The sequence below is a fragment of the Urocampus carinirostris genome, chromosome 10, assembly GCF_059441175.1.
Source record: "Urocampus carinirostris isolate Australia breed hairy pipefish chromosome 10, RoL_Ucar_1.0, whole genome shotgun sequence".
NCBI lineage: Eukaryota > Metazoa > Chordata > Actinopteri > Syngnathiformes > Syngnathidae > Urocampus > Urocampus carinirostris.
In genome coordinates, this window is record NC_142358.1 from 410710 (window position 1) to 482798 (window position 72089).

The 72089-nt window shown below is 41.1% G+C and overlaps 1 protein-coding gene across 1 annotated transcript; it reads right to left on the reverse strand.

The window, feature by feature from the left end:
* Positions 1-6075: 6075 nt before the first annotated feature.
* LOC148357429 (LIM/homeobox protein Lhx1-like) lies at positions 6076-51631 on the reverse strand. Its single transcript, XM_088346195.1, has 6 exons — positions 51591-51631; positions 51111-51305; positions 39449-39669; positions 17312-17715; positions 7578-7743; positions 6076-6430 (listed from the first exon to the last, which is right to left on the reverse strand). The coding sequence occupies exons 2-6, from the start codon at positions 51278-51280 to the stop codon at positions 6198-6200; spliced, it is 1194 nt and encodes a 397-aa protein (XP_088202321.1). The 5' UTR covers positions 51281-51305; positions 51591-51631; the 3' UTR covers positions 6076-6197.
* Between the last annotated feature and the right edge of the window lie 20458 nt (positions 51632-72089).

The following is a 72089-nucleotide window of genomic DNA, read 5'->3' on the forward strand; positions in this document are numbered from 1 at the left end:
GCTCAATATTAAATTCGCAAGGTCTCGCAACTACGAGAAACAGCCGCCGACTCCATTTTTCGCGCTGTGCATACTGGGAAATATTAAACGATTGGTAGTTGCCGGGGCTCGTGTTGTATTTGTTTACTAAGTGGCAAAATGGCTACCCCATTAAACTGCTTAATTCATATTCAACAAATACAGTATTTGTCTGAATCCAGGGTTATGACTGGTGAAGATGTAAAGCACAATTTACCTTAAACAAACGCAGAATTATTCAGAATGTCACGTTAGAGAGAGAGAGAGAGCGAGAGAGAGAGAGAGAGCGAGATTCTCTTTCATACGTGCATTTGTATAAGAAAATGGCTCCTGTTAAGAGACACGCGTACAACGCCGAGTTTAAACTCAAAGCGATCAGTCACGCAGCACAACACGGCAATAGAGCGGCAGCGAGAGAGTTAAACTTAAATGAATCGATGGTACGGAAGTGGAGAAAGGATGAAGATAAGCTCCGCCAAGTAAGGAAAACTCAACAAAGTTTCCGTGGCAATAAAGCAAGATGGCCAGAGTTAGAGGAGACACTTGAACAGTGGGTTGTTCAACAAAGAGCGGCAAGCAGAAGTGTCAGTACGATAACTATACGTATGAAGGCAACAGCGCTGGCACAAAAACACCGGACGTGTTGGATGGCCCATTCACTGAGATATGGTCAATTCGAACACAGCAGAAGAAGAATTCGAGGGATTCGTCGATGAGGAGCTTATAGAGTGATCTTTGTTTTTCTTTTGTGTGTTTACGTTTTACATTTTACAGTTATTATGTTATTGCTTTGCACTCGTTGTTTTTGCACATTACGAGTGTCACTTTATTGCGATTGCACTAACGTTTCATTTAAAATAACAGTATCAGACGTTTTTTTCTTTGCGTGTTGACTAAATGGACAAAAAATAAAATGATATGTCGATGTTGTTCAAAGATGTGTCACGAAAATGCTTTACCTCAGAGAAAATAATAAAACGGCTGTTTATTTATTTTGGGAGTGAATGGAGTTGTGGAAAGCTTGTTTGTTAATAAAGTTTGACCTTTTTGAATATTTTGTTGACATTCCCTTGAGCGTGGCAACATCTAGAGGTTGCATAAAGTAACTACATTCTCTACTGTAGTCAAGTCGTCACATTTATTTACCGTAAATAGCCCTTAATCCCAAAAATGTCTCGAAGGACTGCACAGGATTACAATTACAAAATTGCACAATTACCTGATCTTAAACCAGCATGCACTTATAGCGCCTTATAATGGGGTGCGTCTTATGTATGGCATAAGTTTTAAAATATATCATTCATTGAAGGTGCGCCTTATAACATGGTGCGCCATATAGTGCGGAAAATACGGTACATATTTCTATGGATGTTTTTTGAGAGTTTTACACATTTTTCCCTTCTAGAATTAGAGCTCTAAATCTTCATCCAATAGTGACCGATTGAAATGTGGATTGACACATTGGTTAGCCAATGCAATTCCCTAAGTAATTTTACTTAGTTTTATGATTTGAATTCAAATCATACCAGAGAAGAAATGTATGAATAAGAAACCTGAAATCCATTTTTACGCGCAAGTATTACATGCAAGTATGCATAATGAATTTACACTGGTTTACAACTCTTTCACAATGTTCAAAAACTGGTGTAAAATACACCATCCATTATCTGCACCACTCATCCTTAGTAAGGTTGCAGGGGTGCTGGAGCCCATCTCCGCTGTCCTCAGGCAGTGGACAGGGGACACCCTGAACTGGTTGGCAGCCAGTACACAATGACAAGAAAACTCACTGGCTCATTCAAACCAAGGGACACTTTGGACTGACCAATTAACCTGCCATGTGTATTTTTGGAATGTTGACTGTGGTAGTGAACCCTGAACTTGTAACCTGCACCGTAGGGCTGCATGCTAACCACCCAGCCGCCGTGCTCCTCACATTATTCATTTAGTTGTTATAAATGCACATCATATTTCTCCACATATTTTAATGACATATTTACTCACTGTATTCATAAGAATGTAGCCTTTCATATCAGTTATTATTGTAGATAAGACCAATTTTTTGATTCGTCTCGTACGTGTTCAAAGAAATGTGGAATCAAAATGACATAAGAGGGAGTTCTTTTTATTGATACACAATTTCAACAAGAGACTCAGTGAATCAAAGATATGCGTGTGTCTTTATAGTTTTCAACATAGCACGTGTACCCGGTTTGGCCCCGTCCCTTTTCACGCCTGAAGGCGTGCATGCCCAGGGTTCCGTCATTATTTGAAAGTGTTTTTGAGTTTATGCCAGTTTATGTCACCTTGCCCTTTGCCGTTATCTGTTGTCCTCCTTTGAGGAGGATTGTTGAAACTAATTCGTCCTTCGAGACTTTCCCGAGATGTAAACAACATTTCTCACAACTGTAAGCAAGTCTTTCTACATTTCTTTCTAAATGTATGCAAATCTATTCTACAAATGCAAGTTTATTTTCTACAACATTATCTTTAAGGTTATCTTATCATACAACCTTGAAGATTCAGGCGTGTGCAGTTTTAATCTCTTGTACATTGAGTTTTTGTAATGTGAGTTGCCAGAATTGTCTGTTCGAGCTTCATGTTTCATTTTGCAAATTCACACTCCTTCATTCTATAAGAGAGGAGGCGAATCATTGTGTGCATTTTGGAAGAAGAATGCCCAACTGAACAATTGGTCCAGAGTGCACTCTGTTTAATTTTGATTTTTAACTTTGTAAGAAAACTCCTCAATTGAACTGTTCTCTTCAGCCTTATTTTTCTTTGTCCAAATACTTGGTCTCGTCCCAGGAGTTGAACAAGTAGCCTAGACCAACACGGGCAACAATACATTTGATAAAACCTGTGACAAATAGAGAGTGTGAGAAGAGTCCTTTTGCATTACACTCTTTAAGTGAAGTTTTATTTAACTGACCGATACTGCATTGAATTTATGTCATTTGTTATATATATATATATATAGTCATATTTATACTTCACTCACAGGTGAAGAAGTGGAGAGACTGTAAAACCTATGCACTATGCAAATCAGTGTTTCTGGCACCTTAAGAATAGTATGATAATAAGATAAGCTCAAAAAGATGAAAGTGAATCACATGTTAGTTTGCTCTACGGCATGGAGACATTTTTTTTTACTAATCTGTTTTTGTTGACAGGAATTATGGGGCTAAACAGACAGCTAGCAACATCAACGTCTATCAGTGTAGATGCTTCTCGGCGGATGCAGGTTACTGGGCCCCCCTCCTGGAGCCAGGCCTGGAGGTGGGGTCCTCTGGCGAGCGCCTGGTGGCCTGGCCTTTGCCCAGAGGGTCTGGCCGGGCACCGCCTAAAGCAGACCTGGGCACTCCGGTCCTGGAGGGCCGTATGTTCTGCATGATTTTTGAGGTTTCTCTGATCCAATACATGTGATTCCAATCACCAGTATCGTTAACGAGCACTTGCTAGCTTGCTAACGAGGTTATAATTTGTATCACCTGAGTTAAAGAAGAGCAAACTTCAAAATCTGGCAGGACGTATGGCCCTCCAGGACCGGAGTGCCCAGGTCTGGCCTAAAGGGACGACGTGGGTCCCTCTCCCCATGGGCTCACCACCAGTGGGAGGGGCCAGAGGGGTCGGGTACTTAGAGATTTGGGTAGCAGCCAAGGGAGGGGTCCTTGGCGCGACGATCCCCGGCTACAAAAACTGACTTTTGGGACATGGAATGTTACCTCTCTGGCAGGGAAGGAGCCCAAGTTAGTGTGTGAGGTTGAGAAGTTCCAACTAGATTTAGTCGGATTCACCTCCACACACGGCTTGGGCTCTAGTAACAGTCCTCTCGAGAGGGGGTTGGACTCTCTTCTACCCTGGAGTTGCCAGTGGTGAGAGGCGCAGAGCTGGTATGGGCATATCAATTGCTCCACAGCTCAGCGCCTGTACGTTGGGGTTCATCCCGGTCGACGAGAGGATAACCTCCCTCTGCCTTGGGTTGGGGGGACGGGTCCTGACTTTTGTTGTGCTTATGCACCAAATAGCAGTTCAGAGTAGCCACTCTTTTTGGAGTCCTTGGAGGATGTGCTTCGGAGCGCGCCCACTGGGGACTTCCTCGTACTGCTGTTTCAATTCACACCTCCGGCAGAACTTTGCCCATGTCCCGAGGGAGGCAAGGGACATTGAGTCCGAGTGGACCATTTTCCGCGCCTCCATTTAGGAGGCGGCTGATTGGAGCTGTGGCTGTAAGGTAGTCGGTGCCTGCTGCGGCGGCAACCCTCAGACCCGTTGGTGATCACCGGTGGTGAGGGATGCCGTCAAGCTGAAGAAAGTCTTATCGGGCATTCCTCGTGGTGAAGAGGGAGCTAAGACGAAAGTCAAAGCTCTCAATCTACTAGTCAATCTACGTTTCTACCCTCATCAATGATCATGAACTGTCGGTTATCACCGAAAGAACACAATCCCGGATACAAGTGGCTGAAATGGGTTTCCTCCGCAGGGTGTCTGGGTTCTCCCTTAGAGATAGGGTGAGAAGCTCAGTCATCCGCGAGGGACTCTGTGTAGAGCCACTGCTCCTCCGAATTGAGAGGAGCCAGTTGAGGTGGCTTGGGCATCTGCTACGAATGCCTCCTGGACGCCTACCCCGGGAGGTGTTCCGGGCATGTCCCACCCGCAGGAGGCCCCGGGGGCGACCCAGGACACCCTGGAGAGACTATGTCTCTAGGCTGGCCTGGGAACTTCTCGGGATCCCGAGGTGGCTGGGAATAGGGACGTCTTAAGGCTGCTGCCCCTGTGACCTAATGCCTGATATGCTGAAGACAATGGATGGATGGATGGATGATATGTGGAATGATGCATTTGAGTGCTTGGTGACATTGTACAGACACCGTGTCCGCACATGTCTGAGACAGGTATCTTACTGTTTCGTTGACGTTCCCAATGTAGCGCCTTATAGTCCAGTGCGCCTTATGTATGGAAAATATATGACAGAAAAACGTTTTGGGGGTGCGCCTTATAACCTGGTGCGCCTTATAGTCATAAAAATACGGTAATTACTTTTTTCTACTGTTACAAGACCATTACCATCACTGAAGGTCAAAGAAGTGTGTTACAAACGTTTTTGTGCGTCTTTATGTACGTTTTTGTGCGTCTTTACCTACGTTCTTGTGCATGCAATTATGTACGTTTTTGTATGTAATTACCGGTACTTATGTTTTCGTGTGTGTTTATAAAAGTTTTTTCTGCGTTTACATACGTTTTTGAGCAGTTTTTTTGCGTATTTACGTACATTGTTGTGAAAGTTTATGTACAGGATTATTTTTATTCTATTACATTGTGTACTGTTTATTTTTGTTGCACTTCAAGTGTAGGATTAATCGATTGCAGTTGACATGCAATAAATATTACAAGGTTTTATAACTCAACTACCTTTCTGTTCTTCGCTATTCAACTGACTTAAATACTGGTCGGAAAATTTTAAATTATTTGACATACAACAACTTATTTTTGGATTAACGGAATAGTTATCTTCTGTGGTGACTAGATACTTTTAGAATAGAGTATTTCAGTAACTAACTTAGTTACTTTTTGGAAGAAGTAGTGAGTGACTATAACTTCTAACTTTTTTTAGAGAAACCTGCTCAACACTGGTGATAACATAGCAACAAAATAATAACATGATGAATTGTTATTTTAGAAATGCATATCAAATTGGATTCCATTTGCACTAATTAGTAAAAAAGTAGCTCTCAGTTTAAAAAAGGCTCGAGACCGATGCTCTAATGCCTTTTTATATGTTATCTGTACCACCTGGGTTTATTAGTAAAGAGTTGCGGCCCTCACAGCCGCTATCTGTGTTCGATTTCCATTGCAAAAATGTTTCGCAATTTTAATCAGCTAGTATGGGCATCGTTTGGACAACAAAATATGAAGCCTGTCATTAAAAAATGTCCAATTTTGAGTATTTCTCACATTGATAAATAATAACAAATAGAAAGTTTCACAAAATGATTTTTGTTTTCCCGTATCTTGCATCCAGTCACCCAAACAGTTACCAGACAGTAGCTTCAGTCATTTCCGTGGCTGAATGTGACAAAAGATTGTTGTAAACTGCCATTCAGAGACAATAATGTTAATGGCGGGCTCGAGTTTAACACATCAGAAGGGATATTGTGCGCTGTTCCGGGGATGCTAGGCTATGGGCTCGGAGACTCCTCTGGGTGTTGAGAGTTAATATCAGAGAAGCATTGCACTTCGTAGGGTGGATGGTGCCCTGTTAGGGGATGGTCCATACCGCCAATGGGTGTGCCCTTAGGGCCGGAAGTGTTCACAAAGGGAAGATCAGATGGGGTCTCAATTAGGGAACAAGGTTGTCTCTGCAGAAAGAAGTCATAGTTTCCTGCTGGACCATAATATTCACTTTGGTATTCTGCAGAAGGTAGAAAAAAGACAATAGGTTAAAGAACAATCAGCATGTGATATTTCATCACACAATAAAACATTAAGATTAATACTTGGGTGATTCTCTGTTCGCGGGAACACTTCATGTATGCATTTGCCACACCCGAAGAATGAATACTGTTACCCCGAAAGACTGTTCCTTTTTGTTTATAAGACTCTTCTTCTGGATTACCTTACAACAACCCATTTCTCCAAATAGGCGTAGAGAAAAACAGACTGAACATTTGTTTTTCCTTTTCTTTTCATATCCATCCATTTATCCATCCGTTTTCTGCACCGCTTATCCTCAGAAGGGTCACGGGGTGTGCTGTAGCCCATCCCAGTTATCCTTGGGCAATGGGCAGAGGACACCCTGAACTGGTTGCCAGCCAGTCTCAGGGCACTCAGAAACATACAAACCATTCACTCATTCACACCCTGAGACAATTTGGACCGTCCAAATAAGATGGCATGCATGTTTTTGGAATGTGGGAGAAAACCGGAGTGCCCGAAAGGAACCCGCACAAAACCGGGGGAGAAAAAAAAAAATACATAAAAAAAAAAATACATAAAAAAAAAATATATATATATATATATATATATATATATATATATATATATATATATATATATATATATATATATATATATATATATGTATATATATAACCAGCTACCGGACTTCCTGTGCGGAGTTTGTATGTTCTCTCCGTGCTTGCGTGGGTTTCCTCCGGGCTCTCCGGTTTCCTCCCACATTCCAAAGACATGCATTTGAGGTGGACTGGCCGATCCAGATTGTCCCTAGGTGTGAATGAGCGAGCGAGTTGTCTGTCCCTGTGTGCCCTGCAATTGGCTGGCAACCAGTTCAGGGTGTCCCCTGCCCACTGCCCGATGATTGCTCGGATGGGCTCCAGCAACCCCCGCGACCCTACTGAGGATAAGCGGTGCTGCTAATGAGATATAGCTATATATTGGGATTAATATATATATATATATATATATATATTGACCAATTTTGTTCGGCAGGTCGGCTGAAGAAGCCTGACCGACTCCATGTGGCCCGCGGGCCGTAGTTTTTCCCACACCCCAAAACTCTGAACCTAAAATCGCCCCCTGCGTGAAAGAGAGAATGCCACCTCTGTAAAAGGAGAAGGGTTGGTTGGGGATGAACTCCCCGGGTTCCAAGCGGTCAACCGGCGTCCTCGTCCGCCTCGAACACCGGAAAAAAGCGTGCCGGTGTGTTCCCAGTGCACTCAACTGCTTCATCCTTCTTTCCTTAGAGCGACGGTTCTGAAACCAAACCTGCACGCACATTTGCACACAGACAATTTATACAGGCAGGGGGTGGGCTACTATTCAAAGTCGCTAGGGGGCCACATTGGCTCAAAAAATAAAATTGGCCCATTTTCGGACCAATCTGATCTTTAAATTTTACGAGCCCGTATTTCTCTAGTATCGTTTTAGTTGAATCATTGTGATGTTTTTGTAGTATTTCTGCAGTCTGATTTTTGTAGTAGTTCTGTAGTATTTTTTATAGTATTAATTTACTTTTTTTGTAGTAGAGGATCTTTTTTATAATATATCTGTAATATTTTGTGGTATGACTATAGTTGCTTTTTGGAGCATTTTTGTTGTAATAAGATGTTTTTTTGTATTATAGAATCACTGTACTTTTAGTATTACTTTAATATTTTTTTACGATTACTGTCGTTATTTTTGTAGTATTTCTGATGTCATGTTTCTGTAATAGTATTTTTGTATCAGAGTATTACTGTAGTAGTATTTTTTAAAATTCCTTTACTGTTTATTTCGTCTAAGAATAAATTGGGGGGAAGGTGTCGGAATACTTGGGACTTACATTGTTAAAATGAGAATTTAGGAGTGCCCGAAACTCTTGATTTGATGTCTGGTAAACCATAAACATAACCCAAACCCTAACACTAAAACTTTCCCTTTACCCTGACCCTAACCATAACCATAACCCTATCCCTAAAACCTAAACCTTAAACCCTAAACCTTTTTCCTTACCATAACCTTCACCCTAACCTTATACCCTGACCCTGGCTCTGAACCTGACCCTAACTTAATCCCAAATTTAAACCTAACCACAGGAACCATAATCCTAACCCTACCTGTACACAAACCCAAGCATACACAAGAAACCATAACCATAACAATAACCCTAGCACTAACGTTTACCCTTGCAATAACCCTAAACCTTACGCTAAACACCCTAACCCTAACCCTAACCCTAAAGCATAACCACAACCCTAACCCTTACCATACCCTAAAATCTAACTCAACCCCATTCCTTACCCTTATCCTTACCCGAAACTTAACCATGCCCCTGAATCCCAACGTTAACCCTAGCTCTAAACCCTAACCCTAACCTTCAACAATAACCACTAACCTAACCCCTTAATACTAAACCCTAGAGGCCATTCCTAACCCTAATACCTGATCCTAAACATAACCCTAATGGTAACTCTAATTCTAAACCTAGTTCTAACATTTAACCTTAACCCTTACCCTTACCCTTATCCTTACCCTTACCCTTACCCTTACCCTTACCCTTACCCTTACCCTTACCGTAACATTAACACTAAACCCTAACCCTAAACCAAAAAATACCTACCCTTACTCTAATCCTAACCTTAGTGCTTAAACTAAACCCACAAGCATAATCCTTACCCGAACCCTATTCCACACCCAAACCCTATTCCAAACCCGAACCCTAAACCTTTTCCCTCACCTTAATGCTAAACCATAAACCCTGACCCTAACCTTAATCTGTCCATAACCTATACAATAAACCTAATTTCTTACCCTAACCATAACACTTATTCCAAACATAAGGCTAATGCTACTCCTAGCCCTAGACCCTGAACATAATCCTAACCCTAGCCCAAACCCTAACCCTAACCCTAACACAGACCCAAACCCTTAATCTCAATCCTAACCCTAACTCTAAACTCAAACCAAATCTTCAACAGTAACCTTAAACCCTAAACCCTAATACATAACTTTAACCCAGACACTATTACAAAACCTAGCCTGACCCTAACACTAAATCTAATCCCTTACCCTAACCCTAACCCAACCAAAACCTCTTAACCCTTACACTTACCCTAACCCTTTCCCTTACTTCATTCCTAAGCGTAAACCTGACCATAACCATCACCATAACCCAAACCCTTAGCCCCTTAACCCTAAACTATAAAGTCTATTCCGAACTCTAACCCTATTCCAAACCCTAACCATATTACAAACCTTAACTCTAACCCTAATCCAAACCCCAACCCTAGCCCATGATCATAACCCTAACCGAGCCCATGATACCAACCCCTAACACTAACCTCAACCCATAACCCTAACCGTAACACTTAAACCTATACCCTCAACACTCAAGACTAATCCAAACACTAACCCTATTCTATACTTTAAGTCTAACCCTAACCCTAGCCCATGATCATAACCCTAACCCTTGCCCACGATCCTAACCCCTAACCCTAGCCCCATGCCCCATGGGCCTTAACCCTAAACCCTCAGGTTTATTCCTAACCCTAACACTATTCCAAACTTGAACTCCTCCACTTGGGGCAAGACCTCTTCCCCGACCCGGAGGGAGCATACCACCCTTTTTCGACAGAGTACCATGGCCTCGGACTTGGAGGTGCTGATCCTCATCCAGGCCGCTTCACACTCGGCTGCGAATCGCTCCAGCGAGAGCTGAAGATCACGGCCTGAGGAAGCCAACAGCACCACGTCATCTGCAAAAAGCAGTGACGCAATGCTGAGGCACCCAAACCGGACTCCATCCCCGCCAAGGCTGCGCCTAGAAATTCTGTCCATAAAAGTTATGAACAGAATCGGTGACAAAGGGCAGCTCTGGCGGAGCCCAACCCTCACCGGGAACGAATCCGACTTACTGCCGGCAATGCGGACCAGACTATGGCACCGGGCATACAGGGACCGCACAGCCTGGGTTAAACTGTGCGGTACCCCATACTCCCGAAGCACCCCCCACAGGGCCTCCCGAGGAACATGGTCGAATGCCTTCTCCAAGTCCACAAAACACATGTAGACCGGACAGGCAAACTCCCATGCACCCTCAAAGACCCTGCAGAGTGTATAGAGCTGGTCCAGTGTTCCACGGCCAGGACGAAAACCACACTGTGACTCCTGAATCCGAGATTCGACTTCCTGGCGGACCCTCCTCTCCAGTACCCCTGAATAGACCTTACCAGGGAAGCTGAGAAGTGTGATTCCCCTGTAGTTGGAACACAGTCTCCGGTCCCCCTTCTTAAAGACGGGAACCACGACCCCAGTCTGCCAGTCCAGAGGCACTGTCCCCGATGTCCACGCGATGTTGCAGAGGCGTGTCAACCATGACACGCCCATAACATCCAGAGCCCTAATGAACTCCGGGCGGATCTCATCGACCCCCGGGGCCCTGCCACCGAGGAGTTTTTTGACCACCTCGGTGACTTCAACCCCAGTGATACGAGAGCCCAACCCAGCGTCCTCAGGCTCTGGTTCCCCAGAGGAAGACGTGTCGGTGGGATTGAGGAGGTCTTCGAAGTACTCGGCCCAAAGATTCACAATGTCCCGGGTCGAGGTCAGCAGCGCCCCATCGGCACTATACACATTATCGATGGCACACCGCTTCCCCCGCCCCTCCCCCCCCCAAGACGCCGGATGGTGGACCAGAATTTCCCCGAAGCCGTTCGGAAGTCGGCTTCCATGGCCTCGCCAAACTCCTCCCATGCCCGAGTTTTTGCCTCGACAACCGCCGAAGCCGCATTCCGCTTGGCCAGCCGATACCTGCCAGCTGCTTCCAGAGTCCCACAGGCCAGGAAGGCCCTATAAGACTCCTTCTTCAGCTTGACGGCATCCATCACCGCCGGTGACCACCAACGGGTCTGAGGGTTGCCGCCGCGGCAGGCACCGACTACCTTACGACCAGCTCCGATCAGCCGCTTCGACAATGGAGGCGCAGAACATGGTCCACTCGGACTCAATGTCCCCCGCCTCCCTCGGGACATGGGCAAAGTTCTGCCGGAGGTGTGAATTGAAACTTCTTCTGACAGGAGATTCTGCCAGCCGTTCCTAACAGACCCTCACAATACGCTTGGGTCTGCCGGGTCGGGCCGGCATCTTCCCCCACCATTGAAGCCAACTCACCACCAGGTGGTGATCAGTTGACAGCTCCGCCCCTCTCTTCACCCGAGTGTCCAGAACATGCGGCCGCAGGTCCAACGAAACGACGACAAAGTCGATCATCGAACTACGGCCTAGGGTGTCCTGGTGCCAAGTGCAAATATGGACACCCTTATGTCTGAACATGGTGTTCATTATGGACAAACCATGACGTGCACAGAAGTCCAATAACGAAACACCACTCAGGTTAAGGTCAGGGGGGCCGTTCTTCCCAATCACGGCCCTCCAGGTCTCACTGTCATTGCCCACGTGAGCGTTGAAGTCTCCCAGCAGTACGAGGGAGTCCCCAGGGGGCGCGCTCTCCAGCACATCCTCTAAGAACTCCAAGAAGGGTGGGTACTCCAAACTGCTATTTGGTGCATAAGCACAAACAACAGTCAGGACCCGTCCCCCCACCCGAAGGCGGCGGGAGGCTACCCTCTCGTCTACTGGGGTGAACCCCAACGTACAGGGGCCGAGCCGTGGAGAAACTAATATGCCCACAGCGCCTCTCACCACGGGCGACTCCAGAGTGGAAGAGAGTCCAACCCCTCTCAAAGGACTGGTACCAGAGGCCAAGCCGTGCGTGGAGGTGAGTCCAACTATATCTAGTCGGAATTTCTCAACCTCACGCACCAACTCGGGCTCCTTCCCTGCCAGAGAGGTAAAGCTCCATGTCCCAAAAGCCAGTTTCTGTAGCCGGGGATCGTCGCACCAAGGACCCCTCCCTTGGCCGCTACCCAGCTCTCTGCGCACCCGAACCCTTTTGCCCCTCCTACAGGTGGTGAGCCCATGGGAAGAGGGTCCCACGTCGTCCCTTCGGGCTGTGCCCGGCCGGCCCCCGTGGGTAAGGGTCCGGCCACCAGGCGCTCGCCAGCGGAACCCACCTAAAGGCCTGGCTCCAGATGGGGGCCCCAGTAACCCGCGTCCGGGCGAGGGAAATTGAGGACCGACGTTTTGTCTCATCATAAGGGGTCATAAACCTACACATTAACCCTTAACCTAAACCCTGACAACTCTTACTTTCCCCTAATCATACCCCTTACCCTAAACCTTAATAGTACAAACCCGAACCCCGAACACTTCCCATAACACTAACCCTAACCCCGAACCCCCTAACTGTAAAACCTAGTACAAACCCGAACCCCGAACACTTCCCATAACACTAACCCAATCCCCGAACCCCCTAACTGTTAATCCTAACCCTAACCTGAACCATTTACCCTATTCTTAACCTGGAACCATAACCTCATACCAAACCCTAACCTTTTTCCCTCCCTAACGCTAATACTAACCCTTACTCTAACATTAACCTTAACCCTAACCTTAACCCTAACCTTAACCCTAATCCTAAACCCTAACCCAAACCTTAACTTGCCCTAACCTTAACCCTAACCCTAGTTAACCCTAACCAAAAACCTAACCCTAACCATAACTCTAACAAACTACCTGATTAAACAAAGAATCACTCCTACCACAGAAAACTGTATTTATGTCATAAAATGTAAACACTGTGACATTAAATATGTAGGAGAGACAGGAAATTCTATCAGATGTAGACTAGCACAACACATTTACAACATTAGGAACCTTAGACAAATTAATACACATCTTGTTGCACACTTCATTCATCATGGGATACAAGCTTTAGAAATATCGGGCCTTCAAACAAATAGCAATTGGACACAAAAAGAAAGACGCTTAGCAGAAAAAGACTGGATAAAAAAACTAAACACTCTCTTTCCTAATGGACTAAACGAACGCAGGTAAGACACACAAAAAAACACTATATTTTCCTGTATGGCGAGTGCTAAAAAATTGGTTTCCCGGGGACCCCCAGAAAAAATTTTTTTTGGGGGACCTTGGGAAAGCAATATTGTTTCAAAAACCTAACCCTAACCCTCTAACCCTAACCCTAACCCTCTAACTCTAACCCTAACCCTCTAACCCTAACCCTAACCCTCTAACTCTAACCCTAACCCTCTAACCCTAACCCTCTAACCCTAACCCTCTAACCCTAACCCTCTAACCCTAACCCTCTAACCCTAACCCTCTAAACCCTAACCCCTAACCCCTAACCCCTAACCCTAACGGACTAAAGGAACGCAGGTAAGACACACAAAAAAAACGCTATATTTTCCTGTATGGCGAGTGCTAAAAAATTGGTTTCCCAAGGACCCCCAGAAGAATTTTTTTTGGGGGACCTTGGGAAAGCAATATTGTTTCAAAAATCTAACCTATAACCTATACCCTAACCCTAACCCTAACCCTAATCATAACAATAACCCTACACCTACATTCCAAACCCTATTCCTAAACTAATTCCTAACCCTATTCTTAGCCCTGACCTTAACCACAACCCCAACCATAGCCATTCCCTAACTTTAACTAGAAGCCTAACCGTAAACCCCAAACCCTATTCCTAATCCAAACCTTTAACTCTAACCTACACCCTTCGGAAATTCGCGAGCGGGTGGCAGCGCGAAAAAATTTTGCGCTGTTCAATTCTTGAGAGCGCGTGGACACAGCCTTTCACGAGTTTATCGAGGCTGGACCGCGGCCGTAGACTTCTGGCCGTGAAGCAGATGTCGTTGGGCGCTGTTGGACGTTTTAAGACCGCCATATAGACGAGATAGAGCAGTGCTTTACTCGCGGTCGGAAATTTTCACGTGGTTGGCCGCGTTCAAAACTTTTGAGCTGCTCAAAAGTTTGAGCACGTGTTAAACCGCGTGCCGCACACGTGGTCAACACGAGATAATGACGCGGAAATGACGCGGATTGACGTGCTCTGGCCGCGGCCAGGGCGTAGTTACACATGGGTAGGACGGGAAATTTCAGCGGGTAATCGTGGGCGGAGCATGGTAATAGCATGTTCTGCGCCTGTATCGCGGTGTTACTACGTGAAATTAGCGTGTTACGCGTGTGACAGTCAAACGCCTTTCTCCACGTATATACAGCGCGATTTGCCGAGCACACCATTGTGCTCGTGACGTCGAGGGGGTGAACATGGATCACCGTCAGCGTAGTTTCTCTTCATTTCGAATAAATCTTTCGGTGCATTAACAATGGTCGTAGCAAGGCTTTGAAGCCAAGTCCTTAGCTTGGCCTTTTGGCCGAGAGTAAGAGTCCCGGCTCCTACGCTTTGTAACGTGTTATGAACTGATCGATAATGAAGAATTAGAAAAATAGATAATACAATTACCCTTAATAAACCCCTCCCCGTCACCGTAGTGATCTCGTCTTAACCCATATTTATATCTTGACATTTCTTTTCAAGATAATAAAATAAATATGATGCCATAGCTTGAAATCTTGATATTCACGGGACTGTGTCTAGAGCGTTTATGATATCTACAGCCCGATAAATACATTCCTGCCGAGAATTGCGTACGTAGGAGTCGGATTTGGGCACAACACCGGCTCGGGAGCTTTTATACCCGTGGTCCACACAAGAAAATGACGCAGAAATGACGCGATGAGGAAGCGGAACAGTCGCCGGCGTCTTTTTTCCGGCCATACCACAGACGAACGGCGGGTTGTCAAATTTTGCGCATTTTCCATCCCGGGCAACCACGGGCAAAAAAAAAACGCAAAATTTTAGCCGTGATTCAGCCGCAAATGTCTGTGTGACCGGCCCCTTACCCTATCAAGCAGAAATGCCTTGATCTATAAGTAATTTATAAAATCCACATTTAGAAGATTGGTCACTTATTTTGCTAATTATGACTGACTGAATGAATGAATGAATGAATGAGCACAAGAAAGCACAAAAAATACAAACTGTCCCTTTAAGTGCAATTCACACTTAAACAATTCATCGACTTCTGATTGAGTTTTACATTATTATTTTTATTTTTTTTTTCCGAAGATGTTATTTTGGAAACAATTATTTCAAAAGATATTTAAGACATTTTTATCAGTGCTTTTTTTGTTGGGAAACCCCGTCTGGCCCCACCTCACCCAGACACTAGCTCCAGTGGCCCTCATCTTTTTGAGACCCCTTGATGCAGAATGAATACAAAGATATTTTGTGTTTATTTATTTTACCAAATATACAAGGATCAAATTACAGTTATATTTAGTTAAAATGTGGATTACTTTGCAAGACGAAAATGTAATTCAAAATTATATTTAGGTACACATACATAATGCAACGATAGACTAATTGTATCTGTCGTATATTCAACAACTGCAATAGACACAGAGAGATGAGGAACACACGCGACGTGCGAATGGATCATGGTAATGTCTATATGTGTTGTGCAGATAGTACAGATTACATGTTTTTCACACTGTGTTGCAGGTGAAAGCACTCTTTCTATAATATATCTCCTTCAATGTAGAACTATTTTTTTTAAATTGGCGCGAGCCTGCAGTTTCGTGATGCGGTTTACATGTGTGCGTAGTAGTGCGCTCGTGATGTATTTTGCAGTTGAAACCCTAACCCTAAATCCTAACCCTAAACCCTCATTCAATTCGTGGACTGAGCAATTAGGAAAAAAAAACACTGGACCGTGTGTACAGTAAGATCAAACATCTAGTTGGATCTGGCCATCTCTGTCTGTCCCTCACCCCCTCATACACCCCCCTCGGGAGGAAATAAAAGCCTATGCAACAAGAACAGTACAAACATCTTCTTTGGACCTTTATCTCTTTGTTATCTTTGCCCTCACTGTAAAATGTGGCATGGAGTGCCACGTCCAATTTCGTCACAATATATTCAACCCATGTTGTAACAATGACAATAAAGGTATATTGGATTCTATTCTATTCTAAACCATATTCCTAACAGTTACCCTTACTCTAATCCTATTCCAAACCCTAACCTCTTCCAACCCTAACCCTAAACCTAAACCGAACCCCCTATTCCCTAACCCCCTAACCCTAATTGTTAGGACTAACATCTAACTTGTCTGCTATGTGAAAGAGAAAGTTTTATTTTTGCTCAATAAACCATACTATGTGTTTAAAATGTGAGCAGTTTTTGTAGGACTACAAGCAACTAACTGACCTCGGTTTTCTTCAATTCTTTTTCAATGTTACATGCTACTGCGATTTGCTAATGGTTACTTGCTAATAGCTATATGCTAACGACCACATGCTAATGACTACATGCTAATGAATACATCCAAATGAGTACATGCAGATGACTACATGCTAACGACTATATGCTGACGACTACATGATAACGCTACATGCTAATGGCTACATGCTAACCAGTAAATGCTAATGATTACATGCGGACGACTACATGCTAATGCTACATGCTAATGGATACATGCTAAAGGCTACATACTAACAGGCTACAGCTAACAAGTAGTTGCTAATGACAACAAGCTAACGGCTACAAGCTGGTTCTCTCGCAAGCCTCACCTCCCTTCTCACTGGTAAAGTTTTTTTTTGCCGTTTAAATAAACGTCTCTTCTAGTGGTGTTAGACCACATCCCTTGAGTTTCGCGTTTGGGTTTGTCTGACACCTCGTAATATAATGTAATGTAATGTAAATGCATTTCTATAGCGCTTTTCAAGTCAATGAAGACCTCCCAAAGCGCTTCACAATGACAATAGTCCGGAAGATACCGTATCATTCAAAACTATTTGACTAGCTCGGTGTGTTTTTATCGGTTTTAATTTTTTAAATGATAAACCAAAAAAGGCTGTTTCCTCTCACCTGAATAACCCTCATGTTTAGTCCAGTTTCCTGTGCCAGTTGCTCCCTGATGTGTCTACTCGGTTTGGGAGTTGCAGCAAACGCAGCCTTGAGCCTCTCCAGCTGTTTTGCTTTAATGGTCGTTCGCGGGCCTCGTCGCTTCCCGCCCTCGTTCTGCTCCTCGTTTTCGTTATTGACACTTTCTTTATTCAAGAGGGTGGCTGTCGAGAGGGCAGCCGTCGAGAAGGCGGCCGTCGAGAGGGCAGCCGTCGAGAGGGCGGCCGTCGAGAGGGCGGCCGTCGAGAGGGCGGCCGTCGAGAGGGCGGCCGTCGAAAGGGCAGCCATCTCCGTTTTCTTTAGAACTAACTCGTCCTGCAGAGGGTTTTGCCATTCCGGGGATAAACTCAGCTCGCTGCATGTTGTTACTGTACGCACGTTGTAACATAGGGTCAATGGACTGCATTTATATAGCACTTTAACCAGTCACTCAAGATCTTCAAAGCACTTTATACTTTACCAATTCACACACACATAGATATTAAACAATAAAAATATCAAAGTTCTTAGCGTGCTGGAGATGCAGTATAGAACTAAGAAGAGGAAGTGGAATTCTTCTTCGGGGTGTATGCTGGGTGACCTCTCACAGTGCCTCCACACGCCGGTAGCGACGGAAAAAAGCACTACAGTAATGTCCTGTACTCAGAAAAAGGTGCACACAATACAAAATCTAACTTACAGCAATGTACGGATATTTTTCGAAATCCCGAAAAAAAACGTTCGTATCTACTGTTTTTCGTAAGTCAAACGGTCGTTAGTAGGGGAGCGTCTGTATGTGGGGGAGGAAATCCATACCCCCCAAAAAACTGCCTAATTTTGTCTGGGGGCCCCATGCTAGAAAAAAAGAGAGCAAGAAAGAATTAGAGTGAGAGAGAGTGAGAATGAGAAAGAACAAAGGAGACAGAATAATAAGAAGAAATAGAGACAGAAAGGGGAAATGGGAAAGAGAAATAGAGGGATGAACAATGGTAAGAGAAAGGGAGGAAAAAGGAGAGATGAAATTAATGAAAAAGGAAGAAAGAGATGGAAAAAGAAAGAAAGAAAGAAAGAAAGAAAGAAAGAAAGAAAGAAAGAAAGAAAGAAAGAAAGAAAGAAAGAAAGAAAGAAAGAAAGAAAGAAAGAAAGAAAAAGTGAAATATAGTGACAAAAAAGATACAAAGGGGAAGAGATAAAGAGAGATAAGGAAAGAAAATTAAGGAGGGAAGTGAAAAGAGAGAAATATTTAAAGAGAGGATGAGAGAGAGCGTAAAAGAGAGAAAGATAAATTAACATCCATCCATCCATTTTCTGCACCGCTTATCCTTAGTAGCGCCCCAGGGGTGCTGAGGGCAATCCCAGCAATTTTCGGGCAGTAGTGGAAAGTGGGCAAGGGACAATCTGAAATGATTGCCAGCCGGTCGCAGGACACACAGAGACAGACAACTCACTTGCTCATTCACACCTAGGGACAATTTGGACCAGCCAATTTACATGACATTCATGTTTTTGGAATGTGGGAGGAAACCAGAGTGTCCAAAGGAAAGCCACCTGGAAGAAACCCACCTGGAAGAAAAACACCCTAAAACAGGAAGAAGATGCAAACTCCACACAGGAAGGCTGGTAGCTGGATTTTAACACTTGACCTCAGAACTGTGTCACGGACACGCTAACCACCCAGATGCAGTGCTGCCCGATAAATTAAAAAAGAGAAAAAAAAAGAGAAAGAGGTTGAGAAAGAAAGAGAAATAAGGTGCACAAGAAAGAGACAGAAAGAGAAAAAGAGAGTGGAACGAGAGATAAAAGAGAGTGAAAAAAGAGAGAAAAAGAAGAAGATAAAAAACAAAGAGAGAAAAAGAGAGGGAGACAAAAAAGAGAGAGAAAAACAGAGGAAATAAAGCGAGAATGAAAAGAAAGAAAGAGGGAAATAAAGCGAGAGTGAAAAGAAAGAAAGAGGGAAATAAAGCTCCAGTTGCTTTGTGTGTGGCGCCTGGCTTTGGCGACATCAAGTGGACGTATTTAAAACTATAGCAATTTCTTCTCTTGTCCTTTTCAGTGTTGTCTGATGTGGCTCGCGGTCCGCATGCCTGACACCTGTGTCTTAAATTATTCAGTGTAGGGGGGAAATGGTAGATGGTGAATGGACTGCATTTATTTAGCGCATTGACCAGTCACTGAAGACCTCCAAAATGCTTCACAATTCACTTCACACTTTACCAATTCAGACACACTCACACACACACACACACACACACAAAGACACACACACACACAAACACTCACACACAATAAAATTCAAAACTTAAGTTATAGAAATTGTCCTAAAAGAAGGAGCCAAGCCCGACAACACCATCGAGTGGCGGGAATTTTGTGTTGCTCACGTCGTCGCGTCTACGAGATTGTTTCAGATTCCTACTTTAGCAGAATTCTGGATTGAGACTTTTATTATTGAAAAGTTTCGGGTAAGTATCTCGGACGATTGGCGCACAATTGTTTTACAGTCGGAAGCTGCTGCCGATCGTTGTTGAAGGATATCCCCTCCCACGGCTGCTAGGACGCTCTTGGCATCCGACGCTTACAAGTGAGTATGGGTTGCTGTAAAGGTTGCTCCCGTGTCCGTAGGCAGGTTGCCCTTCTAGAGGGACGTGTCCGTGAGCTAGAGCAGTTTAAACGGAAAATGTTAGGTGCCTCGGACACCACTGCTAGCGTGGGTTGTAGCGAACCTGCTAGTCCGGTTAGCATTAGCCCTAAACGGCATGCTAATCGCGGTGAGCCAATTCAGACGCATAACAAGTTCAGCCCCCTAGCTAGTCCCACTCCACCCCGGTCTACTGGCTCCCGCACCCTAGTTATAGGTGACTCCATCACCCGTATCATAAAGCTTAGCACCCCAGCCACGGTTATGTGTATTTCTGGGGCCAGAGCACCCGACATTGAGGCTAATTTGAGGGAGCTGACGAGCAAACCTAGACACCAGGACAGGGCTAGCTACACCGATATAGTCATTCACGTCGGCTCCAATGATACTAGAATGAGACAATCTGAGATTACAAAGAAAAATATTGCTAGGACCTGTAATCTCGCCAGAAAGATGAGTCGGCATCGAGTAATTGTCTCTGGCCCCTTGCCTGCGAGAGGCAATGATGAGATGTTTAGCAGACTAGTCTCGCTAAACCGATGGCTGGCAAGTTTTTGCAATCAGAAGGGATTTAGGTTTGTGGATAACTGGCCTGCTTTCTGGGGCCGACCTGACCTGCTGAGGAGAGACGGCCTTCACCCTAACTGGGAAGGTGCTCTCACTCTTTCTAAAAATATAGATTACTGTTTAAGCCTTCCATGACAGGATACACTAGTGCAGGCCAGGTCACAGGTGATTAGTGAACCTGTTACCATGGGTGTGGAGTCTGTAACGCTAGAGCTAACTAGCGCTATGCTAGATTCATGCAATTCACATAGTTTTTGTAGTTTAGAGTGTTCTACTGACTGCACCATACACCCTGATTTATACTATTCTATAGCATCTTCTTCTGTGCCTCTTACCTCTGTTTCTCCCTTGTTAGGTGAGGAGGGAGAAGAAATAACATTATTTTCTACCAATAGTCATCCTGCTACTCCACCTGTCAACAATATTCCTGTGGTATGGAATTCGGGCCGCATCTGCCGTCATGCAAGGCACAAGACCCGGGACCGGCAGTCGAATCCTGTGGTGGTTACCACTAAGGTGCAAAACTCGCGAAAGGTTTCAGCTCAGTCCACAGTGCTGAAGCTTGGCCTTCTTAATATTAGATCACTAGCCTCCAAAGCTTTACTTGTTAATGACCTTATTAATGAACACAAACTTAACCTTATTGGCCTTTGTGAGACCTGGTTGAAACCAAATGAGTTTGTAGTGTTAAATGAGGCTTCTCCCCCTAACTTTGTGAGTGTGCACTTGGCACGACCATGCAAAAAAGGTGGAGGTGTTGCTCTTATATCGGAAAATAGGTTGAAATTTACTTCTAATACCCCTACTAGTTTTAAAACTAGTATGTCACTTGTTATGAGGTCCTTAATGTCAACACCAATTGTAGGAGAAATTGTAGGTTCGATAATCTTTTAAGTCTTCTTTCGTGATTGAATTAAGTACATCGGGAACCAGCCATGAGGGGGAGCCTTTTATTTCGTCATCCCAAAAGAACTCAGAGAACTCCAAACATAACAATGCTTTTATAGCTTCAGCCCAAAAGGCGGCCCTAGTCCTCAGTAATCAACACGGACATGTTGTTCGTACCCTTATTAGGACATGTTGTTGCCTCAGTTTGCTCAGAGAGTCCTTGAAGAAAGGCCTTGTAGGTCTCATGCCCATTTTGGTAAACTCGACTATCTTGTCAAGGATCTTCTCGAATGATGTCAACATTCCCTCACTACTGTAAGCAACGTAAGCAGGTTTTTCTACATTTCTAAATGTATGCAACTCTATTCTACAAATGCGAGTCTATTTTCCACAACACAATTTATGTAGTTGTTGTGTATCGCCCACCTGGACCATACTCAAATTTTTTGGAAGAATTTTCTGATTTGTTAACAGACTTAGTTACGTATGCGGACAATGTTGTAACTATTGGTGATTTTAATGTTCACATAAACTCCCCATCAAATTCACTTGCAATTGCATTTAAGTCACTGATGGATACATTTGGTTTCAATCAAATAGTTGATGTGCCAACTCATAAAGATGGGAACACTCTAGATCTTGTCCTGACCCGTGGCGTAGTAGCCTCAAATGTTACAGTGTTACCGTATCCTAATGCCATCTCTGATCACTATTTTATTAAATGTGAGGTGTTGTTTAATGTTTACTGTGATAAGGAAAATATAGGCTTTAGCAATCGCAATGTCCGCCCTAAAACGGTGTTAGCCTTAAAAGAATTATTACCTACGGTAACTGCAGCCTTCCCTTCGTACACTGGGTCTGTTGACTCACTTACAAACAACTTCAATACTGCTTTGGTAAATGTTCTTGATTCTGTGGCGCCCCTAAAGTATAAATTCCGACCCAAGAAGAATACACCTTGGTTTACTGAAGAAACTAGGTTACTCAAACAAAGTTGCAGAAAAATTGAACGAAAATGGCGCACTACTAAGCTGGAGGTTTTTCGACTGGCCTGGTGTGACAGTTTGCTGAAATATAAAGTAGCTCTTGCCTCAGCTAAAGCTTTGTATTTCTCTAAGATTATTGTTGAACATAAGAATAATCCAAAATTTTTATTTGACACAGTGGCGAAACTTACCAGACAACAACTTAACCCAAATGGTTGCACTCATTCTGCTAATGACATTATGGAATTTTTTAATAAAAAGATTCAACTAATCAGAAATGAAATTTTAAATGAACGCTCTGTTTCCTCCTCCTATATCAAAGATGTGGAGGTGCTAGGTATGGACTGTGTCAGCGGTTGTTTAGAAACATTCTCCAGTTTCAATGAATTGTCCCTTGATAATCTAACACAGATGGTCAGTAGGGCCAAGCAAACTACGTGCCTGCTTGATCCGTTTCCAGCTTCACTGGTGAAGGATCTGTTTGAGATCTTAGGACCATCAGTTTTAAATATTATTAATATATCGCTATCTTCGGGTATTGTTCCTATAGCCTTCAAGTCTGCCGTCATTAAACCCACGCTTAAGCGTCCTAACCTTGACCCAGAAAGCCTAGGTAATTATAGGCCAGTGTCAAACCTGCCATTTCTTGCGAAATTACTTGAAAAGGTCGTTGCACAGCAGCTAAATGACTTCATGTCAGAAAATAACCTTTTTGAAACTGTCCAGTCAGCATTTAGAGCAAATCATTCTACAGAGACAGCCCTTGCAAAAGTAACCAATGATCTCCTTTTAACAATAGATTCTGGTGCCTCATCAATGTTACTGCTGCTGGATCTCAGCGCTGCTTTTGATACGGTCGACCACAACATATTATTGATTCGTCTAGAACGTATTGGTATCTCAGGAACTGTACTCTCGTGGTTTAGGTCCTACCTGTCAGACAGGATGCAATGTGTTAACTATGGCAATATGACCTCTAAACAATCTAATGTCCCTTGTGGTGTTCCTCAAGGCTCTGTACTTGGCCCCCTTCTTTTTAGTATTTATATGATCCCGCTTGGTGACATTATCCGCAAGTATAATATTAGTTTCCATTGCTATGCAGATGACGCTCAACTGTATGTGCCACTGGAAAAAACTGGACATTTAAGTTTTAGAAATCTGAGATTCAAAGATGGATGTCAAATAATTTTTTACGCCTTAACCCAGAAAAAACTGAAATGTTGATTATTGGTCCAGTTCACTGTCGTCATTTGTTTTCAAACATTACCCTGAACCTAGACAAATGTAATATCACCCATAGTGCCTGTAGTGCCTCCATTGCCCCCTCAGGCACAGCAGCGCCTGTACTTCCTGCGGAGGATGAGGAGAGCCCACCTGCCCCCACCCTCCCTCATCACATTCTACAGGGGCACCATAGAGAGTATCCTGACCAGCTGTATCTCTGTGTGGTGTGGAGGCTGCAGCGCTACCGACTGGGGTAGTGTGAGGAGGGTAACGAGGACAGCAGAGAAAATAATCGGGACTACACTTCCCTCCATTCAGGACATTGGCCAGAAGCGCTGCCTATCCCATGCTAAGAACATTACCGGGGACCCCTCTCACCCCCATCATGGACTGTTCACTCTGCTAGCCTCTGGGAAGAGGTTCTGCAGTGTGCGGTGCAGGACCACCAGGCTCCGCAATAGTCTAGTTCCCCTGGCCATTAGACTGTTAAATGGTCAATCTAACATATAGTTAACTTAAATCTAAACGGCTGCTAATCTGACTTTTTGCACTACTGGCAGTTTTTTATAGCTTGCCACTCATTGCACATTGCTCTCTGCACGACGGTAATTACAGCGTTATTGTTACAGTGTTAATGTTACTGTGTACCTGACTTGTTAACCTGACTGCCCATTTTGCACATCTGGTTAGCTACTCTTCTTGCACTATCGGCACTATGGTAAAATACTATACGTAGCCAATTACAATACAACTTTATTTATATCTGTACATTCAAGGAAACTGTGGGGGTCAGATGCATCGACATTTCGTTCTGTATACACGTGTACTAGAATGACAATAAAGTAGATCTGAATCTGAATCTGAATCTGAAGTGACTCGGTCAAAAATCTAGGTGTTATATTTGATCCTAATCTGTCGTTTCAGTTACATGTAAAAAATATTACTAGAATAGCTTTCTACCACCTCCGTAATATTGCGAAGATTCGTTCAATGCTGTCCCAATCAGATGCAGAGATTTTAATTCATGCGTTTATTACTTCTCGGCTTGATTACTGTAATGTATTGCTTTCTGGTCTCCCGATGTCTAGCATTAAAAGTTTGCAGCTGGTTCAGAATGCGGCAGCTAGACTTTTGACTAAGACTAAAAAGTTTGAGCATATTACACCTGTATTGGCCAACTTGCACTGGCTCCCAGTCCACTTAAGATGTGACTTTAAGGTTCTCTTATTAACATATAAATGTTTGCATGGGCTTGCACCCTCTTATCTCTCCGATTTGATTTCCCCCTATGTTCCTTCACGGAGTCTGCGCTCGGAAAATGCTGGTCTACTTGTGACTCCGAGAGCCAAGAAGTCTGCGGGCTCGAGAGCGTTCTCCATCCGGGCCCCGGTGTTGTGGAACGCCCTGCCTCTGGAGATAAGATCTGCAACCTCAACGGAAGTTTTTAAATTGAGGCTTAAGACACACTTCTATTCCAAAGCATATGATTGATGCCCACCTCGTATTCTGTTTTGTCCTGTCTTTTTCTGAGGCCTGCCTGGCTGATACGAAGGAGAAGGATGATTTGGGATGGGTCAGCGGACCGGGGTCTGACCTGCAGCATGTCAACCCCTGCATTTACCAGCTGGCGTCGTCGTTGATGTCATGCTCTTTCCGGACATTTTCAACATCTTACCTAGTGTTTACTATTCTGTGTACAGTAATGCTAATTGTAATTCACCCTGTTCAATCCTGGAAGGGGGATTACCACATGTGAGGTCCTTTCTCAAGGTTTCTCTTTTCTCCTCACACTGAGGTTTTTGAGTTTTTCCTTGCCCGCATGCTGGTTTGCTAGTTTAAGATCAGGTAATTGTGTAATTTTGTAACTGTAATCCTGTGCAGTCCTTTGAGACATTTTTGTGATTAAGGGCTATATAAATAAATTTGACTTGACTTGACTTGACAATGAAGAGTCCCCATCCCACTGCTGACTTAAGTGGAGAAAGAACTAAGGCCAACGAAATCACTGGGCATCTTTGAAAACGTGAAACAGCCAACACAATTGTGTGCACCCAAGGTGCCAGTTATCAAGAAAAATAATGAGCCCAGAATATGTGTCGACTTGAAGAGGCTGAACGAAAGTGTGGAACGCGAAAAGTTCATACTGCTGAGGATGGCCTTCTTGCCAATCTAGCAGGGTGCATGGTCTTCCCCAGCTTGGACACCGCCAGCGGCTTCTGGCAAATCAAGCTAGAAGTGGACAGTGCCTTGATAACCATATTCATCACCCCACTGGGAAGATACTGCTTCAAAAGGCTGCCTTTTGGCATCAGATCGGCGCCCGAAAACTTCCAGAGATGATTGAGCTGCTCAAAGGACATGAAGGCTTGACCGTGTTCATGGACGACATCCTAGTTTATGGAGAAACCCAACAGGTGCACGACAAAAGGCTCGCCCGTGTTATGAAAACCATAAAATAATCAGGCCAAAAAGAACTGCAAGCTATTGCAACCTCAAGTTGACTTTTTGTGCCAGGTAGTAAGCAAAGACGGCATCAAGCCCAAAACAGCAAGAGTTGCTGCAGTAAGACATGAGTCCACCCGACAAACGTCTCAGAACTGAAGAGGTTTTTGGGAATGGTAAACTACATACCTGCCAAACCTGTCCACCGGTTTCCAGCCATTGAATGAACTGCAAAAGTATGACAGGGAATGGATCTGGGGGCTTCAACAAGACTAAGCATTTGCTGAGGTTAAAACATTGATCTTCTCAGCTCCTGCTTTGGCCTATTTCTATTCTAATATTGTCATTATTACTGGTGTCTGAAAGATATTTAGTGATAAGCAGCATTAAAGAGTAAATAGATAGGTAAAACTAATAATTAATCTGGTATCATTATAACTATTGTGACGATGATGATGATTATTATTATAGCTTATGTGACAATTACTGTTAATATTATTTTTAGAAGTAGTATTATTGGTATCCAAGTAATGTAAGTGAGCAGCCATATACAGTCAATAGATGGGTCAAGCCAATAATTAAGCTTGTCATTAATATAACTACTATCGAGACTATTATTTTTGTTGTTGTTGACTGTTATTATTTTTGTCATCCAATATTCGACTGTTCTTATATTCATTGTTAGTGTATTGCTGTCACCATTAAATTATACAAATTTGTTACAATCGAGATCTATATTTATAAACAAACCACTGAGGTGAATAAATATGTTGGTGATAATAGTGAAAATTAAACAAAAACTAGATAAATGGAGATACAATCGCGTAGAAATAATTTTTAATAAGACCACAATAGAGACATTCCTGCACATTTCTTTGTTAGGGCAGAAAAGTGGGATTTTTGATGCTGGAGGTATCTGGCCCAAGCTCCCGTACCTTGTCTTTTTAATGCAAAGATCAGGACACTCAAGAAGGGTGGGACCCCCTAAGGAAGGCGGTCAAAAGATACTTGTATGACGGAAAACACACACTACATAGGAGTCAGTTGTCATTATGAGCACAAATAAAAATTGTTATCATAATAGATACTCTTATTATATAGTATGCTGAGAATGGATGGAGACAGCAATGAGAATGATGATGACGGTGGTGGCTATTTAGTGATAAGACACAATTATTAAAGAAGTGGGGTCAGATCAAATAAGCATATGCTTCTCCTGTTCACAAACTTGTTACGTTTTACGTTTACATTGTTTTTCTTTTTTGACTTGTTGTTTTGTTTTATTTTCGTTTTCTTATGTCCGAAATACAATTTCATTCATTGATTCATTAATTCATACTTCGATCCCTGGATGGCCACGGTTGTCAGTGCGGATGCAAGCAGAGGCATTCTGTTCACGAAACCTCACTGATGCTGAAAAGAGATATACCAGATTGAAAAAAAAATGTCTGGAAGCCTGTGGGCATCAAAATGTTTCTATTGGTACTTATGTGGTCTAGAGTCATACAAGCACCAAATGTACCACAAGCCACTGGTCACACTGATAAACTTGAAAGATCTGGATATGACACCCCTCCACTGCCAATACTTTCAAGGCACCATAGAGGAGAACGTAGGAGTAAGGAGGCCAGTTTTCGAACAAATCAACAACAAACTGCAGTGCGTCCTACGCAAAAACCACATCAAGAGTGTAGCCTTGCCTGAACCTGTACTGGACCAACCCATCCAAACAAGCATGACAGCTCTGCCTATCACTCCATCAACCCAGCAACCACCACCGGTTGTTAATGTCTATCAGCAACACCCATTTAGCCGGCAAATACATAAGAACAGTAGGATTCTAGGGATCAAAACAAAAATTCCAATGACAGCCCCGGTGAAAATCTCAACTGAAGGTGAAAAATTATGATACCTATTCTGGTGTCGGATGAAACACCTGTAAATTTGTTGGGAAGAGACGCTTTGTGTAAACTTGGAGTCAAACCTTGGTGCACTCCAGATGGAGTGTTTCTGGACAGAATTGGACTAAAAAAATGTTGCAACAAAGCAAATACACAAAAGTCTATTGGATGGGAGCTCTTTAAGAACCCATTGATGAAATTATGAAAACTTGGGAACATTTCATTAAAAACGGATTGTACTATGACCAAGCATGCAGTACAGTCTATGAGGACGAATCGGATGAGCTAACAAAGCAAGTCACAGTGGAACTGGAGACCGAAAACATCCTTATTGGACAACAAGGTGCAACTCTAAGAATCAAAACAAACAACTTCACCTCGCAGTGGTTCGGAGTGCCGGAATCAGAACCACACATCACATTTGTTGTCAACAAATGATTCAGATCTAAATACCTTGGTCCCATGGTAAAAGTAGCAAAAAACATATGATGGATTGAAACTGAAGACCCAGACATGACGGTCTCAGACGAAGGTTATATGGTGAGAATAAAACCTCGGGTAATTACCATTCCTGAGGCGACACAAGATGTTCAGGATGAAGAAAAACAAGAAACTTATACTTTGAAACAAAGACATACTGAAACATGTTCCAAATGAAGTGTGGTCAAACCACGAAAACCGACATTGGATTGGTAAAGTCAGCCAATCCAGCTGAGATAAAACCAAAACCAAAAACGTAACTGCCGTTTTGACCACAATACCCGTTGAAGCCAGAGGAAGCAGGAATAGAGAAGACCATCGATGGACTGTTCAAGGCTGGAGTACTAATTGAGATGCAAAGTCCGTGTAACACTCCAATCTTTCCAGTTCTCAAATCAGACAAATCTAAATACAGACTGGTGCACGATTTGAGAGCAGAAAATGAGGTTGTCCAGGATTGGCCAGCTGAAGTTCCAAATCCAAACACCGTCCTTACAAATGTGCCGCCAGACGCAAAGTTTTTCACAGTAATTGATCTTTGTTCGGCATTCTTCAGTATTCTGTTATCTGAAGACTAAAGGTATCTCTTTGCATTCACGTACAGAAGGAAGCAGTACAGTTACACATGGTTGCCCCAAGGATTCAAACATAGTTCACATATGTTCAACCAAGTACTACGCATCCACCTGGTAGGCCAAGACGTCGACAGTAGATTGATACAATATGTCTACGACCTGCTATAATCTGCTCAACAACACTCGAACAATGCCATAGAGACTCAATCAGAGTCTTACAAAGATTAGCAGTGGTTTAACAGTCGCAGCAGCCACAATAGAAGGTGTTATCTGTAGCCCTACAACGAGACAGCCAATCAAAGTAAAAACTCAAAAAGATACAAAGAGACAGACAATTGAAGTACAAACTCAAACAACTCATACAAAGACTATTGTGCGGATGGTGGATTTGACACTCATGACAGCCATCCAGGCATTAGTAGAATTAAGCCAAAGTTTTAACCCATGGAAGAACGATGGGAGAATGCAAAACACAATACATAGTGGTTATGGTATACCGCAAAAGAAATGACAGATGAAGAATGAAATGCATGCTCAATGGCGCCATCAGGAATTCCGATTGTAATCCCAGAAAAGCAGAGTTTTAAAACATCTGCAGATGAACAGCGGCAGTTATGCAAAGAAGGAAAATCTATTTTAAAAAAAACCCTGATAATAAACATTCTTCATTACCAATATCTACTATAGAATGTAGATTAATTTGGGGTCAAAAAGGAGGACATTATTTTTCGAGGGTACAACGCATACCTGAAAAAGTTAGGTTTAGGGTTTGTGGTGAATTTCATCAGACAACAGACCTAAAAAAACCTCCCACAAGGTACAGAGTGGATCGAACCGCAGAGTATGAGTGTTATGTGAATGGTGGGTATAAGTTAGGAGGACTAGTTGGACTCGAGGTAGGAAATACGACAGTAAATTGTAAGACAACTTGGGTGTTATCCTGGTTTCTGCACGCAAGTATGGCACCTATATTTCCAGCAGCACCAATATGCTATTAACATAACAATGACAATTCCGGATATGCATTTTTTCAGGGATCAATCGATTGCAATAGCAGACAGTTACTGGATGTGTGGGGATGATATTTTCTGCAATATTCTTCCAGGGAAATGGATTGGGTTGTGTACGCTTGTGAGAATGAAAGTGCCTGTCCATATAATGTATAAAGGGGTTAACGAAGTATTAAAAACTCCTGAAAATGCCAGAGTCAATAGAGCAGGGGTCGGGAACCTATGGCTCGCGAGCCATATATGGCTCTTTCTATGAATATCTATGGCTCAGAGACAAATTTGATTGCATGCAAAATATCTCCATCTTGTTCGAAACTTGAGTTGTTCATCCTATTCAGGTACACGCAAATCCAATCCAAAACTAAGTACCCGATGTTACTTCGCAGTATATATAGGGCACGTTTTTCACTACAATTTACAGTCAAGGTGTCACACAAAAAAGGGGGGAAAAAACTCGTTTTGGCTGTACAACGCTAAAGAATCCTTTATATAAAAGTTCCCTATATAATCTGTGTTCAGTGTTCAGATACCTTATGATGAATCCACAGAACACACTGTAAATATGCCAAAACACCGGAAGAGAACTTAGTCTTTTGATTGGGTGAGTGGGAGGGATGGGTGGAGCCATGCAAAAAGCGCAAGCACTCCCTCCCATCTCTCGCCCTACGCCATCTGCGCCAAAAGTGAGCTCATCAGGCTCCCTATTTGCAGAATGTTGTGACGTTTTTACACAATAACTGCTTGCATCTGGTTTTGAAACCAATATGTATGAAAAAAAAGGGTCAAAAGGAGTTTAACCGATCTTGAGTAATTGCAAGAAAGAGACAAGTTTAAAGTGGTATGTTTGTTGATTTTGGGACAGGGGCTCTGGCATTATTCTCTTTTCATATTTTTTATCAAATCATCAAAAATAAATGTGCTGAAGACTAAGCTTTTGTCTGGGGTGCGGGTTTAGCAATTTTGTAAATTTGTCTCATAATATATGGTGTGGCTCTTTCCCAAAATAAAATTAATATTTTTTGCTTTTATGGCTCTTTGAGTCAAAAAGGTTCCCGACCCCTGCAATAGAGCATATGTTCCAGATGAACGAGTGTATATAGATGCCATTGGACAACCTAGCTGAATTCCGGATGAGTTCAAAGCTAGGTATGAAATTAAATCTGGCTAAGAATCAATATTTATCTGGATAACTCTAAATAAAAATGCCGAGTGGATTAATTATATATATATTACAACCAACAACGTTTTATTAATTAAACTAACGAGGCCTTTACAGCACTGGGAGAACAATTAAATGAAATGTCTAAGATGGCCTGGCAAAATCGCTAGGCCCTTGATTTGCTTTTAGCCAGTAAAGGAGGCGTGTGCTATAGGATAAAAGAAGAATGCTGTACTTATATACCCCTAAATACAGCCGAATCAGGAAGTTTCACAAAAGCAATATCAAAGAATCATGATTTAAGCAATGAACTGACAGTGAATACTGAAAAGAAAATCTCATCTCATCTCATTAGCCGTACCGCTTATCCTCATTAGGGTCGCGGGGGGGCTGGAGCCTATCCCAGCCATCTCCGGGCAGTGGGCAGGGGACACCCTGAACTGGTTGCCAGCCAATCGCAGGGCACACAGGGACAGACATTCGCTCATTCACACCTGGGGACAATTTAGACCGGCCAATTCACCTGAAATGCATGTTTTTGGAATGTAGGAGGAAACCTGAGTGCCCGGAGGAAACCCACGCAAGCACGGGGAGAACATACAAACTCCGCACAGGAAGTCTGGAGCTGGATTTGAACCCACGACAGGTTCCCATGACATGAACTGTGCCGCACAAGCGCTAACCACTGCGCTGCCATGCTGCCCTGAAAAGAAAATGATCTCATTTGATTGGTTCGCATCTAAACTTGGATATTGGGGAGGTCAATTGGCAAGAGGAGGAATAATTGTATTGACAGTCGTACTAGTTGTGTGTTTGTTGTGTTTTTGTGTCATACCTATTCTGCGAAGAGCAATGCTTAAGACTTTTGGAGAACAAATGACAGTATTGGCTGGGAATAAAGTGCCGAAAGCTTACTTAGTGCAGTTAGTGATTGAATATCCAAGCTTATTTCTTAAGGAGAAGGATCGGATGGCTGAACTGAATGAACCACTATGAATTGCATTGACCCCTTGTCACAGGTTATATGAAAATGCCAATGATCAGGAAAACCTATACAAGATAGTGGAGCATCCGCAAAAAGAGAGAAAACTAAAAAAAAAAAATAAAGTAAACAGAATAAAATGAAACAAAGAGTATGGAAATTAATAAAGTTAGTATTGGAATCTACCGTAGAAAATCAACAAAAACGATGAACGAATTGCATATGTTACAATATCCAGCAGTACTATAATCAGACACATAGTACTATACAGCGCTAGGAATAATTGCTACAATTTTGCTGTTTGTGATTCTCTTGTTGGAAGGTATGTCACACCACCGGGAGGAAGCTGTCGGTTAAGATGGTCAGGATGCAACGTCGCTTCCGAACTTTGGGCTACCCAAAAGCTGAGCATGATGCCTGCTGGAATTGTCTCTGACTCCGACATCCAACTTCATGACACCCGATGACAAATATGGAAAAGCATGGTTAGGGTTAGGATGTCGAAATGTTAAAGGGGAGGTGTCAACGCCAAATGCCAACATGGACATATACCATAATCATATTCATTCATATACCCATACTGGCATATATCGACAACCACTGATGTAATTTTGCACTGTTATTACCTATGTTACTGCTTATGAGTTAATCAATGTGTGTACCTTAATCATGTATCCATCAACCATCAACATTGAACGTTGCTGAGCAGTTCTGAATAAAGAGTGTTCTCTTTTTGCCATATCTACTCTCTGCGTATGTTTTGGGGCGACGCCCAACGACGTCCTCTCCAAAACCGTAGTTTTATGAAAATAGTACTTCGCAGAACATCTCGTTGTTGCGAGGCATTGGTATTGTGACGTTAAAGGGGGAATGGTATCAAAATACAATAACGTAATAATCAAGCCAAGGTTGTTGTCTATCCATTGGTGCCAGTTTAAGTACAGGAAAAAAATGAGAGTGGGAAGAAATTGATTGAGTTATGTGTGGAAAATGTGTTGGTAATTACGAATGCATTGTTTAAAAAGAGGGACGTGAATAAGTATACCTTTGTCAGAGTGGATGGTGGTGAGATGGTGGACAGAGCACTAATGGATCATGTAGTGGTTAGGAAAGGGATGTTAAGTAGATTGTTGGATGTGCATGTATACAGAGGTGCAATGAGTAGTATGTCTGATCATTTTTATGTGGAAGGAAAACTGAGAGTAGATGGATCGTGGAGGGCTAGTTATAAGAGGAATGTGACAGAAGAGTTGAATAAGGCAGAAAAGGAGATAAAGTATAAAGAGAGGATAGGGGAAGAGTATGAATGGATTAGTAGAAGAGAAGTGGTGAGTATGGAAACAGAATGGAAGTGGTTAAAGAGGCAGTCTTGAGGAGTGCGAATGAAGTGTGTGGAATGAGAAAAGTTGGTCGAGGTATTAGGAAATGAAATTAATGGTGGAATGATGAGGTCTCAGAGGCTGTGGCAGAGAAGAGACGTGCCTTTGAGGAGTGGCTGCAAGATAAGAGCCTTCCATGACAGGATACACTAGTGCAGGCCAGGTCACAGGTGATTAGTGAACCTGTTACCATGGGTGTGGAGTCTGTAACGCTAGAGCTAACTAGCGCTATGCTAGATTCATGCAATTCACATAGTTTTTGTAGTTTAGAGTGTTCTACTGACTGCACCATACACCCTGATTTATACTATTCTATAGCATCTTCTTCTGTGCCTCTTACCTCTGTTTCTCCCTTGTTAGGTGAGGAGGGAGAAGAAATAACATTATTTTCTACCAATAGTCATCCTGCTACTCCACCTGTCAACAATATTCCTGTGGTATGGAATTCGGGCAGCATCTGCCGTCATGCAAGGCACAAGACCCGGGACCGGCAGTCGAATCCTGTGGTGGTTACCACTAAGGTGCAAAAATCGCGAAAGGTTTCAGCTCAGTCCACAGTGCTGAAGCTTGGCCTTCTTAATATTAGATCACTAGCCTCCAAAGCTTTACTTGTTAATGACCTTATTAATGAACACAATCTTAACCTTATTGGCCTTTGTGAGACCTGGTTGAAACCAAATGAGTTTGTAGTGTTAAATGAGGCTTCTCCCCCTAACTTTGTGAGTGCGCACTTGGCACGACCATGCAAAAAAGGTGGAGGTGTTGCTCTTATATCGGAAAATAGGTTGAAATTTACTTCTAATACCCCTACTAGTTTTAAAACGTTTGAAGCACTTGTTATGAGGTCCTTAATGTCAACACCAATTTATGTAGTTGTTGTGTATCGCCCACCTGGACCATACTCAAATTTTTTGGAAGAATTTTCTGATTTGTTAACAGACTTAGTTACGTATGCGGACAATGTTGTAATTATTGGTGATTTTAATGTTCACATAAACTCCCCATCAAATTCACTTGCAATTGCATTTAAGTCACTGATGGATACATTTGGTTTCAATCAAATAGTTGATGTGCCAACTCATAAAGATGGGAACACTCTAGATCTTGTCCTGACCCGTGGCGTAGTAGCCTCAAATGTTACAGTGTTACCGTATCCTAATGCCATCTCTGATCACTATTTTGTTAAATGTGAGGTGTTGTTTAATGTTTACTGTGATAAGGAAAATATAGGCTTTAGCAGTCGCAATATCCGCCCTAAAACGGTGTTAGCCTTAAAAGAATTATTACCTACGGTAACTGCAGCCTTCCCTTCGTACACTGGGTCTGTTGACTCACTTACAAACAACTTCAATACTGCTTTGGTTAATGTTCTTGATTCTGTGGCGCCCCTAAAGTATAAATTCCGACCCAAGAAGAATACACCTTGGTTTACTGAAGAAACTAGGTTACTCAAACAAAGTTGCAGAAAAATTGAACGAAAATGGCGCACTACTAAGCTGGAGGTTTTTCGACTGGCCTGGTGTGACAGTTTGCTGAAATATAAAGTAGCTCTTGCCTCAGCTAAAGCTTCGTATTTCTCTAAGATTATTGTTGAACATAAGAATAATCCAAAATTTTTATTTGACACAGTGGCGAAACTTACCAGACAACAACTTAACCCAAATGGTTGCACTCATTCTGCTAATGACATTATGGAATTTTTTAATAAAAAGATTCAACTAATCAGGAATGAAATTTTAAAAGAAAGCTCTGTTTCCTCCTCCTATATCAAAGATGTGGAGGTGCTAGGTATGGACTGTGTCAGCGGTTGTTTAGAAACATTCTCCAGTTTCAATGAATTGTCCCTTGATAATCTAACACAGATGGTCAGTAGGGCCAAGCAAACTACGTGCCTGCTTGATCCGTTTCCAGCTTCACTGGTGAAGGATCTGTTTGAGATCTTAGGACCATCAGTTCTAAATATTATTAATATATCGCTATCCTCGGGTATTGTTCCTATAGCCTTCAAGTCTGCCGTCATTAAACCCACGCTTAAGCGACCTAACCTTGACCCAGAAAGCCTAGGTAATTATAGGCCAGTGTCAAATCTGCCATTTCTTGCGAAATTACTTGAAAAGGTCGTTGCACAGCAGCTAAATGACTTCATGTCAGAAAATAACCTTTTTGAAACTGTCCAGTCAGCATTTAGAGCAAATCATTCTACAGAGACAGCCCTTGCAAAAGTAACCAATGATCTCCTTTTAACAATAGATTCTGGTGCCTCATCAATGTTACTGCTGCTGGATCTCAGCGCTGCTTTTGATACGGTCGACCACAACATATTATTGATTCGTCTAGAACGCATTGGTATCTCAGGAACTGTACTCTCGTGGTTTAGGTCCTACCTGTCAGACAGGATGCAATGTGTTAACTATGGCAATATGACCTCTAAACAATCTAATGTCCCTTGTGGTGTTCCTCAAGGCTCTGTACTTGGCCCCCTTCTTTTTAGTATTTATATGATCCCGCTTGGTGACATTATCCGCAAGTATAATATTAGTTTCCATTGCTATGCAGATGACACTCAACTGTATGTGCCACTGGAAAAAACTGGACATTTAAGTTTTAGAAATCTGGAGGATTGCCTTACTGAGATTCAAAGATGGATGTCAAATAATTTTTTACGCCTTAACCCAGAAAAAACTGAAATGTTGATTATTGGTCCAGCTCACTGTCGTCATTTGTTTTCAAACATTACCCTGAACCTAGACAAATGTAATATCACCCATAGTGACTCGGTCAAAAATCTAGGTGTTATATTTGATCCTAATCTGTCGTTTCAGTTACATGTGAAAAATATTACTAGAATAGCTTTCTACCACCTCCGTAATATTGCGAAGATTCGTTCAATGCTGTCCCAATCAGATGCAGAGATTTTAATTCATGCGTTTATTACTTCTCGGCTTGATTACTGTAATGTATTGCTTTCTGGTCTCCCGATGTCTAGCATTAAAAGTTTGCAGCTGGTTTAGAATGCGGCAGCTAGACTTTTGACTAAGACTAAAAAGTTTGAGCATATTACACCTGTATTGGCCAACTTGCACTGGCTCCCAGTCCACTTAAGATGTGACTTTAAGGTTCTCTTATTAACATATAAATGTTTGCATGGGCTTGCACCCTCTTATCTCTCCGATTTGATTTCCCCCTATGTTCCTTCACGGAGTCTGCGCTCGGAAAATGCTGGTCTACTTGTGACTCCGAGAGCCAAGAAGTCTGCGGGCTCGAGAGCGTTCTCCATCCGGGCCCCAGTGTTGTGGAACGCCCTGCCTCTGGAGATAAGATCTGCAACCTCAACGGAAGTTTTTAAATTGAGGCTTAAGACACACTTCTATTCCAAAGCATATGATTGATGCCCACCTCGTATTCTGTTTTGTCCTGTCTTTTTCTGAGGCCTGCCTGGCTGATACGAAGGAGAAGGATGATTTGGGATGGGTCAGCGGACCGGCGTCTGACCTGCAGCATGTCAACCCCTGCATTTACCAGCTGGCGTCGTCGCGTCATGCTCTTTCCGGACATTTTCAACATCTTACCTAGTGTTTACTATTCTGTGTACAGTAATGCTAATTGTAATTCACCCTGTTCAATCCTGAAAGGGGGATTACCACATGTGAGGTCCTTTCTCAAGGTTTCTCTTTTCTCCTCACACTGAGGTTTTTGAGTTTTTCCTTGCCCGCATGCTGGTTTGCTAGTTTAAGATCAGGTAATTGTGTAATTTTGTAACTGTAATCCTGTGCAGTCCTTTGAGACATTTTTGTGATTAAGGGCTATATAAATAAATTTGACTTGACTTGACTTGACGTGATGCATATAAAGTGAAGAAAAGTTTGGTAAAAGTGGTAGTGGAAGCAGCAAAAAGGAAAGCAAATGATGAACGGTGTCAAAAGATAGAACTGAGGAAAGGAGAAAACTGTTCTAGAAAGAAGTGAAAAGAGTAAGAAAGAGTGAGTGTGGAAAGGAAGAGAAAGTGAAAGATAAGGACAGTAGATTGCTGGTTAGCGGTAGTGCAGTCAGGACGAGATGGGCAGAGTATATCAAGGAATGCTAAATGTGGAGGATGGGAGAGAAGTGAGAGTCAAGGCGATCGATGGAATGGAGAGAATGCCCATGTTGGGTGTTTTAAATGTGAAGCCTGTGGAAACATGGGAACTTAGCAAGCGTGTGGATAAGAGAGTACTCGGTTGGTTTGGACACATGGAGAGAATGGATGAGGAGCAAATGTTGAAGAGGATGTACAGAGCAGAAGTAAACGCAAGGAGACCAAGGGGAAGGCCGCGATTGACGTGGATGGATAGTGTTATGAGTGCACTGCAGGAAAGAGGTCTAAATATGGTGGAAGCCAGAGCTCTTGTCGGTGATAGGAATGAGTGGAGAGGTGTTGTGAAAGGATAGTGGGATGTTTGGATGCGTTCTAAAGGATGCGCAGGGCACCTGTATGATGCGGCAGGGGTAAACCAGTGAAAGCTGTCGGGCCCTGCTGTTGAACAGAAGAGTGTGTTGTGTCACCCTGACCCGAGTGATATAGCCGCTTTCTTGTGTCCCGTTTCAACTTAGGTGCCGAGGTGCTTAACTTGTTTGGGTGATTGGGCATTTGGGTTGGCCATGGTCCCCCCAAAAAATCTTGTGTGTGTATTTTGCTACTTTTTCCCCTTTTCATTTTATTTGTTTTTGTGTACGAGTTTGTCTTGCTGTCGGTCACCCCTCTCGAGAGATATCACCATGGTAGGTAGATAGATAGAAACAGCACGGCAGCGCAGTGGTTAACGCGTGTGCGGCACAGTTCTGAGGTCATGAGATCAAACCTCCCTGTGTGGATTTTGCATGTTCTCCCCATGCTTGCGTGGGTTTCCTCCGGGCACTACGGCTTCCTTTCGCATCCCTATATTTTTGTTGTATTACTGTAGTTGGATCTTCTGTTTCGATATTTCTTTAATGGTATTTTTGTAGTATTTCCATCTTAGTTTTTTGTAGGATATCTTTAGAATTTTCGTATTACAGTTGTTGTATTTTTGTAGCATTTCTGCATAATAATTATCTAGTAAAATTGTTGTAGTATTTCCATAGTAGTACTTTTTAAGTACATCTGTAGTATTTTTGTAGTATTACTGTAGTTGAATTTTAGTCGTATTACTGTCGAATATTTCCTGTAGTACTATTTTTTTATAATAGTATTATTCTAGTGACGGGCAGCACGGCGGTGCAGTGGTTAGGGCATGTGCAGGAAAAGTTCTAAGGTCTTCGGAACCTCCTGTGTGGGTTCAAATCCAGCTACCGGACTTCCTGTGCGGAGTTTGTATGTTCTCCCCGTGCTTGCATGGGTTTCCTCCGGGCACTCCGGTTCCCTCCCACATTCCAAAGACATGCATTTCAGGTGTCCAGATTGTCCCTAGGTGTTAATGAGCGAGCGAGTTGTCTGTCCCTGTGTGCCCTGTGATTGGCTGGCAACCAGTTCAGGGTGTCCCCTGCCCACTGCCCGATGATTGCTGGGATGGGCTCCAGCACCCCCGCGACCCTAATGAGGATAAGTGGTGCAGCTAATGAGATGAGATGAGATGAGATTATTCTAGTGGTATTTTTGTAGAATTTTTTTTTCAGTATTTTTGTCATATTATAGTCATGGTATGAGAATTGCCCCTACCCGTGTTGAACTTTATTGTGCACACATAAAAAGCAAGGGCATATGAGCCACTAACATTGAGTATTTCTTTGTACTAGACGGCAAGCTTGGTCCAGCAATATACATTATTAGGGAAAGTTGAGGTTGGGGGTCCGGGAGATTTTGGAACGACTCACTGGGGGTCCGGGCCCAGGTTGACTTTGGGAACCACTGACGTAAACGCAATAAACATCCTTACCTGAAAGATTTGTGTCTTTGATGGTGATGCTGCTCATATAATCGTCTTTGCAAAATAATTTGTTTTGCGCTATAATGTAGAGCTCCTCGCCGGTGGAGAGTTGCTTGCTGCACTTAATGCAAGTGAAGCAATTAAGATGAAAGACTTGATTTCGAGCCTTCAGGACAAAGTCATTTGGGGAGATGCCCTCCGAACACCTGCCACACTTGGTGCCGAATCGCCTGCGTTAGGAGAACAGGCCAAAATATAGTCATTGAATTGAATCATGGGTGTAACCAGCACCCCCAAATTCAACCAAAGCAGCCCCCAAAATTATAGCATTTTTAAATCTCTCTTTTCCTCAATAAAGGATAGGACATGCTTAGATATGATCTTTTTTCTATCCCTTACCACTCCCTTTAAACAACAGGTTGTCATTCTATACAGGACATCTACTGTGGAAATACAACAAAAATATCACAAAAATACTACAAAATACTACAAGAAAATACTACAAAATTTGGCTACACAATATGATAATACGAACAAAATAAGTATTACTACATAAATACCGCAAGAAATCAACTACAACAATACTATAAAAAATACTATGTAAATACTACAAAAACACTACAAAAATATTTCCTTAAATACTACTAAAAACTACCAAAATAAATACAACTACAGTAATCCTTCAAAAGTAATTATCAAATAAAGTATTTAAAACAATGACCTAATATATTGTTTACCTTTAATTGTGATTGTTTCAAAACCGATTTGACAAGACTAATCTATTTTAAAAGAAATATAACATGTAAATGTCCGCATGTATATTTACTATAAATGAAAAAAAATTGTATCTGTCTCCAAGATCGACCCTTGGCCAGATTTTTTAACCCGATGTGGCCCTCGACTTCAGTTGCCCAGCACTGGATCGGAACATGCAATGAGTTATAGTAGGTATGCAAATGATGAAGTAGTAGTAATCTAACTTTCCCAAACTTTCCATGAAGGTTTGGGCCACCCTGCCATTAACCCTCAGTGGCAACCCGTGTTATAAATGAGCTGTAATATACACTGAAAACAACAAACATCCTCCATTTTTTTCCATTTTTGTTTGACCTTATTAGGCTTCGTTATCCATTATATAAAGTTTTTTCTATTTTTCGTTGTGGGTCTCTTGACCATTTCTCTGTCAGTAGACCCCTCAATTTCAATTTTGAAAAATGCTAAAAATGAAACTCAAAGAATTGTATAAATAAATAAAAGGTTATTTTGGAACCTATCATTTAAAGCAGCACTCAATTTGATAGATTTGTAGTATTAATGTAGTTGTATTTTGTTTTAGCATTTTTATAATATTTCTGCATTCAGATTTTTGTAGTATATTTGCATTATTGCTTTATTTTTATTTTTGTAGTTTTTGCTTGATGTGTTTTCACCGTACATATTGTAGTTTTTCTGTAGCAAAATTTCTGTAGTATCGATGTATTCGTATTTTTGTAATATATCTGTATTAGTAATTCTGTATTACAGCATTTTTGGAGTATTTCTGTAGTATTTTGTATTATTACTGCGGATGTATTTTTGTAGCATTTTTGTGGTAATATTTTTTGGTGTATTTTTGCAGTATTTTTTGTATTTCTGCAGGATTTTTCATAACATCTCTTTAGTATTTCTGTATTATAATATTACTTTAGTAGTATTTTGTAGTATTTCCAATAGTGTTTGTCTAGTATTTCTTATGTATGTCTCTTTTAGTTTTTAATGTAGTATTTCTGCATAATTTTAGTAGTATTTCAATAGTAGTTTTTTTTTGTATTTTGTATTATTGCTATATTTATTTTTGTGGGATTTTTTTTAGCATTCCTTTAGTATATTTGTAGTATTTCTGCAGTATTTTTGTCGTATTTCTTTTTTTTTCTTGTGGTAATTAATTTCTGTAGTATTTTCTATTTTTACTGCAGTTGTATTTTGTAGCATTTTTGTGCTTATATTTTTGTACTATTTCTGCAATATTTTGTAACATCCATCCATCCATTATCTGCACGGCTTATCCTCAATAGGGTAGCGGGGGCGCTGGAGCCCATCCCAGCCATCTTCGGGCAGTGGGCATGGGACACCCTAAACTGGTTGCCAGTCAGTTGTGGGGCTTTTTGTAACAATTCTGTAGTAATTTTGTAAGATTTCTGTAGTTGTATTTCTGTATTATTATATTACTGTAGTAGTATTTTTTTGTCATATTTAAAAAAAAAAATCTCATCTCATCTCATTATCTGCACCGCTTATCTTTATTAGGGTCGCGGGGGGGCTGGAGCCCGTCCCAGCCATCTGGGGGCAGGGGACACCCTTAACTGGTTGCCAACCAATTGCAGCTGCAAATCACACTAGTTCTTGCAGCTTGCTGCGTTCTTCATCAACGCACGAGCCGAGTGATCCACCGCTAAGAGTCGTACACCTGGGCGATTTTACGTACGCCCGGGACGATCGGAGACACATTCACGACAGGGTTTCTTATTTGCGCCGCACCGTGGGTGCCGTTTGGTCGCTCCCGTGAGCGAGCCCGTAACCCGCGCCGCGGGTACTTTCGGGCATGATACGCACGACACCGCCACAGTTACGGGGATCCCGCCCGACCTGTCTGAGTCCGAGTCGTCTGCTCGCCGCTCCGATTCGTTCGCCTGCCGCCCCTGCCTCTCCCCGTTCCTGCGTTTTAGGGGGATGGAGTGGGGTTGCCCTCTTCGGGAGCGTCGATCCATTCTGGGGGGTGAGGTATTTGTTTTTTGTTTTTTTAAGACCTCAGGGGCTGTCCCTTGAAGGGGGGATTCTGTCATGTCTTGCATGGTTGCCATGGCGCCCAGCTGGCCCCGTCCATTGACACCGGCTGACTCGCATTGACTGATTACTTTTGTGGGTACTTAAACGCGCTCTTTTGAAATGTGCTTTGCCAGATCGTTTGTTAAACCTTGTTATACTTGAGGAACTTTGTTGCACTTCGGTGTGGCATTCCGTGAGATTCCTGTTATTCTGTTTGACCCTGAGAAATGCCTTGATTGTAATTTTGCCTGCTTTGTTTTGTTTTTGGTCTGATCCGTTTTGGACAATCCGCGACCATCGATTCCACGATCGAGTGTGCACACCCTCCTCATCCTTCCCCAATAAATGGTGTGAGTAAGTCTACGCAAATTAGTTATTTCCTGTTCCCCGCTGCGCTACGTGACATTTTCATCCGTTACGCCAAACAAAAATGGTAAAAATATAATGAAGATATATACAATAGTAAATATAGTACTAGTAATCAGAAAGGTTTTTTTGGGCCCCAACATACCCAATGTCTGTTTGAGTGTCCGCAACAAAAATTCTACAAAAACATTACAAAATTACTACAAAACTTGAGTATCAAATTCAGTGCTTGAAAACAGGGACTTCACATGTCATTTTGTCTGTGTTATGATAAGAAAAAAATACGATAAAAATACAACAAAAATAATCCTATAATATACACAAATACTATTACAGAAAAATTACAACAGAAACACTTTGAAATACAAATAAAGTAATATTGAAAAATAATTTAAAAAATACTACAAAGAAACTAGTAATGAAATAGACTTCTAAAAAATACTACCAAAATACCACAACAGTACCAATATAATACAAAAATACTGCTACATTAACTGCTGTAGTAATAAAATATATTACAGATATACTCAAAAAATTGTACCATGGAAAAACAAAAAACCTGTAGAAATACTATATCATATTTAGAAATAAAAGTACAGTAATACAAGAAAAAAAACCTACAGAAATACCAAGTAAAATACCACAAAAATACAACTCAAGTAATACTACAAAATACTACGGATATACTTCAAAGATTATCCTATGGATATACCACAAAAATACAACTGCAAAAATACTATAAAGGTTATACAAAATGAAAACTACAGTAATATTATAGCAATACAAAAAAATTATAAGTACAGAAATACTGCAAAAGTACTACAGAAAAAAAACTACATTAATATTACAATATACTGTATATTACACGCTACTGTGTAAATACTACAAAAATACTACTGCAGAAATACTACTGTATGTGATGTTAGGAATCAAACAGATGGAACCATTTCAAGGCAGTAGAGTATTTCAGCTGTGTTTTTCATAATTTTGTTTGGTTTTACTTTTTTGGGGGGCTATTTTTTAAAAATAAGTACTTTTCATCATATGTAAGCTTTTACTATTTTCATTAAGAGAAAGATTTTAAAATGTTATAATTATGGGGAGGGCATGGGTCGAGTTTGGGGGTGCTTGAACATCCCCAAAAGGGGGCTGGTTACGCCCATGGATGTGTATTGCGTAGCGCTTGTTGATTCCAATCCATTTATCACGTCACAGCTGCAGCAGCAGGACAAAGACTAGGAACCTTCCCGTGGTGTCCTGCGAAGGGCTCTCTCCCGGGGGAGCCCTACGAATCCAACTCAATCCACTCAGACTCGCTCTCTCTTTCTTCCTTGGTCCTCTCTCCTTCTTTCTCTCTCCTTTTCCCTCTTCCCCCTTTACACTCTTGTCTCTCATTTTCTCTACCCCTCTCTTTCCTACTCTCTCCCCACCTCTCTCACTCTCTTTTCCCCCTTTTTGCGTTTTACTCTGTCTGTCTTTCTCTCTTTCTATCTGTCCCTTTTTCTCTCTCTTCTACTCTCCTCTCTCTGTTCTTCTTAGGGCGGGCGACTTCGAGAGCAACCCTGGCCTCCACTCCAAATGCCAGTGGTGCTTTCGAACCATTCACTGCGACCACACCCCAATCACCTGTACTACCTCCCCACGGGGCTTCCATAAATCATGCACCGGCCTGTCCGAACGTACTAAGGACTTTAGTGGCTTCATCTGCTTGGTTTGCTTGGGTCACACCCCGTCAGGCCTGGCGGCACAGGACAGTCGCAGCCCCCTCTCCTTCGGAGAACTACGGAGCCTCCCACGAGCGAGTCTGGCGCTACTATGGATTACCTTAGGCGCCTTGAGTGACTCAACTACGACGACGACGACAGCTGCAGCAAGCTCCCCTGCTGAGTCAACACGCTCACGTTCATTTGCTGTAAAGCCTTTTGAATAATAATCCAAATTAGGAAGCCTTTAATTAGTCAATCAGGGTTTTAGTGTCCTTGTAATCCACGACTTGGCCTTAACGCAAGGGTGGACAACTATTTGAAGTCGGGGCCCCATTGGCTTAAAAATTGTGACCAATGTGACACTTTTCTTTCATTCATGAATAAATATGCCATGCAGATATTTACAAGGTACGTTTCTTCTGAGATGAATTAGTATCATTAAATCAGTTTTGACACAACCACAATCAAAGTACATAATATATTAGGTCTCTGTTTAGGCTCTTTATTTTATATTTAGTTTTATAGTATTACTGTAGTTGTAGATCTGTAGTATATCTGAAGTATTTCTGCAATTGGATATTGGTTGTAGTTCTGCAGTACTTTTTTGTTTTAGTGTAGTTTGAAATATAATGTATTATTATTATGAAATAAAATTTGTTATTATTACAATTCTTAAAAAAATACCAGTGCATTCATTCATTCATTATCTGAAATGCTTATCCTCAGTAAGGTGCTGGAGCCCATCCCAGCTGTCTTCGGGCAGTGGGTAGGGGACACCCTGAACTCGTTGCCAGCCAGTCGCAGGGCACAGAGAGACAGAAAACTCACTCTCTCATTCACACCTAGGGACAATTTGGACCGGCCAATTAACCTGACATGCATGTTTTTGGAATGTGAGAAAAAAAACAGAGTGCCCAGACAAAACCCACGCAAGCAACATGCAAACTCCACACAGGAAGGTTCAATCTCATGACCTCAGAACTGTGCCGCACATGCGCTAACCACGGTGCTGCCCACTTAACTATCATTTTATGCAAAAATACTACTGAAGAAATATTACAACAAAAATACAACTACACTTAGTTTTGAATAATCTATCCATCTACCCCGGCCAGTTTGAAAAATCCTAAAGAAATACTACAAAGATACTAGTATGGAAATACTTCAAAAAGAACTCTACAGAAATACTACAAAAATACCTCTACAGTTAAAGTATAATACAAAAACACTACTACAGGTCGATTGCTACAGAAATACTCCAAAATTACTGCAGGTATCAGAATCAAGAATTACGACGTCATAAATATTACTATGGAAATACTACAAAAATACCACAGAAATGTAACAAAGTTATACAATGGTTATACTATAAAAATCCTTTAGAAATACTAAAAAAATACAACTTTTTTTAACATGGAAACACCACACAAATACTACTGCAGAAATATCACGACAATAATACTGCAAAAATCCCATTAAATTTGAAATGCAGGTAGGTGCCGCTATCGGCGTATGACTGTGTGTGTGTGTGTGTGTGTGTGTGTGTGTGTGTGTGTGTGTGTGTGTGTGTGTGTGTGTGTGTGTGTGTGTGAATGAGCAAAGTGTGAAGTGTATTGTGAAGTGCTTTGGAGGAGAATGGTAAAACGCTCTGCAGTCCGTATACCATTTTGTATTTCCATAGAGGAATTTTTGCTGTACATCTGTAGTATTTTTGTAGTATTGCAGTAGTTTTATTTTTATATTATTTTTGTAACATTTCCACAGAATATTTTTTGAAGTACTGCCGTGGTTTTGTTTTTGCAATATTGTTGATTAAGTGATTAAGGTCTATAGAAATACACATGACTTGACTTGTCATGATTACTGATTCGGGGCGCCTGCGGCTGCCCCGGTGGCGTTAACAGCCCTGGTCGCTGATTGGCTCCTTGCCACTTTTTAAACCCCCCGACTCCCTGTTACCAGCGTCCGATCGTTGCAAACCTTCAGCTCTCGCTAAGGCAAGCCTTCCGAACCTGACTCCCTGTTTTTTGACTCCTGTACGTTTCCCGGCTTCGACCTGTTTCCGTTTGATAACGTCTCTGCTCCTGCGCCCCGGTAACCCGACCTGCCTTCCCTCTTCGACACCGCTATCGCTCGCCAGAGAAGTGCCGCTTCCGCGTCCCGAGTGACTTGCTCCCCACAATCAACAATCATTGGATCGTGGGTGCCAGCTCACGTTTCTCTTTTCAAATAAAACTAAGAAACTAACGCGATTGGGTTCCCGTCTCAGTTCCTGGTTCATGACATGACTTGACTGTCCTAATATTTCTGAGGTGGTATTTTGAGAGAGAGAGAGAGAGAGAGAGAGAGAGAGAGAGAGATATGCTAATTTATCATATATATTTAACACTTTCAAATGTTTCTGTTCCTTTTATTTAAATCATTACAAGGTGCTTCATTAATATTTACCTTTCTGAGAACCTCAGCCAATTGCTCCGCTTATTAAAGTTTGTATTTATTATACAGTTTATTTATTATAAAGTTTATTTATTAAGTTATAATAAACCTTACAGACACAACGCAGCACCTATTTACTAAATAAAAAATGAAAACAAGAGATGGTATGTGTAAACAAGTGAATTTTATTTACGAAGTAAACAATCCAAACCATTTCCTCAGTAATTTAGTGTTGCCTATTATACATAGCAGTGCAGGATTTCACAGATATCTGTTCTAAAGATGATTTTTACTCTGTTATAATAACTGTCACAATTTAGTTTAAAATCAATGCTTGATCCCAGATAACATTTGCCACTCATTTGTTGTAAAGATGAGTTTAGTTTGTGAAAACAACCGTCACAATTTTGTTTCAAACCAATACTTGATCGTTGATAACATTTGCTAGTGTACCGAGGCTATACATCGTTAGTAGTCGACGTTGTCTTCTGCTACCAGTGACAGAGACGATCCGGATCAAAGCCGAAATTGGCAAAACCAGATCAGTCTGACCAAAGAGTACTTATTTTTCTAATTGAGTGTATTTATTTGTTTCTCAGTAGAAAAATTGATGTACGGCGTTCACAATTCAAAATGATCTACATGAACATGGAACATGAACTTTATAAATGGCATGTTTAATCGTTGCTATTTTTTTTATATATAATTTGCCCAATAAAAACGGGGGAAAAAAAAGCGGAAAAATGTATAAAATGCGAGGTATGTATTTCATAGTGTGCTTTTTAAAATAATTTGTCACCTAAAAATGTTGAAGATGTAATTGTTCTCACAATCTTACCGAACAACAACAATGCTTAATCGCGGATAATATTTGTTATTCGTCCGTTTAAAGATGGGTTTACTCTGTAACAAACACTGTCACAATTTAGTTTGAAATAAATGCTTGATAGAGGATAACATTTGATAGTGTACCGCACCAACACAGTATTAGCAATCAACAATGACATTGTCGTCCGCTACCAGTGACCGAGGCCATTTGGAATGAAAACGAAATTGGTCAACAAAACACTAGTATTTTCTTAAATGAATTATTTTATTTTTTTACCCCCAGTATAAAAAAATGTTATGCGATTTGAAATGATCAAAGACGTAACACGGGGGAGTAGCGAATAATTGACAGAACATGGACTTCACAAATGGCATGTTTAGTTGCTATGTCAATTTTATCTTTTATTTTTTGTATTCAGCTTCCCCCCTACACAAATTATTATACGGTGTTTACAATTTGAAATGATAAAAAAAAATGAAATTATTGCGGCGTAAATTGCATACATTGGGAGTTATGTAATATATATATATATACATATATATATATATATATATATATATATATATATATATATATATATATATATATATATATATATATATATATATATATATATATATATTCTCATCTCATTAGCTGTACCGCTTATCCTTATCAGGGTCGCGGGGGGGCTGGAGCCCATCCCAGCCATCTCCGGGCAGTGGGCAGGGGACACCCTGAACTGGTTGCCAGCCAATCGCAGGGCACAAGGGGACAGACAACTCACTCGCTCAGTCACACATAGGGACAATTTGGACCGACCAATTCAGCTGAAATGCATCTTTGGAATGTGGGAGGAAACCGGAGTGCCCGGAGGAAACCCACGCAAGCACGGGGAGAACATACAAACTCTGCACAGTAAGGCTAGGAATCAAATGGATTGAACCATTGAACCAACCTGGATTTGAACCCACGCAGGAGGTTCCCACGACCTCAGAACTGTGCCCCACACACGCTAACCACATATATGTATATATGTATATATATATATGTATATATATATATATATATATATATATATATATATATATATATATATATATATATATATATATATATATATATATATATATATATATATATATATATCCAAGAAACATGCTATTTGTGAAGTCCATGTTCCATGCCAATCAATGTATATATATATATATATATATATATATATATATATATATATATATATATATATATATATATATATATATATATGCCATATATGTCATCAGTAAACAATTTGAATATGCTATTTTTCTATGAACAACAACAACTAACTGACGCAGCTTAGTTTAAAATAAATAATTGATCGTGACTAGTATAGCGCGGCAATACAGTATAAGCTATCAACGATGACGTTGTCATCTGCATACCTGTCAAACTGTACGTTTTTGCCGTACAAAGTACATTTATTATGCATTTTTAAGATATATAAAATGTACAAGAAAATCTGTATGGAAAAACGCAAAGTTAGCAATTATGGGTACCATGCGGTATACACCGACTCTCACAAAACGGCAAATCAATCAAGTCAAATGAGTTCGCCGCTATCTCGGTATCGTTTTTTTTCCGTTGCAAACAAAGCGAGCAGTTTGATGCCACTGTGCGCATGCGTCTGCAGCCTCGGATTTCATGTGGTAGTTATGTAGTGAAAGGAAGAACCGGCTTTTTCGGCTCAACTCATCAAAGAGAGCCGGCTCTCAAGCGGCTCACTTGCTTTGATGCATTATATTACAAATTATTATGTTGTATAAAAATGTTATAAAAAAGGAAGTATAAAAGGAGAAAATGAAAAAAGACAGGTTTGTGGTTATCCCTTTAATCAGTATATTACCAACAATAATTTAATGCAGAAAATGAATTGATATTTTAAAGAACAAAATGTATTATTCTACTAATTATATTTGCATGTATTTTTTCCTTCTTCGGTGAACGTCCAAGCGACTTCATTTTCGAACCTTTTTTATAATAAACCTCATTCATGTCGAGCAACACAGTATCTCACAGCAAAATGTTAATTAACAATATATATGATATAACGAAACACATGTACAATGTAACATGTTAAACTACATAAATAAACATGTTTGAAAAAAATATGGTGTAAGATTATTTTGTATTTTGTAAGGGAAAATACAAAATTTTGTAAGGGCATGGAGCCCTGGAGGTTGACAGGTATGCATCTGCTACAGTGACAGTCGATCCGGATAGAAGCCGAAATTCTAACAGAAGAAAACTAGTAAAATTCCAAATGTATGCATTTATTTTTCAGTAGGATATATTGTTACACTATTGCGGAAAAAAAACTGAAATGATCAAAACCATATAAATTATGGAGATACGTATACATTGATTGGCATGGAACATGGACTTCACAGATAGCATGTTTCTTGGATGCAATTTTTTTTGTAATTGATTTTACCCCTACACCAGAGATGGGCAAACCTCAGCCCGCCGGCCACATGCAAGCTATTTAATCCAGCCCGCTAAACAAAAATGGTCCACATACAATGAAAATATATACGATAAATAATATATATTTATATATATATATATATATATATATATATATATATATATATAAATATATATATATATATATATATATATATATATATATATTTTTTTTATTTTTTTTTAAGCATTTTTGAAGGGGCATCGCTACTTCGCAGATTTTCACTTTACGCGGATGGTTTTGGTACCCATTAACTGGGTCTAAAAAAATAAAAAAATTTAAAAATATATATATATATATATATATATAGATTTTATTTTATTTTTTTAAGGTGCGCCGCTACTTCACGGATTTTCACTTATAGCGGGTGGTTTGGGTCCCCATTAACCGAGATAACCGAGGTCCCACTGTACTACAAAATACCACTTCAGTAATACTATAATACAAAAATACTAGTTCAGAAACATTATGACCGAAATACAACAAAAATACTACTACAGAAATCTTTTGACAGAAATTCTACAAAAAATGCTACTGCAGATATGCTATAAAATACTATAAAAACTACAGTAATATTACAAAAATACTAAAAGTATACTACGAACATCCATCCATCCATTTCTGTGCCGCTTATCCTGACTAGTTTCGCAGGGTTCTTCAGACTTCAAACGATGGATATGTACAAAAATACTCCCGCAGATATGCTACAAAAATTCTACAAAAACACTAGAAAAATACTACAAAAATTCTAAAAAAAAAACCACAACAATGGAAATACTAAAAAAATACTATTACAAAAATATTCTTACAGAAATACTACAAAAAGAGATATCAAATTTAGTGCTTTAAACAAGGATCTTATGTTTTGCTCTAATTGTGAAAGGTTCAAAACCAATTTGATGTAACGTATCTATTTAAAAATGTATGTGTAGATGTCTGCATGTTATTTATAGAGTGAAAATGGATAGCTCTTTTAACAGTGATTTTAATATAATCCATCAGTTTAACAATTTAAAGTTGTAATTATTGTATAAATCTTACCTGAAGAAGTCATTTCTGCAGTATATTCTTCCGTGTCGAGAAAAACATTTCTCCGTCAAATTGCATTTGCAATCGAAACATTGCACGCACTTGACATGCCAGCTTTGGTCCAGCACGTTGAGCAGACAGTGGTCCAGGATCTGCTTTTTGCAACCAGCGCAGTGCACCATGGCTTAGGTGGCACACAACTCACGCCTAAAAACAAAAGAGATTCAACTCATGACACCTTGAGGTTACGTTGTCATTCGCCACCCGTGGCTATCTTTCGCCTTGCGTTTTATGTCATCACCAAGGGGTGTAACTAGTCCGTGTTCGGGGGTAATAAGCACCCTCAAAATTCAACCCATGCACCGCCAAGAAGATGGCATTTTCTAAATTCTCTTTTCTCAAATAACGGACATTATAGGCTGAAACCCGATGAAGACACTGGCTTAAGTATAAAAAAGTTACACAGAATAAAAATGTTAACAACTCAGCTACCTCAAAATGATCTGGTCCATTTGATACCGGCTCTAGCTCCCATTACGCTCGGCTCGTGTCACTTGCGGCATAGGGGCGGAGTCTGTGGAGGTTCCAACAGGGGCGTTACTAGAGGGGGTCAGGGGTGGGTAGTGCCCACCCACAGATACGCTCTGCCCACCCAAAGAAAAGTAGATGTAGGAAAATGAAATAAAATGAAAAAAAATAAGACCAAATTAAGATAAAAAGAAGAAATAAGAACGGGAAAATGTAATAAAAATGTTAAACAAAAGAAACCAAAGAGAACAAAAAAGGAAAAATACAAATAAAAACATATTTTCCTTAATAAATGGCAAGATAGGCTTAAAGCCCCAACATGTATTGTTTGACCACAATGTTGTCTAATGCGAATGAAAACCAGTGCCAAAGCAAGCAGCAAAAACGACAGACAAACATGGTGGCAAATATTCGGTAGCAGTACTATTGTTTTAAAGTTGTATTTTTGTAGTATTTCTGTTGAGGTATTTTGAGGTATTTACATATTAGTATCTTTGTAGTATTTACTTAGTATTTTTAATACTGTAGTTGTATATTCATAGTATTTCTGTTAGGATATTTATTTAATAGAAACTTTGTATTTCTGTGGTAGTGTTTTGTAGGATTTCATTCTATATCAGAATGAAGACAAAATAATATGTTTTCACAAGCGCTAAATTTGATATTTAGTTTTGTAGTAATTTTTAGTATTTATGTATTTTCTGAGGTTTCAGATCGGATTTTAGGAGGAAGAGCATTCCACAGCACCGGTGCCCGGATGGAGAACGCTCTCACAGCACTTCTTGGCTTTTGGGATCACCAGAAGACCGGCGCTCTCAGAACGAAGGCTTCGGACCGGAACATAGGGGGAAATCAGATCTGAAAGATATGAGGGAGCAAGTCCATGTATGGTTTGTATAATACTAAGAGAACCTTGAAATCACATCTTAGGTTAACAGGGAGCCAATGCAGGTTAGCCAAAATCGGCATGATGTGGTCGGACTTTTTTGTCCTAGTTAAAATCCTCGCTGCAGCATTTTGTACCAGCTGAAGACTCTTGATTCAGGACTTCGGGAGACCGGAGAGTAGTGCATTGCAGTAATCGAGACGGGAGGTAACAAACGCATGAATTATGATCTCCGCATCCGACTGAGACAGTATAGGACGAATTTTAGCAATGTTAAGAAGATGGAAGAAAGCGGTTTTAGTAATTTTCTTCACATGCAAAGGATAGATCAGGGTCAAATATGACACCTAAATTTTTAACTGAGTCACTCTGTGTGATGTGACATTTGTCAATGTTCACAGCAGTTTTTGAGAATAAGTCGCGGCATTTAAATGGACCAATAACTAACATTTCGGTCTTTTCAGAGTTAAGACGCAAGAAATTGAGTGACATCCACTCTTTTATCTCAGTGAGGCAGGCCTCCAAATTTCCACAATTTAGTGCAGCAGATTCCTCCAATGGAAGATATAGTTGAGTGTCATCTGCATAGCAGTGGAAACTGATATTATACTTGCGAATAATATCACCTAATGGAAGCATGTAAATGCTGAAAAGAAGAGGGCCAAGAACTGAACCCTGCGGAACACCACAGGTAACACTAAAGAGCTCAGATGTAATTTCGCCATATTTATTACAGTGCGTCCTATCTGAGAGGTAGGATCTGAACCATGAGAGGACGGTTCCTGAGAGACCAATCCATTTTTCCAACCGTTCTATTAAGATATTATGGTCCACTGTGTCAAAAGCAGCACTAAGGTCCAGCAGCAGCAAAAGTGATGAAGCGCCAGAGTCCATTGCCAGTCGGAGATCATTGGTTACCTTAATCAGAGCTGTCTCAGTAGAGTGATTAGCCCTGAATCCTGATTGCATTGGTTCAAAAAGATTGCTCTCGGATATTAAATCACTTTTTCAAGTACTTTAGAAAGAAACGGTAGGTTTGACACAGGTCTGTAATTACATAAGCTTTCTGGATCAAGGTTGGGTCGTTTCAGTGTAGGTTTAATAACAGCGGACTTAAAAGCCGCTGGAACTACACCTGAGGAGAGTGATATGTTTATAATATTTAGAACTGAAAGTCCAAGGACCCCAAAAAGACCTTTAATAAGCGATCCTGGAAGCGGGTCGAACAGGCAAGCCGTCGATTCGGCCGTATTCACCACCTGTTTAAGATTATCGAGTGACAGTTCATTAAATTGGGACAAATTCCCTGGACAGCCACCATGTCGTGCATCTATAGATTTCAGCCCTTTAGTATGTTTTGTATTGATACTGTCTTTAGCAATTTCTTCCTGTATGCATTGAATCTTCTTATTAAAGAAGACCATTAAGTCATGGGCTGAATGGGTGGAACTATCTAGGATAATCTGTTGCCTTGTAAGCGATGCTACAGTGTCTTTGGGATTGTTCTTTTGTGACGCAATCACCTTCGAAAGGTATGCTGATTTTGCCGAGGCAAGGGCCGCTTTATAATTTAACAAACTGTCACACCAGGTTTGATGGAAAACCTCAAGCTTGGTAGCACGCCATTTTCTTTCAGATTTCCTGCATTCTTGTTTAAGGGATCTAGTTTCATCGGTAAACCAAGGCGTGCGTCTTTTAAGCCGTGATTTAAGCCGTATGGGCGCTACTGATTCCAGGACACTAGTCAGTTTAATGCTACATTAAACTCATTCATGAGTGAGTCGATAGAGCCTTTGTATGAAGGAAAGGACGCAACTGCTCCTGAAAGAATATCGGACAGCTCAGAAACTGTGCCAGTGCGTATATTGCGTCCGCTAAATGCTTCAGCTTTTTTAGTACTACATTTTTATAGCACCTCGAATGTAACTAAATAATGATCCGAGATAGTGGTAGTACACGGTAACATCGTCATGTTCAAGGTTAAAACTCCTCGAGTCAGAACCAAATCTAGCGTGTTTCCATCTTTATGAGTTCGCAAATCAACCAGTTGATTAAAACCAAATGCATCAATTAGAGACCGAAACGCAACAGTAAGTGAATTGAGTGGGGAGTTCATATGAATGTTAAAGTCCCCCATAATTATAATTTTGTCTGCATAGGTTACTAGTTCAGACAAAAGTTCAGCGAATTCGTCCAAGAAAGCTGTGTATGGCCCTGGTGCGCGATAAATAGTTACTACAGATAAATAGATAGAAAAACAGAGAACAAAATAACCATAAAGGAAAGAAAAAAATAAAGAAAAAGCAAGGAAAAAAGAAAAAAGAAACACTAAAACAAATGGAGAACGAAAAAAATTAAAACCGAGGATAAAGAAGTAAAAGGCTGAGAAAAAATACCTCCCAAAAAAGAAAAAGCAGGGAATAAATGTTGTGCATTTGAGATGCCCCCACTTAGTCTCCGGTCTGGTCACACCAATGTCTGTTATTCTTATTATTTCATATATTTGGTCAAATCATCAATTGTCATCAGTGAAAAAAAATGCTCTTAAGAATTAGCTTTTGTCTGGGGGTTTGGCGTTTTTGTTGAATGTTGTCTTCAAAACTTCAGTGAAAGTTTATTAATCTAGACTTAAGACACAGTTCTGTTCAATAGCTTATGATCGATGCTGTGGTGTCGTGTAATACACTCCCCTTCCTGCGGTGTCGCTGTATACTAATGTGCAGCCTTGTACTTGTGCTTGAGAACTACCAAGGAAGAAGTTAAGTAAAGACTCTATGAATGTACCGTCCGTGCCTGTCTCTAAATCCTACTACAACCCTACTACATACACGTCATATTGGCGACGAGGATGACTTGGATCGGAATTTCACAACCCCCTGCTTTGCTTGAAACCCTGGGTGAGCCTACGATGTTGTACATCACGTGGATTCAGATGTTCGAAAATTACCTGCTATCATTGACTGCTAACGAAATGCCGGACAAACGAAAACGCGCATTACTGCTGCACTGTTTAGGCACAGAAGGGCAGAGAATTTTTCTTTACCTTCCCGACACTGGCACTTCTTACAAATCCGCCTGTGATGCGCTAGAAACCTTCTTTGTACCGAAAATTAATGTCGTTGCTGAGCGTACCAAGTTCCGTCGGCATGCTCAGAGACCGGGCGAGACCACTGCTCAGTTCATTGCCGCATTGAGGGAATTAATTGCGAACTTGCTGATGATATGATTAGGGATCAATTCATTGAGAAGATGTCCTCTTCGAGAATCAGAGAACGCTTGCTGTTGGAAACGGACTTAATACTTTTGACAAAGCGATCGCTATTGCTACACAAATCGAATCCGCAATGTCAGAAGCTATAGCTATTGCTCCTGTGCACGTGCCCGACGTTCCTGTGAAGCTCGTGCAACAAAGAGATAAAAGGAATCAGAGAAGTACGCATACACAGCGCTCGAGAGATAAAAGGAATCAACACAAAACCTGCTAGATGAGTCACACTGTCAACACTACAAATGCTCTAGGCGTTGCTACAGGTTTTATACACAAAGTTAAAGAGCGTGGAGACGTCCCTCCAGTCCAGCAAAAGCTACACAGACTTCAATATGCCGTGAGTGACAAGGTGTCGGAGGAGCTGACGAAACTGGAAAATGATGGCATCATGGAGATGGTGGCTGCTGTGTCTCCTGATTTTGCTGCAGTCACTGCTGAAGAGCTCTCCAGTGCGTGTGAGGAATGTCCAGTGCTACAGAAAGTGCGACACTACATGCAGAAGGGATGGCCTCGTACTGCAAAAGGCCTTGACCCCCTCATCGTGCCATACTTCCGTTTGCAAAATGAGGTTGCCTTGCAGAACAGTGTCATTGTGCGTGGCACTCATCGTGTTGTGATACCACAACAGCTACAGGAAAAAATGATCCAGCTTGCTCATGCTACACACCAAGGGATAGTTCGCACAAAACAAAGACTGAGAGACTTGTACTGGTGGCCTGGAATGGATTCTCGCGTTGAGCTCGCCATCAAATCATGCACCACCTGCTTGCAGCATGACAAAACCGCAACCACACGTACTGCCCCATTACAGCCTGTGCCTACCCCAACTGCTGCCTGGGAAAAGGTTGCTGTGGACATTGTTGGTCCTTTTCACTCTGCGCCTGCTGATTGCCGCTTCACCATCACCCTAATTGACTATTACAGCCGATGGCCTGAGATTGCCTTCTGCTCAAATGTTACTTCTGCCTCTGTTATGACTTTTCTTTCCATTGTGTTTAGCAGAGAAGGTAATCCACAGGAAATTGTTACTGACAATGGCCCTCAGTTCGTGTCGACCGAGTTTGAAGCATTCCTTAGTGACAGGAACATCACACACCGTCGCAGCTCTGTGTACTACCCACAGGCCAACGGTGAAATTGAGCGTTTCAACAGAGTCTTCAAGGACTGTCTGCAAACAGCCAACATCGAAGGTAAACCACTGAAAGCCTTCTTCAGTGAGTTTTTACAGACTTACAGAGCCACACCACATGCCGTGACTTCAGTATCCCCCGCTGAACTGTTGCATGGTAGACCACTGAATACAAAGCTTCACATCACAGGTCTTCACTCCATGCGTCCACTGCTGACAAAGGCAACATGCTACAAAACATACAAAACAAACAACGGAAGTTTAAACGATACACCGACAAACGTTGCGGTGCAAAATCACCCAGCTTCCAGATTGGCTCTGCGGTTTGCATCCGCAAACCTGGAATCATTGCCAAAGGGCTCAAAGTTCACCAAGCCACTAACAGTGGTAGCCCAAAAGGTTTACACACTTTTGCTTACCGATATTGATAGTTAGTTCCTTACAATATTGCTTACCTTTGATAAATATTCACCTCTAATCTGGTAATGAATATTGAAATGTATGTTTTCTATAAGCTCATACTTACCGAAGAGTTATTGCGTATTTTAGATTAATGCTACTGTTTGTGTCCTATTCTAACAAAAAGGGAATATGTGGTGTTGTGTAATACACTCCCCTTCCTGCGGTGTTGCTGTATACTAATGTGCAGCCTTGTACTTGTGCTTGAAAACTACCGGGGAAGAAGTTAAGTAAAGACTCTATGAATGTACCGTCCGTGCCTGTCTCTGAATCCTACTACAACCCTACTACATACACAACAGATGCCCACCTCATATTTTGTATTGTCCTGTCTTTTTCCGATTGCCTGGCTGGTGGTGATGCAAGGGAGAAGGACGATTTGAGATGAGTCAGTGGACCAGCGTCTGGACCTGAAGCATGTCAACGCCTACATCGTCCAGCCGGCAGAGATGGGAAGCTGCGTCGTTGCATTATGGACATTTTGGATTAGTTTACGGGCTTGAAGAGTCGTTGCTGTCATGCAATTTCCGGATAAACTTCAAGATGTTACCTAATGTTCTCTTTTTTAGATGTTTACTATGTTTGTGTACTGTAACTCAATGCTAAATCTATTCCACCCTGGTCATCCTGGAAGGGGAATTAACACTTGTAAGGCCCCTTCTCAAGGTTTCTTTTTTCCTCACGCTGACGCTGAGGTTTTGAGTTTTTCTTTGCCCGTATGTTGGTTTAAGATCAGGCGATTGTGTACTGTATTTTCCGCACTATAAGGCGCACCGGGTTATAGGGCGCACCCCCAAAAAATAGTTTCTGGTCCTATATTTTCCATACATAAGGCGCACCGGATTATAAGGCGCTACAATGGGAACGTCGACAAAACAGTCAGATAGTTCAGTCAAACTTATTACCCCCTTAACATTCCGAAAGCTTGCAAAGAAGCAAATACGTGTCTCAGACATGTACGGAAACAGCGTCTGTACGATGTCACTCAAATGCATCGTTCCAAATGTCATTCGGAAGATTAATATCTTGGGATTCAAGAAATGCCAACCACTCCTTAGTTTCTATTTTCTTTTTCGCTCGCAACTTTTCTGTGCATATGACAATCAACACTTGGAATTGAGTTTAATTTAAAAATAGATATCTCAGAAACATCGAGATCAGTCTGAAACAAGATACTGGGAAAATATATAGCCGGAGTAGCTCACCAAAGTCGTTGTGTTCAATAATAATGTGCAACCATGGTCCTCTTATATCCGTGAGTGTAGTAAATCCAGGAGAGTAAAATATTTACAAATACAGTACAGAATAGTAAAATACTGTTTACTCTATGCCGTAGTGCTACCCACATGCTATTCACATTCATCTTTTTCGGCCAATTGCAGGTTTTGTTTTGTCCCTTTAGCCTACGCAAGCCTGTAAATTATAAAAAGGATCCGCCCCCTTTACCTCCGAATAACTTTAGCCAATAGTGATCGATTCAACTGATGATTGACACATCTTTTTCGGCCAATTGCAGGGTTTGTTTTGCCCCTTTAGCCTATGCGAGCCTGTAAATGATAAAAAGGATCCGCCCCTTTACCTCTGAATAACTTTAGCCAATAGTGATCGATTCAACTGATGATTGACACATCTTTTTTGGCCAATTGCAGGCTTTGTTTTGCCCCTTTAGCCTATGCAAGCCTGTAAATAAGGGGGCGGTAGGGGGCGGTAGGGGGCGGTAGGGGGCGGTAGGGGGGCGGTAGGGGGCGGTAGGGGCTGTAGGGGGCTGTAGGGGGCGGCAGTCTGAAGTCGAAGTCAGAAGTTTGAACATAGTGCGGTTGTGAAACCGCAAAGCACTGCAGTTTTTTCAAGGTTTAGTAGTGAGTGATGTAATTTTGGCCAACCACACTTGTTACATTTCGAGTTTTAAAAGCACCGACCAATCAGAGGCAACTTTTTAAAATGGCAAAAGCCAATAAACGTGATTCAAAGTTTGCAAGCACCACACTATGCCACACCCACCGTGTGATCTTATTGTGTCATGGCGGACTCCGTAAACGTAGTCCTTATTTTGGTTTTGACGAAGCGGACATGGAACAGAAGAAACCGGCTGTTGCAGAATTTGCTTTCGCGTCGTGGCTAGGTCCAGAGGAAACACAAGTAATTTGTACCAGCACCTAAAAAATTCACATTTTAAAATACACGGCATGTCAAAAAGGATTACAGGTAAAAGACGAAGAAGGTGCATCTACAAATGGACTGAGAGGTAAACAAACCCCCATCAAAGCGGCATTTGTGCCCTTCACGCCGCAGGAAAAAAGTTTGCAAAGGCACAAAGAAATAACCAATGCTGTGAATAGCTAAAAATGTCTAATAGTGTCCAACCCCAAAACTCCATTATCGATTAGAGGTAACAGTTTTTATTTATGCAAGTTAATAAGTGAAATGTTATAATAAGAGTAATAAATAGTTGTAGCGGTAGTGCTAATTAGTCATCAGAAATGGTGGGTTCGAATTAATACTCAAATTCATTTCTTGCACTGATGAACATGGTAAATTTTAAAATACACTAATTGCAGACATGTCAAGTTTACAGCCTAAAAGTATGTGGATTATTTATAGTGTGCACAATTTATTTTTGTTGTTGTTTACTTTGTTTGGTGTGGGTTATTTTAGGTGGGTATATTTTATATTTTACACTGTGCAAATGTTCTTGATTTGGGCAGCACAGCGGTGCAGTGGTTAGCGCGTGTGCGGCACAGTTCTGAGGTCAGGAGATCTAACCTCCTGTGTGGGGTTTGTATTCCAGTTTCCTCCCACATTCCAAAAACATGCATGTTGGCCCTAGCTGTGAATGAGCGGGTGAACTGTCTGTTCCTGTGTGCCCTGTGGCTGGCTGGCAACCAGTTCAGGGTGTCTTCTGCCCACTGCCTGAAGATAGCTGGGATGGGCTCCAGCACCCCCACGACCCTACTGAGGATAAGCGGTGCAGATAATGGGTGGATGGATTTTCTTGATTTTTTAAGAGTTCATTATTTACTTTTACAAATTATATTTATGTTAGATGTTGACTTTGTTTGGATATGAAGACATGTCAAAATAAATAATTACAATGTTATTTTGTGATGTTTTGTTTTGAAAATTCTCCAGACCACTATTTTTGTGAGCTTAAAGTGCTATCTAGTGCATTTATAGGAGGGTAGGTACTTCTGTCGATTGAAGAACTGAAAGGTAAAAAATGATCGGGTGGGGGGGATGCGCTAGTAATGCACTGGGGAGTCAAGGGGGCGCCAGGCTGCAAAGGTTTGGGAACCATTGCTTTAAATCTAACAACCCTGCAGATCCTTTCATATAATTCGTCATTAAAATATACCCAAAAACTTTCAGGATTGTATATAATAATGTGTTAATTAATTACCAAAATCTACAAATAACGTATTGTATGTCTGGTAAAGTAGTGTTTAAGCTATATGTCAAGTTAAAACTTGAGATTGTATTAGGAAGAAGAAAAGAACACACTTTGAGTCGGAGATTTAGGTTTTTGATAGCCCTTCTATCAGAGGCGTGTGCTTTCAAGATCGGCTAAGGAATCACGTTCCACCTATGGCTAGAGACTCATTCATTGGAAAACACAAGAATGAAACAACACATCTTTTTGGTTTAAGCGAGATTACATGAACACAGGAAACAAATCTGATTGGTTTAGACAGGAATCATATGTTTAAATGCAGTGTATAATGTTGGTCGCGAGATGGCGTGCGAGTATAAGAAATACATCAATAAGGATAGTGAAACTTGCTTCTTTGTAAATTTAGGGAGGCAAGCTCTCGAGCAGGCTTGGAATGTAGGGAGCTGGCTTCCCGGCACTAAAAACGCAGACCGTCTTGATTAATAGTATGCAGGGCCTAACTGGATGCAATTGTTGCAAGGTACAAACAGCACCTGGATATGGTCTTGGCTTCGTTAAGCCACTTTTAAGGATAACATTATACAAAGGCACATTCAAAATATAATCAAACTATAATTTCCCTTACACTATCAGCAAATAAAGATATAAACAATTTACATTCTACCGTTCATACTTATAGTATCTATATCCGAATCTGAATTATACCTTTCCCGATTATGTTGTAATAGGTTGGCAAGGAATATATATATATATATATATATATATATATATATATACATATATATATATATATATATATATACATATATATATATATATATATATATATATATATATATATATATATATATATATATACAGTGGAACCTCGGTTTTCGAACGCCTCTCAGTTCGAACAAACAGGTCGGTGTCCGACCAAAAAATTTGAGAAATTCTTGCTTCGCTGTTCGGTCAAAAAATCAGAGTTCGAACGCCGGTAATGCGTGAGTGCGTACGCTAGGGTGCGATGCTGAGCGGCGTACGGGTGTTTTAGCCCCTTATTATGCCTCCGAAGCACCTTCTGCTGACCACAACCAAGGTAAGAAATCCTATTCATAAGATTAAGATAACGCGAACATACGATTAGCCTGGGTTAGCTTTAAGTTTACGTTAAACATTCAGGGTGTTGGAACGGAGCCCAACATTGAGGGTGTTGGAACGGAGCCCCCTTTCCAATGAACCGCTCACCACTTGTTGTGGAGACCCGGGTGCTAAATGACTTGTAAACGACCTGATTTTTTTTATTTTTACATGTTCATGTCAGCGTAATCTTTTGTACGGAAGATTACGAAAACGCGGACGTACGATTAGCCTTGGTTAGCTTTATGTTTACGTTAAACATTCAAGGTAAACATTCAGGGTGTTGGAACGGATTAAAACGATTTACATTATTTTTAATGGGAAAATTGATTTCGGTGATCGAACAAATCGGTTTTCGAACAAGGTTCTGGAACGGATTATGGTCGAGAACCGAGGTTCCACTGTGTGTATATATATAAATATATATATATATATATATATATATATATATATATATATATATATATATATATATATATATATACATATTAGCTCAGGAGGTAGAGCGCTCGTCTTGGGATTAAGAGATCGCAGGTTAGATTCCCGGCTCTTCCGTGTTATATGTCGAAGTGTCCTTGGACAAGACACTGAATCCCTAATGCCCCCAATAAGCAGGTCGGCGCCTTGCATGGCTGCATGGCCGCTATTGGTGTGTGAGTGTATGTGTGAATGGGTAAGTGCGAAGCACCTTGTCTTGTAAAGCGCTTTGGGAGATCTTCATTGACTTGAAAAGCGCTATATAAATGCAAATGCAAACCATTTATATATATATATATATATATATATATATATATATATATATATATATATATATATATATATATATATATATATATATATATATATATATATATATATATATATATATATATACATATATATATATATATATATATAAAAATGTGCGAGTCTACTTGTGTGCGCACGTGTGTGCGTCCGTCTGTGCTCCAGGCATAGATCAAATATAAAGGTTTAACAGTTGGGCATCTCTGCATGTCGGATATGCACAGTCAATTTGTGGAACTGTGCAGACTACGCATCATATCTTTTATGATGAATGAATTTTCAGATGTACACCCAAAGAGGGTTAGAAATAAAGCAGATATGTTTAGAGCACACGTCACATCTTGTTGGAATTTAACTATCAAAATGTACCGTTTAACAAATTGTTCAATTTAGTTATCTGACTCCATTACCCAAACACGACATACATTCATCCAACAATTATGCGCGCTCGTTTCTTGAGAGAAAAAAGACCAGGAAAGCCGACATTTTCACCCAGGGGCCGATGTTTATTTTTCCTAACAGGAGACGGTCGAAGTAGTGACGTTGGAGTCTGCGAGAAGCCCTCTTCTACACTTATTTTGCTTTCTCTTATTGGCTCACGTCTGGGCTTCACAATCTCATGCACCAGCACCTATATGTCTGGTCAGCAAATCCACGAGTTCTGTTATCAAAATTTCCTCGACAAAATATTATGCATTTCGAACAGCCTGCCCTGACATTGAACTAAAGCCCAGTCAGTGAATAACTTTATTGCATTAAACTGAGTCAATCATATAAAATCTTTTATAGTCAAATTTATAAAATCCTTTAATCTGCTCTACTGTGTAGGTAAGAAGTAAAATTGCTCATGATGTCGGAGGTGGATCCAAATGTGGAAAAGCCAGAGGCAGGTTGTCCTTAACAAGGTATGATATTTATTAACAAAAACCAGGAATATTAAACAAAAACAAAGTCAGGTCAAGAAAAGTCATGTTTATTTTTACAGCCCTTAATCACGAGGAGTCTCAAAGGGCTGCACAGACCACAGATGATTGCAAACCACAGACTATCATTACACCATCACCTGATCTAAAACCTACAAGGTCAAGGAAAGGAAAAGGAAAGGAAAAACTCAAAAACATCAACATGAGGAAAATGAAGAAACCTTGAGAAAGGACCGCGCATAGTAATCCCGCTTCCAGGATGACCAGGCTGCAATGGATGTTGTAATAACAAATTATACACAGATTTTGTCAAATTGAAATATAGGTCAATCACGAGCTATAGAATAGAAGTGTGTTTTAAGCCTACATTTAAACAGTTCCACTGAGGTTGCAGATCGAATCTCAGGAGACAGGGAATTCCACAACATCGGGGCCCGAATGGAGAACGCTCTCGAACCTGTGGTTCTCTTTTTGACTCTTAGGATCACTAGTAGACCAGCATTTTCAGAGCAAAGGCTCCGGACCGGAACATAGGGGGAAATTAAATCTGAAAGATATGAGGGAGCAAGTCCATGCATGATTTTGTATAATACCAACAGAACTTTAAAATCACATCTTAAGCTAAAGGGAGCAAATGCAGGTTAGCTGATATCGGGGTAATGTGATCAAACTTTCTTGTTGTAGTTAAAAGTCGCTGCAGCATTTTGTACCAGCTGCAGGCTCTTGATTTTGGACTTCGGGAGACCGGAGAGTACTACATTACAGTAATCAGAACAGGAGGTAACAAACGCATGAATTATCATCTCTACATCAGACTGGGACAGCACAGGGCGAATTTTAGCAATGTTGCAAAGATGGGAAAAAAAGCTGTTCTAAAAATATTAATAAAGTGTGTTTTTGGAAGGACAGATTGGGGTCAAATGTGATACTGCGTCACTCTGGGTTATATTACATTTGTAAATGTTCAGAGTAGTTTTTGAGAACAAGTCACGGCATTTAGATGGACCAATAATTAAGATTTCGGTCTTTTCAGAGTTAAGGCGCAAGAAGTTGAGTGACATCCATTGTTTTACCTCTTCCAAATTTCCACAGTTTAGTAGGGCTGATTCCTTTATCGGAAGATGTGGTTGAGTGTCATCTGCGTAGCAATGGAAACTGATATTACATTTGCGAATAATATCACCTAATTGAAGCATTGCAATTGCTGAAAAGAAGGGGGCCAAGTACTGAACACTGCTGAACACCACAGGTAACACTAAATGGCTCAGATGTCCATCCATCCATTCATTATCTGCACCGCTTATCCTCAGTAGGCTTACGGGGTGCTGGAGCCCATCCCAGCTATCTTCGGGCAGTGGGTGGGGGACACCCTGAACTGGTTGCCAGCCAGTCGCAGGGAACACAGAAACAGACAACTCACTCGCTTATTCACACATAGGAACAAACCTGATATGCAGGTTTTTTAGAGTGTGGGAGGAAACCGGAGTGCTAAACCCACACTGTGCCACACACATGCTAACCACTGCGCTGCCGTGCTGCCCCAGCTCAGATGTCATTTCACCATATATAACACAGTGCATCCTATCTGAGAGGTAGCATCTGAACCATAAGAGGATGGTTCCTTAGAGACCAATACATTTTTCTAACCGGTCTAGTAAGATATTATGGTCCACAGTGTCAAAGGCAGCACTAATGTCCAGCAGCAGCAAGAGTGATGAAGTGCCGGCGTTCATTGCGAGTAGAAGATCCACCCGGCAGAGTAAAGGCCCAAAATAAACCACACCACCTACATTGGATATTACCGAATCTTACTGCAATATGTATTCTGTGTAGCACTATTTAGTTACTCTACATAACACGCTACAGTGGGCATTTGCACGTCACACTGGGTATTTGTATATTGTATTCTTTTGACTTTATTATTGTACTGTTCTCAGCTCAGGGATGCTGCTGGAAATGTGAATTTCCCTTCGGGGATGAATAAAGTATCTATCTATCTATCTATCTATCTATCTATCTATCTATCTATCTATCTATCTATCTATCTATCTATCTATCTATCTATCTATCTATCTATCTATCTATCTATCTATCTATCTATCATTGGTTACCCTAACCTGGGCTGTCTCAGGAGAGTTATTAGCACTGAATCCTGATTACATAGATTCAACACAATTATTCTGGGGGAAGGTAACAGACCAGATCAAGACATAACTTCCCCATCAAGACATAACTTCCCCATCAAGGGCGTGATACAAGACAGACCCCCTCCGAAAAAAGACAAAGGCTGCATCAGAGACCTTTACTAGAACAGGGGATGGCTGCAGGGTCCTTGTCCATCCCGCCAAAACAAGTCCAAAAGCAGCCAAGGACTCCTCTCCTTGCCACCAGGACTTGGGCGGTCGAGGGTCTCTGTCTTTCTCCGCTGAAGCAGGGACCAAAACCAACCAAGGGACCTTCTCCCTGCCGCCGGGACGGAAAACAGAAGCAGCCGAGGAGAAAAAGCAGTCCTTTTATGTCAAAAAGAGGGGACAAAAGGGATTGACGCTTCCAGCAGGGTCCTTTCATGTTCAGATCATTCTGTCATGATGTTGGGGGTAGACCCAAATGCAGGGAAGCAAGAATGGAGGCTCGTCTGCTTAACAAAGGATGGTATTTATTAATAAAAATAAGGAACAAAAAAAAACCCAGGTCCCAAGACAACTAGTAACGTGTCCAAACCAGAGACAAAAACCAAATGTGACATGGTGACAGAAAACAGGATGAAGGCGGCATTCAAATGGCACTCACCCAACCAAAATTAGATTCCAAGCAGTCATATATTGAGTGCTGGAGAGATAATGGACAGGTGTGTGGAGTTTTCAGCCACCTTTGCCAAGTTCCAAACCCCTCTAGGGGAAGGTAACAGACCAGAATGTGACAAAAAACTGCAATAATAAAATCAGTTTTTTGACTATTCCCTTTTCCTTATTCACAAATCCACCACACCTTCCTGAAAATAAAGAAATACCTTTATATCACATTATTTTTTAATTTACTTGCGTATGGCTCAATCCTTCAGTTGGATGAATGTGTGTTTCCAACTCATTCATCACCTGTCTCATCCGGTACTTTCACCTTTGTGTTTGTATCAACCAGCAGTCATGATGACAAGTTATGGACTCCCTCAAATAATTTCTCTATTTCTCTGTTTTCTTCAATTCCCAAGTGTCCCACTTGCTTTGCATCTTCACTTGACAATTTACTGTACATACTCATGGGTACTCAAACTGTCTTTCTTAGCTTGTCATACTGCTTTTGCACAGGTATTCTTCCTTTCCTTTTTTTGTACCACTGGGACTGAAATGCCCCCTTCAGAGTAGGCCATAAAAAGGCAGATAAAAAGGCACAGCACAACAAAGAAAGGGTAATGATGGAATTTAACTGCTCCTCTTGGTGCACCTGGGTCCTGCCGGAGTGTGTGGATATACAGGCATGTGTGTCCTTGCCAAAAACTGCTTTTAAGCAGGGGATGGTCAATGTCATGGCACTTAGGCGAGATTGATCACTTTTTAAGGATGTGCTATAGATTTTGTGTGGAAAGTCATATACATCAACATAAAATGCAGGGTGGCAAGGGAAGTTTAAAATCTAAAAGGGCTTACATGAAAACAATGGGCTTAAGTATGGATAAAAGGGTAACAGGAAAGCTGGATGACACTCAATGATCAAATTCCTTAATGATGGAAGCAGCCCTCCTGTGGACTCTGCGGTGGAATCAGTTCAATCCTCTGAGCGTTCTTAACCACTCTCTGCACGTGTTTGCGGTCATTGGCTGTGATACTGCCGTACCAAACAGTGATGCAGCTGGTCAGTACACACATGTGTTTACAAATAATAAAAAAAATGTGTCATTATTAAATGCAACCGATGGCTGCCATGATTTTACCAAACAGATCATAGGTTGGAATGGTCAACATAATGAACAGAAACCTTCAAGTCTAGATGTGGGGGAAGGACTGTTTTCTGTTCAGTTACTGGCCTAAGTCCTGCACACTCTGACTTCAAATGCTGGCTCACTGGCCTCTGCAGTTGTGTGCCATTCCGCCTGTTTGCAAGCATGGAAAATCAGCCTTTGATGAGTCTGTGGTCCAATGAAAACAGAGGGTGAATCTGTGGATACTGAATGCATTGATTGACATGCGCAAGCATGGCACATTTTGTACAGGGTAATCGGAGTAAGTGACACTAGGTGTGCTGTGGAAATTAGAGCCAGCAATTGAGTGACTAGATAAGGTAAAAGAGTGAGTGAGAGAGAGAACATTCAAAGAGCAGGACTCAAAGTGCAGATTGTAACAAAGTAGGCATAGTGGGAATTTCCGTATTTCCGTAAATTCCTGATTAAAAGCCACATGCTCAAATTTAAGAATAAAACTTTTTTCTTTGTACAAGTCACAACAGATTATAAGCCTTTGGCTTAAATGGCCGTGTTAAGTTGTTTTAACTATAGTGGTATTTATTTTTACATGTTTCAATTTGGAGCTAGTTCACACTGCATTGAGAAAGGAATGGAGTCATACGGACTTTTGTTTTGGCAGTTGATACTCTGCACATCGAAAGACAAATCCTTATATCTGCCTATATCAATGAGCTGAACATGTCTGCCTATTCTTTCACACATTCTTATCTGCGCTGAAATTAATACACTGTATCTAATGCAATACTAAAGGGGTGTTTTTGCCCGTCAGACCTTTTTTTCTTTTTGCTTTGGGAAAACGTGTCTGGCATCTTATTTTCTTCCCTCTGTTCATTAACAGAAGCCAACCGCTAACCCCTGATTACCATTACACACAAACACACACACCAACACACACACACACACAAACAAAAATATTACGACAAAATATGACCAAAAATATTATAGATATACTACAAAACCTGGGAAATACTTTAAAAGTACAACATAAATACAACAGAAATAATTTTAAAAATATGTCTACGGAAATACTACAAAAACACTGCTGCAGAAATACTACAGGAGTACTACAGATTACCATTAGAATATTACTACAAAAACACTACAGATATACTACACAAAAACTTTCCAGGGAAATAATTTATAAATACGACAAAATGATCACAACAGGTACACTACAATACAGAAATGTCACAACAAAAATACTCCAATAATATATATAGCGTTATATTACAACAAAATACTACAGATATAGTACAAAAATTCTACAATGGAAATATTTAAAAACATGTTACAGAATACTACAAAAATAATACTATGGGAATACTTCAAAAATACTACAGAAATACTACAAATTCGGAATGTTTGGGGCGGCTGTAACTCAGGAAGGAAAGCGCTCGTCTTGGGATCGAGGTGTCGAAGTGTCCTTGGGCAAGACACTGAATCCCCAAGGCCCCTGATAAACTGGTAGTTGCCTTGCTTGGCTAATGCAGCTATCGGTATGTGAGTGTTTGTCAATGGGTTAGTGTGAAGCACATTGTAAAGCGCTTTGGGAGGTCTTCATTGACTTAAAAAGCGCAATATAAATGCAGACCATTTACAATTATTTACATTTACAAATATAGTACAGAAATACTACAAAATCACCACTACAGGATTAAGTTAATAAAATAATACAAAAATAATACTACAGAAATATTATAATGAAATTACCATATTATACAACGCAGCAATATTGCAAAAATACTACAGGTATACTCCAACAATTCTACAATGGAAATATTTTAAAAATGCGACATAAACCCAACAAAGCTAAACCTATGGGAATACTACATAAATACTACTGCAGAAATAATACAACACAAGTCAAGTCAAGTCAAGTCATGTTTATTTGTACAGCCCTTAATCACAAAGAGTCTCAAAGGGCTGCACAGCTCAAAGACTATTGCAAACTACAGACTATTATGACACCATCCCCTTATATTCATCTCATCTCATCTCATCTCATTAGCTGCACCGCTTATCCTCAGTAGGGTAGGAGCTCGTACTTTCATCAAATGAATTAACGTAGATTCGGGACTACAGAGTGCACCTGTTTAAAAGTTGCATGCGCAAATTTAAGAACGAATCTCAATCTTGTCTTTGTGTAAGACGCACCGGATTTAAAGCCGCAGGCAAAGTTTGAGGTTTCTTTAAAAGAGTTAAAAGTTAAATATTTTCTCTATTAAGTGTGTTTTTCCCACCATGCCTATATGCTTTTAGCTTACCCTTTGGACAGCCGTTAAGCGCAAATTCCTTAGGTCAGAGTAACGGGGGCAAAGGGATGTTTTCAGCTCAGACTCCTCCCCTAATTTGCCTATGTCATTCAATTTTTTAGAAAATGTAACCATTCAAGATGGCGATTTCAAATTCGAGCAGATATTTATTACAAGGAAAAGGAAGCTTGACGACCTGACATTGACGGCGATGATACGGAGAGAGAAGTGTGGGGTTTTGATCAAAATCTTCCACTTCTGTTCTATTCAGATGTATAAATTGAGGACTTGATGTGTGGGTACAAAAATAGAACTATTGTGAATAAAATACTGACCGTAAAAACAACCCATTTTGTTGCTCTTATGTAATAGAGGGATAATGTTGGCAAAAACATTAACTTGTGTTTCCAGGCGTCATGGCAGTCTTTTAATGGCATATTTGTGTGCCTGCCCTTTTTCAGGGGGTATTTACATAGAAAGATATAACATGTGACTTTTTTTTGCAGTCTGCATCGGTTCAACCAATTTAAGTCGCGTCATAACCCAGATTAAAGAGAGAAAGAGTGACAGAAAAAACAAAAGAAAATTGGAGAGAACGAGCAAGAGAAATACAGAGAGAGAATGAGAAAGCGACAAAGGGAGAGAAAAGCAAGAAAAGCATCAAAAGAAGGAAAGAAGAAGGAAAAGAACGGGGTAGAAAGTGGAAGAGAGACAGAAAGAAAAAAAGATGAATGCAATGAGAGGGATAGGGAGAAAGAGAGGGACATAAAAAGAAAGAGAGAAAAACAAGAGATGGTGAGCAAAAGATAAAGGGATGAAAGCAAAAGACAGAAACAGAGAGGAAGAAAAATAGACTGAAACAAAAACAGAGAAAAAGAGAGTGAAAGAGCTAAAGTGAAAAAAGAGAGAGAGAAAGATAGAAAGAGAGAAAAGGAGAGAAAATTAGAGAGAAAAGTGGGATAAGAAGACAGAAAAAAGAGATAGAAAAAAGATAGAAAGAGAGAGACGATGTAAAAAGAGAGAGAAAAAGAGCCGAATAAATAAAGAAAGAAAAAGAAACACGGAAGAGAAAGAAAGTCAGTGGGAGAAAGAAAGAGAGTATGATAGAGAGAAAAAGCCAGAAAAAAGAGAAAATGAGATGCAGACAAAAGAGAGAGAGAGAGAGAGAGAGAGAGAACGAGCAAGAGAAATACAGAGAGAGAATGAGATACAGAGAGAGAATGAGAAATAGACATAGAAATTGAGAAAAGGAGAACAAGAAAAAAAGAGAGACACAAAGAGAAAGAAAAAAAGAGAAAGACAGAGACAAAGAGAGAGAGAGAGAGAGAGAGAGAGAGAGAGAGAGAGAGAGAGAGAGAGAGAGAGAGAGAGAGAGAGAGAGAGGGAGAGAGAGAGAGAGAGAGAGAGAGAGAGAGAAAAGAGACAAGGTCAAGTCAAGTCAAGTCACATTTATTTATATAGCCCTCAATCACAAAAATGTCTTAAAGGAATGCACTGGATTACAATTACCTGATCTTACCAACATAGATCGATCGATCGATCAATAGATAGATAGATACTTCATTCATCACCGCAAGGAAATTCACATTTCCAGCAGCATCCCTGCGCTGAGAACAATACAATAATAAAGCAAAAATAATACAATATACAAATACCCAATGTGACGTGCTAATACCCACTGTAGCGTGTTATATAGAGTATCTAGATGGTGCTACACAGAATACATATTGCAATAAAATTAGGTAATATGCAATGTAGGGGGTGTGGTTTAATGTGGGCCTTTACTCTGCCGGGTGGAGTTAAAGAGCCTCATGGCATGAGGAAGAAAAGATCTCTTCAGTCTGTCCGTGGTACAAGACAGTGACAGCAGTCTGTCGCTGAAGAAGCTGCTCTTCTGTATATAATGCTGTGTAGTGGATGTGATGAATTGTCCATAGCTGTCCAGCTCTGTGCCCACAACAGAGCTCGCTTTCCTCGCCAGTTTATTGAGACGAGAGGCATCCTTCTTCATGACGCTGCCTCCCCAACACGCGGCTGCATAGAAGAGGGCGCTTGCCACAACTGTCTCATACAATATTTTCTGGAGCTTTTTGCAGATGTTGAAGGAGGCCAGCCTTCTGAGGAAGTAAAGTCGACTTTGACCTTTCCTACATAGAGCTTCTGTGTTGGCAGTCCAGTCCAGTTTGTTGTCCAGCTGCACATCCAGTTATTTGTAGGTCTGGACAAATTCTGCACATTCACCTTTGATGGTTACAGGAACTGGGTGAGTTCTAGTTCTCCTGAAGTCCACCACCA

What these genes read in the sequence shown, in the direction of transcription:
- LOC148357429 (XM_088346195.1), bottom strand. Translation starts at nt 51,280, where the DNA reads ATGGTGCACTGCGCTGGTTGCAAAAAGCAGATCCTGGACCACTGTCTG. An exon ending in CAAAGACACAAATCTTTCAG is followed by an intron (nt 17,716 to 39,448) that starts GTAAGGATGTTT and finishes ACGTGCGTACAG; the next exon opens with TAACAACATGCAGCGAGCTG. An exon ending in TAAACATGAGGGTTATTCAG is followed by an intron (nt 7,744 to 17,311) that starts GTGAGAGGAAAC and finishes ATGTGCGTGCAG; the next exon opens with GTTTGGTTTCAGAACCGTCG.